This window comes from Cebidichthys violaceus, unplaced genomic scaffold (genome assembly GCF_023349555.1).
Source record: "Cebidichthys violaceus isolate CVI_PGR_0920_01 unplaced genomic scaffold, fCebVio1.0.p SCAF_3, whole genome shotgun sequence".
Classification (NCBI taxonomy): Eukaryota; Metazoa; Chordata; class Actinopteri; order Perciformes; family Stichaeidae; genus Cebidichthys; species Cebidichthys violaceus.
In genome coordinates this window covers 10,588,046-10,646,875 of record NW_027176483.1, presented here as the reverse complement: position 1 = coordinate 10,646,875, position 58,830 = coordinate 10,588,046, and the positions used below count along the sequence as shown (strand labels likewise).

Sequence of the window (58,830 nt, the reverse complement as noted above, 5' to 3'; positions counted from 1 at the left end):
TTAATTGATATCTTATTTTGGAAATTTAAGATTTTAGATGCGTTAGTTTTATTACCTAAAAAGTGCAGGATGAGCTGCTGGAAGTGGCCCATTTAGCACACATAGCAGCTGGTACCATCTGTCATAAAGCTCAAATTTAATAGATTGTAATTCTTGTTCTGAAGACATTGGTTGTAATGCATCCCATTTTGAAGCACTTTGGTTCACCCTTCCCCCACCCATAAACATACACACTCCCTTTCTCTCCTTTCCGGGCCTCCCGAGGTTGGTGTCTCTGCGTTAGGACTCTATTGTTGCCTACTGCTGGATAATGCCCTTATTAATTGTACCTCTTTGTAAGGTGTCAGCTGTAGCCTCAGATTGAGATGGATGGATCTCTGGAGTCTGCTCCCTGACCCTCCACAGACGCTCTATCTCTGCACAACACACAGATGCAACAGTGAGTGCTGACACACTATGACTAAAAGCTGAGATAAAACAGGCATGTTTTAATTATTTCACCGAAAAAGGAAACATGTTTCCAAACTGAAAAGCCCATGTTTGCCGTTGCTAAGGTGAGCTAGCATGTTTTAATTATCTGAATATCTGAGTGTCACATAGCTCATAGCAGTGATGAAATATCTTTTTTATTGATTATTTTAGTGTGTTGCAGAAATACTGGTTAATTAGGTGGCTTGAAGCCTCCGTGAGATCAACAGCATTAACATCAAATCCTTTCCTTCTCATTAAAGGAAACAGAGTCAATTTAATTAATGCATATTAATCCCCACTGATGCTCATTTTAGCTTAAAAAAAAGCATGGCAGTGTGGACTTCACATTTATCCATTAAATGAATGTGGTTTGATCACTCTCTGTATCAACACATACAAATTTTGAGAGCGTTTGTCATAATCTTTAGAGTCATTAACTGAATTGTAGGTAAGAGTTCACCTGTAGACATGATGAACATGTTTCTGTTTATTTATTAATGTTGGTGGATTTTAATTAGGTACAGTCAATAATTTAATAATCTAGTTAATTGTCTTGCAGTGTAATCGTATAGATACTAAAAGTCTCACACGTATTCCAGATGTAATAAATGATAAGTAAAATTTACAATCTTATGTCATTGGGAACATGTATATTTCATAAAATTATGGAAATCAATACATTTACATTAATGGGATGAACAGGAGATTAACATTTAAAATATTTTAGTAAGCAAACACCAATATTAAGATAAAACTGTGTATATAATACATTTGTACATATTACGCTCCTGCAGCAACTACTCCACTGATATTACTTCATTTCTTATTTGAATGTCCCCTGCTGTTAGCACACTTAACATGGCTTCATGAATGTCAGTGGATGTCACTTTAACCGACCCAAGCATCATGATCAGACAGTTTGGTTGTTGAAGTTTTAATAATGAGTTGATCTGAAGCCCCTCTGATGACATTATTGAACCAGCTAATAGCAACATTTGCACAGACAGAATCTTGCAGGAGCTTTTAGGGATGTTTAAGGTATTTCTGGTCAGATCTTTTTAAAGAAAAGAAAACATTTCTCACCTTGTAGACTCTTACAGGAGTACAGTGAATACTCTTTTGAATATCGTGATGATTCTTTAAGTTTAAAAAAGCAAGAATGCAGAAGAATAGACATCTGCCTTCCCTGCCACTTCTGTTACAAAAGTGCTTTTGAGCAAGGCAACTCATGCCTACCCAACTCTAATCAAGCTTTATTTTTTAATTAGATTATCTAAAATTCCAGTGGAAATTTGAGATGATAAAATAAAGTGAAAAATTTGATCTGCTTTTTATTGTCAAATTTTCTCAGATTGTTTTTTATTATGTCCATATAATTGAAAAGTTAACTGAAAACAATGTTGTAAAACAAACCATTCTATGTCCTTAAAATGATCATATTCCTGAACATAGTATAAGTCTTTTAAAGCACTTCATCCACAGCTCTTCTCTGAAACAACACAGTAACTGCACAAGCAGAAGGAGACTGAAGTAGCAAGAAAAAAAAAAGCACAGACCAGAAAATGGAGATCCTCTCCCTTCAGATCCTATTTAGAGAGGCCCTGCACATTTTTAAAGTGTCAATTGTTTTTGTCTCTTGAAGTGTGGATGGAATGTTTGAATTCCAGTATTAACTGTAGTGCCTGCTGAGTTAAATTATGGTCCCTGGGCTGTGGGGTGGGAGTAATCAATAAGAATACACAAGGCAGTGTGTAATGTGTCTGCTCCTAGCAGCAGGGACACTGTCCCCCTTACCCTGTCCCCCAGCAGGTTAGATAAATATGATACTGAAACAGGGCACACTGGATTATATGATATCAATGTAGAATCAGGGAAGTGCTATTACGCTCCCCTAGCCCACTGTGAGTACTATTGACAAGGTTGGCTTTGAACACGGTAGTGTATTGCTCCCTCTCTCTCTGTTCTGCTCTCTCCCTGTTCTCCTCTCTCTCCTCTCTCTCTTTCTCTCTCTCTCTCTCTCTCTCTCTCTCTCTCTCTCTCTCTCTCTCTCTCTCTCTCTCTCTCTCTCTCTCTCTCTTCTGTCTGCATAATATGAAGATCCACGGGAGGAAAGGGATCTATATTTCACTTAGCTTTGATTAAAATGGCTATTTAATGCCCGTGCCTTGAAGTTGTGTTTATTGCACCCACAAGTTAATCTGTGAAGGGCATGCTGTGATCTAAATTTCCAGATGCTTCTTTGCATAAAGAGCCAATAACATAATGTAGAATCAATATACAATTGATTTGATTTTTTACGCTCTGCGACATAGTGCTCATAACATTTTTGTATTGATAACTGTATCTTTTCTGTTTCTCATTTTGACCCCGTCAAATGTCCGACCAATTAACCAATGTGCCGATATTGTTGTTTGACTGCTTACTAGTTGCTCATACAGTAACCTCATATCACTGATCTACTCAGACTATTGATTAACTCTCCCTCCTCCATGGTGAAAGGATCAAACCTGGCATGTCTAAAAGGCCATTATCAGCGTCCACTTCAGATAACCTGCTACAACCTGATACAGCCCCTTTCACAGGTCGCAACCTCTCTGCCCTCTCCAGCCATCATACCCCCTCTGACCCCCAACCATCATTATCATTCTTGTGTTAAATGACATACAGGTCAAGAAAATGGCACCGTGTTGATGTCTCACATGTGAATAATCCATGCATCTCTGCAAAATGTCATGCTTCTGCTTCATCAAGTAGATTTTAGCATAGAGGCCAATGACAGTGTATTAAAGACAGTTTAAGATGCAGCACATTCTCTCGATTAGATTGAATGCATTGCAGGTGTAGTTGATTTTTCATACACAGGGCCATTTCTGAAAATATGTCAGCTCCTAAATATCACTACAGTTTTCAGAGCATTCTTTCTAGGGAAAAAAAACACTTTCATAGCAGACAGACAAAATCAATTAAAGGTTTATAGCAGCAACCCCCAGTCTTCATTTGTACACTTAATTTAGACATTCAGTCATTCCTTTATTTCAATTAAAACCCTAACAAGTGTTCTGGGGTCTGGATTTGTTGCACTGTTACAATTTCCAAAGTGCTTTTTTTTCATTCTGAGAGGAATCTAGATATTAAAGCTTTTTTTTCAGGCCAGGTATTAGTCACATCGCAGTTGCTTTCACACAAAAGATTTGGCAGAAGCTAATTTGCATAAGGTCAGAGTCAAGCTCCTGATGGAAGTTGTGCAGCATCCCTGTCTCTTAGCAACACTCTTTCTCTCTTGGTGTCTGTGTTGAATTGACTGGTCCTTGGCACTCATCTTTCACCAAGAAAATTCATAATGAAATGCCACCCGACAACCTGCATCTATCAGCGAGAGACACTCCTCACTTCTCTCATGGGTTACAATACTTTTACACTGGAATTAATAAATCAGCACATTGTTTAATGGCACTGCAGAGGAGAATGTCACTGCTATGTGTTCGCTCAGATTTGCAGCGACTTTCGTTTTAGGGGGGATAAACATGTTTATTAAGAATTGTGCCAAGATTAGAGGCAAATTAGCAGGTAATTGGAGACACCTGCAAAACAAAGAGGAGGATGGTGAGGTGGTAGTGTGGAGAGCGATAAAGGAAGAGATTGGGCTTCTGGGCTGGCCTCCACCCATTTATTGGTGGGGGAGGTATTTAAAAAGAGGGGATTTGGTATGTTGAAAAAATGACTTTTGTCCTCTTCCATGGTGACAGCATCCAGATGCTGCCAAGAGATGTTAATAGAGGGTCAAATTTTGGACAATAGTATCCATCACTGCTTTCACAACTGCCTCCGTACTCCAAGCTCAACGCTTTCTCTGGTCAAAAGAAGAGATGTGCTCCAATTACTGTTTTTGGCAAAGGCAGCCAGCCATAAACTATACTGTAATTATCGCTCTGCTGATGATTTCTATCATCTTGGTCACCTTGGTCACATGTGGTCCTTGCCCAGCACATTTAAACTTTCCGTGACAGGTCAAATCCATACACATTTATCGCCCACTCCTTTACATTCCCGTCGTCCTTTTATCGTCGCACATGTCTTCTTCTTTTACGTCGTGCTTGTCAACAACATCCAAGTCATGACAGGTGCTGGGCGGACATTAAACCTGCTGCTTTCTGTTTTAAAGCGCGCCGCGTTTCACGACTCATTTCCAGGCAGAATCTGGCTGAGGAAACGTCTGTGCACTGGGAATTATTTCAGCTCTCCCTGCTGTTGTACCCAGATACACACGCACCTTTCAACTGGCTCGTGTCACTGCAATACTGAAAATGTATTTCAAATCTAAATAATAATAATAATTATTATTATTATTATTATTATCAAATTATATTTATAGTCAAATTTAAACATTTAAAATATAAATGGGTTGTTTCAGGCTAAGATGTGTTGGATTTAGGTTACAGAACTCTAAATGTGATTTTTGTTTTAAAATAATATGATTCATAAAAACAAATAAATAAACGGTTCGCTGAATCTGATATATAACCGGACAAATTAGGTTGTTGCATGGTGGCACGTGCGCTATACACACAAATTGTGACATCTCCCGATTTCGATTATAACCACGAGGTAACTACTGAGAACTAAATGAGGAGGTGGTATCTAAATGTATTTGTTTTTGCCTACATGTAGCTCAAATTATTTTTTTCATATTTTAATTACTTCATCATCCACTGCGATAAATCGACGGAATTTCCTTTCACCACTGTCTCTATCTATTAATTGATGTATTTAAAAAAAAAAAAAAGATATTCGTCAATGCCGACGCGGAACTTTTACACACCCTGTGCATCACACAAGCTTTGCCGCTTTGTATCCGACAACATCCCAAGTGAACACGCAGGGTTTTCTCCTCTTTGCTGTTTTCTCGCTGCCAAAGGTCGTCCAGTTCTGTCGCACGGTTTGAGTGACTTCAACATAACCAAACGACTAATTGTCACCCTTTAATTGCGATTTAATTTGATCCCTCAGGCTCCTAAAAAGCTGAGTAAAATACCAAAATAAATTGCAGCAAATAACAAGCCTTTAGTGAATCTTATTGATTGATGTACGAGAGAAAGAGAGGCAGAGGGGACGCACCTGCCTCTATCTGTCCATCTCGGGATCATGAACACACCAAGTAGGTCTAATTTCTGAGACGTTCAGCTGGGATATGTCTCAATTGGGACTGAGATCAGAGGCTGTGATTGTCTATTGGTTTAGATTGGGTTGTTCAGTGCAATTCTGGAAACTTTTATTGCAATCCACAGATTGTAATGATGGAGAGCCCTCGATGTGACAGCACTGATTACATCAGCCTGTCTCTGGGTCTACCTTTCATCTCAGGTATGTATTCGTTCTGTGCGCAGTCCACAAACAGCTACAGCTTCTGTACGTATTTCAATGTTCACTTAGGGACGGACTCTCCTTTACAGACGGTAAGATTAACAATCTGACTGTTTTCATTCCGCTCATTCATTTATTGATCTTATTGCTTAATTAGAAAACTGGCAAAGATGGCGTTACAATATATCCAGATGTTTCCATTATGCCTTAAAATACATCACTCGTTGCCTATTGGCTGCTGTGGAGCTTTGTAATTAGAGATTTATCAAGAACACTTTTTTTCTAAAGAGCATGAGGCTCCTCCTCACCCATTACTAAATTATGTTTCCATGCAAAGTTACCAGTAGTGGAAGAAGTATACAGATCCTTTAGATAAAGTAGCAACGTTGCAATATAAAAATACAAGTAGAAGGCCTGTATTGAAACTGTCACTTACATGTTATATGGTGTGTTCATGGTTCAGAAAAGACCCCTTATTGTTATATTATAAATATAGAACTGAGTTATTTTTTACTGATGCAATAATGTATTTTAGCATTAATGCTGTGTAATTGCAGTTATTTTATATATGGTTATTTTGTATCTATAACGCTGCATCATATTTTATGAGATAATGTGTATGTAAATTTTGAATCTGTGAAGTAACTAAGTACTACAGCTGTCTAATAAACGCTGTGAAGTAAACAAAAAATACAATATATCCCTCTGAAAAGAAGTAGAAGTATAAAGTAGTATGATAGCACTTTTGCAAATACTTAAATGTACTTAGTTTCCACCATAAAACCCCATTACATCATAATGTATGTAAACTGTGTTTATGTGAAATGTAATTCATTATTCCTCCTACCTATTCACAGTTTACACCGGTGTTTTCTTAGATAAAAAGATGGATTTCTACTGACACACTTCCAGAGCAATTTACCAGTGGGGGATTAACTATTCTGATCCTTTACTTCAACGAAAAAGAAGCAACACACCAATGTAAATGTACTCTACTGCAAGTCAAAGTCCTTCATGAAAAGTACATAAGTATTATCTGCAAATTGTACATAAAGTACCAAAAGCATGCAGAATGGCCCCTTACATTACTATATATATATATATATCAAAATATATATTATTGGATTACAATAACTGATACATTGATTCAGCATTGTTATGTTGTAGTAGGTTGAGGCAAAGCACAGTTGAGTATAGTTTACTCTACATAAACATATCATATAAACTCATATGTGTGTAAAATCTACATTTGCAAGTAACTTTAACTTTTAAATAAATGTATAAAGTAAGTAGCATATACAAGTATGTCAAAATTGCACTTAAGTAGCTGAGTAAATGTAATTAGTTACTTCCCACCACTGCAGCTGACAATAAATCACACTCATGTGTCTGCAGGCTGTGATCACTATCAGCATGTGCTTTCCAGCATGTTCTTATGAGAACCATCTCTGTGACATATGGAGATGCTTCCTCCCACAGCCACACCTGACTGATCCTCTCCTGTCTCTGCACAGATGATATCACACAGCTAACTGCGACAAGATTCCCAAATGGCTCTCCTTTACAGTGAAACATGTCATCTGACCATGTCGCCTGGCTAAACCCAAATATTGTGCATTGTTGGTAAAGAGAGGTCAGACAACTTGTGAGTCGTGTATTTCAGGTTGTGTTCTCTAATTAAGTATTCATGAAGCAGCAGTGGGAGCAAAGTATAGGTTTACACTGGCGGTTGGGACGGCATCACCCCCACTTCCCATGTGTAATGCTCGGCTTTCCCCCCGCCGGCAGACAGGCCATCATTCCTAGTGTACTTCCAGCAATGATATCAAAAAGGTTTTTTGGTCAAGCCAAAGAAAGGTCACTCTAATAATACCCAAGGTCAGTAGTGGGAGCCAGCGAGTCTCCCAGTCATTATTCATTTGTTCACAGAGTTAATGACAGTTGCAGGGGGACGAGAACTTGGAGCCAGTAGCCATGTGATGTCACCAACACATGCCAAGGGATTAGGAGGGCAGGCAGGGGACAAGAAGTGTGGATTATACAGGAAAATTAAACCACAGCAACAACCTTTACTGCTCCATCACCCAACTCTGCATGTTTGCTGCTGGAGTTATGACAAACATAGAGTTGTCACTGAATTATGACAAGTGGCTGATATTGAAGCAGACAGCATTGCCAAATAAAAGAATAAAAGAAACCTTTAAGAGTGTTTTTACTTATTGTCCATCATGTCCAAGTTGAATTTTCTTTTGGGAGGTGTTCAACATGTTCAACACAGAGAACATGTTTTTCTTTTTTTTTTAAACCAAACACCGTCATTCATTTACAGTCTTTTGGTAAATTACTGTAATATTGTGGATGTTTTCATGGTGCGAGGTGATCCAGCAATTTCATTTTCTCTCATTTACAACCCTTTTTTTTAAAAAAATACAGAATTTAATAGTCGCCACATTATATATGGCGCTGTTATAGAGCTAGAGTAACAACACTGGCAGAAAAACTGGAGACTGTGGCTTTCACACAGAGGGAATGAACAATGAATACACCTTATTCAGTCATTGGGCAGGCAGTGCAGAGTGAACAATGAACCCCTCCCTCCTGTCTAGCACCATGTCTGATAATGACCACATCCACCAGCGCTGATAGCGCTCTTCTTTTATGACCTACATGAGCATAAATACGACTCAGATAAAACATTTCAGGAAGGATATTGACAATATGACCAGCTGTGCACGAGTTGTAACACAAACTGTATTTTCTCATGTTTTCATAATGTTAAATGGAGAAAAAAGCCACATGTTGTATCTGCTGGGCACTTGAGCCATGAAGCAAAACAATCTTATATTCTGCAGCTCCATATGTTGTTTTGTCTAAACAACATTTATTCAATATCTTTGTTGCAAAGCAACTGTTAAAGGAGTTGCTTTTGTCTTTTTTCAGTTACATCTGCTGAATTATTAGAGACAAACTAATATGTATTTTGACGAATTATGCTGCAGAAATCCAGCAATTTGGCCTTTGTCTCAAAACCTAACATGCAGATACAGTAGATTCCCTGTTTGAGCATAAGGTCAGAGTATAAATATGAACTGCATTTTGCATTACTTTCAGATGAGTGAAGCTGTCAGACCAATAATATGAGCTTTCAGTCCTACTTTCTGCCACTTATCCCCCATTCTAGGACCAAGGGGTCATGTGAAAATTGAAAGTGACAGTCAAACCAGCATGTTGAACAGGCTGATTGGACTAAGCTGTCACAGCCCAGATCAGAGCTCTTTAACACCAGGCCTATCAGAGGTCTTTCTGTTGGAGCAACCAATACAGGCCAGGATATAAGAAAAGTAAAATCTCAACAAGGAAAAGAAAATATTTCTAATCCATGACAGGAAGAGTCTGAACAGCCACATCAATTCTAGATTATATAAGAAATGAATGCAACGAGCTAAAAATGATAAACAAATGCAAATAACTAGAAATAAAAAGTTTCATTAAGTTGTCTCAAAAACTTTGAAGAATACTGTTAAGAGCAAAAACAAAAGCTTCAGAGTTCACTGAGGGGCTTTTCTCTCCGACAGGATTCAGCTCTCATTTCCACTTTCAGATGAATGAAGTCCAGTGGTTTTCCTTTGTGGTCGTTTGAATGAAAATGTTTGTATCACCTGTTTTGCGGATGATTTAATGAGCGCGTGATGCTGTCACATGAAAGATTTTCTACTTCATCGAAAGCATTCCCTGTCAATTTATATTTTGTTTCATATGCAGCATTGCATGAAGCCCAGTCAAAAGCAATCAGCTTACCGCCATCCATTCAGATGATAATAAATCACGTCATTATCACTTTTACTTGGGTCCATCTTTGAAACAGAGGGAGGATGAAATATTTTTGTCAGGTGGAAGAATAACTTATGATCCTTTTATGTCCTGCTGAGAACCCTTGAAAATAATAATACACCACAGCAGAAGCACATGAACAACTGAAAGGCACTGAGTGTTATAAATCTGATGGGATTTGCATATTTTGTCTCCACAGCAAGAAGCAGGCAAAAGAAATCACATGGCATATGAAAAAAAGGAGCGGTTACAACACTCACTCAGAAGTTAGAGTTCACATTAACAAGGATATGTTCCTCCAGAACTCACTTGTGATTGAAAACGTGAGGATTTCAAGGTACAAGCTTCTTAAAGAACAGATTTTCTTTATTTTGTATTCTTGTATCTGAAAGACTCAAAGTCAAAATTATCAATCAAAAAATCTGTCATAATGTGCTTATTTGACCATTGATCCTTCTCTTTAGTTTGCGTCTCTCTCATTTCAACTTCAACAGATTTACTTTATTACACCATTTAAAAATTCTTCAAGAGCCTCTAAATACACTGAAACCTTGGCTGTCAAACTATGTTAGTCCTTGCTGAGGGGCCACTGTCAGACAAGTTAGGAATCAAAGTGTCAAATCTTGTCTCTCCTGCTATGGTGGGAATTTTAACATTAAGTTAAGGATTGGCTGTTGTGTTTACAGAAAAGGTTGCTGTTAATTTAAATCTATCAATTCATTGACGTGAATCATGCTGGTGGTAAATATAGTGTCATTACTATTATATAATGAAGAAGCCAGTAAAACCTTAAAAAACTGATGAAAATCATGTTAGGTCAGCCAGGAAAAAATAAAAGTTTCCTCCTTATTTAACGATATGAAATGTATGTTTCCCAACAGCCTCAAGGTGCAAAAATCCAAATTGAAAAGAGACTTCACACTTTTGGTTTTTGTCCTGAGCTGTGATTGGTTGAAACAGCTCAACTCAACAATGCACTACAACTGACTTGTTTTGTGTGTGTGTGTGTGCATGTGTGTGTGTGTGTGTGTGTGTGTGTGTGTGTGTGTGTGTGTGTGTGTGTGTGTGTGTGTGTGTGAAAGAGAGAGAGAGGAAGGTGTGTGTACCAGTGGCCTGACCAGTGTTATGTAAAAAAAGACCTATTTCTGCTGTTTTAAGTTAAAATCAATAACCATTTCATATATTTCATTCTCAACACGCAGCTTACAAACTTTATCTAATTTTATCCTTAAATTAAATTGTGGATATTAGATTTTCTTGGCTTCACAGGTAACATTTTTGGTCTTTATCAGACACTGTGCCTCCTCCATTCCCTTCAGATGGCAGAAGTCACCCAATAAATATAAAATACTCCGAGTGATAACTTGCCCACTCATGTTCTTTCCTTCACTGCTTAACTTCAACACTTGAAAGTTGTTCTGGAGTGTAATAAAGCAACTTCAAAATCTATGGAATCAGACAAATATAATAGTCTGCTAATTGAAATAAGAACCAGACTTAGCAAGTGATCACCACAAAATATCAACCCAGCTACAGCAAGACATCCTGTTTGGCTCAGGCATCAGGAAAAAGATCAAAAATTACACAAAACCACAGCAAAGTGACAGCTGAAGTGGGGAGTTATATTCTGAAAATCATTAATAATGAAGTGTATAACAGTCCTCATTTAAATCCTTATTTATGTTTCCTTGTGCCTAAACAGTACCAGTAAGTGTTCTATGTTGAAAAAGGGGCTCCAAGTTTTAACTATAAAGGTTGTCCAACAGCAACAAACTGAATCCTTTGGAGAGTCATGAAACACTTCAGAGTTGTTTTCCTTCACTCCTCCTTTCTGTCGACACACACACATATCAAATTAGAGGAGTGTAGCGGGTTTTGTGCAGTACATTTCCTCACACGCGCACACACACACACAGATAAATTAGAGACACTGTTGCTTTAATTATGTGATACATGTTTTAATGTAAGAACAAAAACGTGGGCTCTCCTCCTTCCTCTAAAGGATCAGGTAAAAAGACTCTTCTCCTGCCTTCCAAAACGCACTCGTCCCATGTCCATCCCAACATCACAATTCTCCAACCCATGTTCTCCCTTTTTTCTGATTCCACTGATCTGAGCTTGAAATGCGAAGACAGCAAAGCACTAAGCCTTCAAACGTGTGATTTTTTCAAAAGATCTCTAGAAGCAATCTCTGCCTGACTGACCCCTGACAGCTGCAGATCTCTTTATTTCTCTCTCTGCTGGCACTTCATTTGGTAGAAAAGCTCTCAGATTCACACCTCTGTCAGGCAGCACAAGTGTTTATTATGTGCATACACACAGAATATCCCACATAGTGCACACCTCAAAGGCATGCAGTTCGTAGTCTTTTAACAAACAACATATATGATACAGTAATTTATGCTGCTTATATTTATTGCACAGAAATCTTACTTCTTGCTAAACTAAAAGTGACTAAATATTGTCATAGACACACAATTTATGTCTGTATTCTCTCCAGAGCCATGGAGTCAAGAAACCCAGTGTGATCCATGAAACAACACCGATGAACCTGTCCTCTGGCTTATCTGCTCCTCACTGCAGACACATGAGGTAAAATGGATTTGACTTCCGCCTCATGTTTGTATTTCTTCTTTTTATTTCAAGATTTTACCTTAAAAAACACTACAACTTTTTGTGAAAAACTGTTAGGGGTGTCTAAAGGGGGGAAAAAACATCTAAATGTACATCACTGTGTGATAACATGATAGAAAACAGAAAATCTGTGAAACAAATTCATACTGTAAGTAGCAGTTTCATTTAAATACACTTCCCCATTGTGTTAGATTATACATACCCACACCACAACAGAATTACCTGAACAATAGCATGTATTCTTATGTGCAGTTTGTCTTGGTTTTATTATGGCAGCTTTTCCTCCATCACTCGGAGTGCAGGCTTTGCTGGTGCCTCCCTCTCTGGAAATGAGACTGCAGGCTCTATCATTAGATCGGATGGCAAGTCTTTATGCAAAGTGTTTTGCATAATTACATACCAAAGCCAGAATAGCCACCCTCAAATTTTATGGGTCACAAAGCATCAACAATTGCCGCATTATTGTCCACCAAAGTCCAGCCCCACCAATGACAAGGAACGAAAAAAAGAAGAAGAAGAGAGAGAAAGAACTCGTCTGCTTAATCTAAGCTTGGGAGATTGAATTTTCATTTCAATAAAAAAAAAGTAAAGAAGATTATTCCCAACTTGTTTTCATATAGTTGTAAAGTTCAGAGGACTGGCCAAGGCTTCAGGGAGTTTGATCACCGAGTCTACAACATGTGCGCAAGAAGAGGCTCCAGTGAAGTCCTTCATATTTGTAACCTTCTGTACAGAAGTTCTATATAAATAAGGAAACAATCTAAAGGAAATTAAGACGTTTATCACGTGATGTTGTTCATTTTATTTAATTTTGGAAATTATTTATGTTGTGCCAAATACCTCAAAGCGGTAGTAAAATGATGTGTGTGTGTGTATATATATATATATATATATATATATATATATATATATATATATATATATATATATATATATATATATTACAGTTGCTGTAGTAATTAGACCGGATAATGTTTATTATTATTATTAAATATGTTTTACTAAAAATATCGAGCCTGCGGGTGATTTATTTGAGCATCTTTCATTTCAGATATTCAGGTTAAAATATGATCACAGTGGTTAATTGAACCAGTTTAAGCTTTAATTTACAGTACATTTTGCATTACTAAAAACTAAACAGTAATAATTAGCTGAAATCCGATTAAATTAATTGATAAATTAATTGTGAAGACTATACGGAAGAGCAATAAAAAGCGAATTAAAAAAGAAAAATACATCAGAAGGGCCTTATATTATTTTCAGGAATAGAGCATTATTATTATTGTAGTTCAGTGATTGATATCAGAATTTATAATAACGACGTAGTGATGTTAAATTGTGTTTTATGAGCGAATATCCGTCGTTAACAAGCCGTTGTCATTATCACCTCCAACAGAGAGAACGGGGTCACAGATGGAAACAGAAACAATATGTGCTTATAAAGAAATACTTTAATTAAAAGAATATAAGAAACTGGTGACGACATAACATGATTTCAGTTTTAAAGCGTGAAAGAAGCTGTGATAAAACGGAAACTCTCAGTGGAGGAAAAGGTCAGATAGAAACAGTCATACTCTTTTCAGTTAGTATATAAAGTGGTCCAAATAAATATTCGATACATGAGACAGCCTCATGTGAGGGATCAGATTCTTATTACTAAATATTTGTCAAGAGCATGTGATAAAAAGAAAATCGAAATATCACCAACGATGACGGCTGTGAGACTGCAGTTATGAGGTCCTTTGCGCTTGTTGAGTGACAAACTTTGTCACTGTTGTGTTTTATCGATTATTTTTCCTACCAGAAGAAATCTTTCATTTTTAATTTATCACTAATAAGTTATCTTCTTCAAAAATATATTTAAACAATGTCAATTCAAATTGTGAATAAAATATTTGAAATTCCCAGCTGCCACTGCATATTTCTATTATGTTTTAACATTTTTGATCGATCCATTTCACAGTAAAAAACAAACAAAACCTAGTTAGACATGTAACACATAATAGCCAGTCGGGGCAACGGAGCACAGCTGAGGTTAAACGTGCAGAATAGCGCCATCTCGCTGTTGCGGCCAGATACTCCTGCACTTTTTTTCCCCTTCTGCCGGAGACCCTCCGTGAAGATTTGTCCTCTCATAAGGTTGACCGATTTCTGTATGCGTAGCCAGCTATGACAACAGCCTGCATGCTGCTGTCTTTTTGGCGGCCACCAGTTATATGTGTTATCGCTGTTCATTAGTGCAGGGGGTCCCGGAGCGGGTCTCGGGACCTGCGGGGGTCAGGGAGAGGGGGGCGGGGGGGTAGCAGCGTGTCCTCGGCAACTTGAGAAGTACAGTCATTTCACTGTAATCTCATTCAACAAGATGATCACATAGGCTACAGGGCCTACACTACTTTCCAATCTGAGGTCCCGGGACGCTCGTGGGTCACCGAGGGAGTTAAACAGGGTCCTCCAGAAATCAGAGAAATAAATTAATTTCTCTTGTGGGTCGTGATTGGTTTGCAGTTGCGCATTTACAGGATGTATAAATGTGGTGATCCTGGATTTCAGCTCCTCGGCTGCTGTCTGATTATGGACAGTGTGTACTAAATCCCATCAAGCCACAGAAAATGTCAGATGTGGTTCCCTGTGACAAAATTCTTATCAAGCGGGGATCCAGGGGCTGCAGCGCGTCTCTCCGCGGGTTGTTCTTGAGATGAGAAGATGTGGGAGCTCATGGTGAGAGGAAAAAAAAATCTACTCTCAATATTATGGAGGCTGTTTCTACAAAAAGCCTACAATTTGTAAGTTTCAGGGGAAAATACAGAAAGGACTAACAATATCCAGCATCACCGGAGCTGGAGATTCCCTGTAAACTAGCAGCGGCTGGATGTAAGGTCAAAAATAAAGTTTATTAATTTATTTTGGTTTTATGTGATGTTCTTTACCCGGCAACATATTTTTTAAAACCAAAAACCAAATAACAAATCAAACGTCTATAACAAGTTAGGCCTCTATAGGTCAAATAAACTGAATAATGCGTAAAATACAAATAGATACAGAAGTTAAGATTTAACTGTATGTATTTCTCCGTGTTTTTTCATACATGGTGTTTGCTCGGAGTTCCCAGTAAGATGCCCAATAAGCTCCGTTCTGCAGAAATGCCAGGCGTGCCATTTAAATGAACAATGTTGTGTCTGCACTAAGGAGACGAACAACACACAATAAAACAAGAAGCCCGAATAAAACTTCACGAGACACAGCTTTAGATGAAAAACAAACAAGTGTTTCTATAATTTACAGGAAAAGTTATTATTGATTGTATCTGTATTTTCCTCACCTGTGGAATATGGGAACAATGTGTTCGATGTGTTGGTGTTGGAAATGAAGATGATGATGATAACAGTGATGGCGATGATAATGAAGACTGGACGAGAGATAACGCGCAGGGTGTGAGTTGTTTTGTTTCGTTTTATTTAAGCAACTTCAGTCTACCACCAGCATCGACCAGAATTACGCCAAATTAATTTCACAGTTTGAGGGGGCTTTGCCAAATGCGTGTTTGAAGTTTCGGCAAAACAACACATACACACACACACACACACACACACACACACACACACACACACACACACACACACACACACACACACACACGCACGCGCACGCACGCCCTCCCACACACAGTGCGGAAGAGAATTTACAGGAGAGAAAATAGAAAACGTCTACATCAGCGGCGCGTGAGGGCAGAGCCGAGCGTGGAGTGACACAAGCGAAGCATGGCAGGCCTGCCCGGCTAATTAATGCAAAATTGATTAAACATTTAGTAGTTATTTGTGCAATGCATGCGGCATTTTACATCCGTATAAGATAATGTCTAATGTCTTCAATATCATCATCATCATCATCATCATCACAGAGGCAAGCATCAACATCATGTGGCTTGAGCTGCGCACACGCGCAGGCAGGCATGCACTCATGCACGCTCATGGGGAAAGATGAGTAAACAGACCTGCTCAATTGACATTGTCAATTAAGATGTCTCAATCAGCCATTTCTTAGTAACACACACACACACACACACACACACACACACACACACACACACACACACACACACACACACACACACACACACACACACACACACACAGCGAGGCCCCTCGCACGTGATCTCTAACTCAATGTGTGTGTAAAAGCTGAGTCGTGGTCACATTCAGGGTCCTTCTCCAAACTACTTGAGAGTGACGAGCCTGTAACATGAATACTGCGACCCCTGGAAGACTGACAACCACTGCGGTGCACCTAATGGGGATCTTAATAAAGTATCTATGTACCCCAAGTAACAAATCGATACAAGATGTAGGCCTATATCGATCAATACCTATGAAGTAGTCCTGATGAAATAATGCGTTAGGGTTTTGGGAGGCTGAAGGGCTGTCTAATATCCAGGAGAGTGTTTGCGGTCTCTTCAAATCATCCCTCTGGCTCACCGCTCGTCTCTGTCCTCCCCTCTGCGTGTGTGTGATCGTGTATATTAAGACTAATCAAACTGCACGCTTTAAAGCACTGGGCATATCGTTATGTGATTCCCACCTCTGCGGGCCTGGTACTCCAGAGAAGTTTAGTCGTCTTTCGGCTAGAAATACATATTTTTAATATAATAAACTATAAGCGCCAGTCATGCTTCCAAATAGTAGTTGCGTTTGGATTAATTTGGCATTCAATGTTCAAGTTATCATAGGAAATGTTGGCTGCTCTACCGGTATTGAGATAGGCTCCCCGTGAGCGCGCTTGGGTTAAAAGAAAACCGAAATAGCCTTCTCAAAATGGGGGGAAATTCAACATGGGGTATATTCCCATCCATGCACTACATCAGCTGCAGTTGTCTTTATCTCCCCTATTTATATCATCACAAAGCGCTTCGCCTCTTCTGAAAGTCTGGCGGTGTTTTTTCGTTTTCTCTTTGTTTTCAACTGAACTTTGCCATGTTGGTGTTGATTGGTCCTTCTTTCTGTATTTTTTTTTCTTCTTCTCAAATTTGTCTTTTCTCGCAAATGAAAACTATTAGGAGGAAATGTTTGGTTAAATAGGACACATTCAGTGCTATAACATCCTTGTTTAAAAGTGGCTATGATGATCACTAGTTTTCATATGTGGACGGTGTGATGCAGACAAGTCTGTGTACTTCATGCACTCCGAGGGTCGACCGCGGTGCCTTTAATATTCTCTACAACTTCTAAACCCGCTTATACTCAATATCAAGGGACACAAAAGGCGCTGATGTTGTCAACAACATTATAATATTTGTTTTGGTCAGCGTTATAAATTATAGTCGTTGGTCACATTCGATGAGCGTCAATTTAGTGAAAAATCCAGGATTATCCCTAATGATATTTTATTTCATTACAAGCCTCCCAAATAGATTCAGGACTTTTACTGTAACCCCCTGCTGCTTCCGATCGTGTTAAAAGCTACAACTTCACATGTGGACTCTCCTCTCGGCAGAGGTGTCCAGTGGCCCTACACTACCTGCTCCACTCACACAGACAGACGCAGTGGGAAACAGAGTGGATGACAGGTGCTTAAAACACACATTACTTGTAAAGTTTCACCCTAATAGCAGTCGGCAGCTGCTGTCGTGCCTGTGAGAGGAGGCGCCTGCGTGTTCAGCGCTGGTCGCTTCTCCTTTTGTGTTAAAGTGAGCTGAGGTCTCCGAGGTATCGGAGCTACAGTTCCAGGGTTTGCGGGTAGATGGCACAATTTTCTTACATTTATGGGCAGAATGCAGGAAGCCTTGTGCACTAAGTAGAAGTAAAAGATCATTTATTTGAAGGGAAAAAGATACAGTGGAAGAATTCTCAGAAACAAAACAAAAAACAACCTTTGAAATAAAAAAATAAATAAAATGAAAGAAAAGAAAACCCATTTTACTGATTCTTCAAGTTGTATCACTATTTCATAGCCAATTTGATAGATACGACAAATTACAATTATAATAATAATAATAATAATAATAATAATAATACAAAAATTGATTTTGTTTCACCTTTAAGCCAGTGCACTAACATAAAGAACACGTGCCCTATCTTGCAAAGCGTTTTACTCATAGCAGGCAGTGCAAATGAGCTGCTTTGCCTCAGCGTATATATACAATAAAGCGCATGCTGTAGGGGCTAATTTGTCATATAGTGATAGTGCCAAGGTGCTAATAATGTGCATATTCGTCGCTCGACAGTGCGGGCGTGCATGTGTGTGTGTGTGTGTGTGTGTGTGTGCACGCATGTGTGTGTGAAAGAGACAGAGGAAGAGCGAGACTGCAAACCATATTCTTATCTTATTTAACAAATAGCCCCACTAACAGCCCGTGAGCCCTGAATAAGTTCCCAGCTTCATGCCTAAACCCCAACAAACGCTAACCATCAGCACAGACCCACGCATCGGCCCCGCAGGATCCTCCGCAGCGTGTAGGATTTTTTTTTTCTTTTGGAGAGGGGGGTATATATAAGGCTACCAGCTCGTGTGTCAAAAAGTTCTCACGTCACGCAGACGTAAATAAAAGTGACGTCGCAGCGAGTTACACCTCATTAGTCTTTTTTTTGTACAAAGCTAATAAATGAGCAGAGGTACAAATTATAGAGTCCAGCATTTACATCACGCTCTGTCAACTAAAATCAGCCCGGTCAGTGTGAAGATCCATCCAAACCCATTCTGAAGCTCCACTTATTATTAGGTTTGGAAGGATGGTGGAGTGAGTTTGTATTCTTCTTCTGTCTTTACTGTAAACATGTGGTCCAATGAAATCATATTGGCTCGCTGTAGTAGGACGCCTACCTTTAACTATCAATATGGGGCTCAGATTGGCTTGAGTGTGATTCACCTCAGAGACGGTTTGGTTGGACAAGCAGTGAGAGCAGCACAGTGTGGATAAATAGGGCTTTCAGCAAGACGCCGAGGATAAAAGACCATCAGCATCACATCATAATCATCATTTTCATCATTATCAACAGCAACAAAACCACACACTCACACACAAAAACACACACTCACACACAGCAGCAGAAACCCTGGTGAAGTTGGCTTCTTCCCATCCTGATTAAGCTTCTACAACAAGGCTAATTCTATTTCAGGCCTAACTCTCAACTAAGCCAATGCTACTAATAATTAATGGTAGGCCAAAGGTGTTTGCCATCACAATATCACGTGCATAAATAATTGACATTTAAACCCATCACAACCACTTCTTGGATATTCACACATTTATACATTTATGATTAAAACGTTGAAATGTGTAGCGTTCAGCAACTTCCTAATGTTAATGAAGCTCAGTGATGCAGTTGAAAATAAAGTATAAGCAAAAAACACAGGCAGTTATATCAATAGAAAGCAAGTCGGTTTTTCAGAGAAAAAATTTACCTTTTTTTTCCAGTCAATATAACTTATTTTATTTGGATGCTACAATTTATGCTATATGAATTCAATAATAGCGTATTTGTGTGAGCGTCCAAAAGTGAAACAGTTCTCCGCAATTAGTGGGGAAGCTGAATTGGGTTTTTCTCCATGCACTGTGTCCCGTGGGGGGGGGGGGGGGGGGGGGGGGGGGTCTACTGTTGAAATGTCATTATCTGTTGAGGCAGGGCGCCTTATTACAACTGTTGAATCCTATTTCTGAAGTTTAACTGACAGCCACCTTCAATCCATTACTTTACAAACAGTCTAGTCAATTACTGATCGGCATTTTTATAGAAAATAATCTTAACCTTGTAGCAAAAAGTGAAGTAGTTGAGCGGGCATGTTGGGTGATTGATTAATTATTTTGAAATTCATTAATCACTTTCATGGGGCAAAAGGGCAACATCCTGCCACAGCAAGTTGACTCCACCCCCCCCCCCCCCCCCCCCCTTCAACCGACCACACACACCACACGCACATCGCACATGTTCACGCGTACGGTTGGGAAGTAAATAAAACATGAAAAACGTGTTTTCAAATTCATAAATTATAATTTAATACCAAGAACAAATTTACAGCAGAATGCTTGTTTACAATAAGCTAACACAAACAAACAAGAATTGTGTTCAACTATAAACTTTCACACACACTCACATATATCACTTGCAATTAATAATAATAATAATCATAAAAAAAGTATCTATACGTTATCAATACCCTGCAGTCATATATTTTTATATATTTATATAAAAACGTGGGTCAGTTTAAACTGTTCATAATTACAATCATGTATCATTCTCTGGTCCATATGTGGCTACGAACAGCCAAAGATCAGTGTTCAATCAGTGATCCCTTTTAATTCAACCACAACATGATGTTCTTGTGTGTGTCGAAGAAAAGCCTCAAAACAAAGACAAAAATGCTAGCTTCCGAATACACACACACGCACACGTTCTCACACACACGCGCTCAAGCACACCACGGCACCTGTCAAAGACCAAAGGAGCAATAACACTAAAGTTAAAATATCAACTCCTTTTCCCAAACCTGCTCACCCTGTTTAAGTCTGTAGCCTAATAATGAACTTCGTTTCTTTTCTTTTTCTTTAAATACAAGGGCTAGTGTACTGAATGCACAGATTATATCTATACAGTCAAAAAAGAGAGAGAGAAAACATTTACATTTATATATCAAAGGTAAAATAGGTTAGCGACCTGTGGCCATGCATTCACAGTCTAAATATACATGAAAAAGAAAACATTTGTAGTAATATGTATATACATTAAAAACATAACTTTCAGTGCTACTAGCTAAGTCTGCCACTCAATTTTGAAGACGTTGTATTACCGAGAAAAAAAATGGCAACCACAGATTTTTCTTAATCACATATACTTTGTATAAAGGAAAAACTCGTTGAAATTAATTGACCTATATTTACAAGAATACTGCCTCTATCAGTGTTTTTCAAGTGAAATACACAACTGAAGTTTCAAATCTAATTGTGGTACCCCAAAACGTTGTAGGCCTACTTTAACAACGTTTTGATAAGGAATCACATCATGCTTGTCAGGCACTTAATGCTTGAAGTGAATAAAGGGTGACATTTCAGGGACGCTTTAATAATACTGCTATTAAACACTTCTCTGGCTAGGCTTCAAACTTTTATGACCCTTGACCTCTCCAATTATTTTTTTTACAAGTTAGTTTTGCTTTCAGTGCAGATTGGGCCACTGCAATCACCATTAAATGCACATATAATGCATTTAAAGCAACTCATCTCAAATACCTCTCTAACAGCAGGCCAGGCAACTTGTAGGATGTTTTTTATTGTGTCCAATTGGGGAACTAATGCAAAATATCCAAAGTTGGATGAAATGGGGAAGACTTTTTAGGCAAATAATTTGGAAAACAAAGTTGATCCTGTAACTTCGTATTAATAAAGAGCAAAATGTTACTGGTGGGTCATAAAGTTGAACATGAACTCCAAAAAAACTCCCTTTTCCCAGATGGTATTGGTCATCCTAAGAATATAAGTGCGCTTGCAGCATTAAGCCTAGATTATAAGCCTAAACTCCTATTGCTGTGGTTTTAATTCTTTTTAGAACTTTTTTTAATTTTTTTTTTCTCAATTTTTTACACCTTTTTTAAAATAAATCATTGTCTTAGAAAATAACACCACCTGTACTACAGAAATCACATAGGCCGGTTTGGAACCAGAAAGGAGGAACAAAGAAAGTACAAAACACAGCTATACATGGACACAGGACAAGTCATTTGAGAAAAGAAAATTCACGTTTTGTATTTTCCCTTTCTCCTGTTTTTTTCATTTGACCCAAATTATCATTTTAAATGCACTTAATACTTAAATTTTCCTCATAAGGATCAACAAAATCCCTTTTACTTTTTTTTCCTCATTTTCTTCTTTCATTACAAAAATGAATCGAAGCAGGTTGTTCTGCATGAACACTGGGAGCTTGTATCTGCCATTTTGAAAGTTCAGTGGACGTCTCAATTTTTTTGGAGTAGGGGGGAATTCACAGTCATTTACGTCAATGTCTTTCTTCATGAAAGCCAGCCCCGTGTAACAGCCGGTTGTTTTTTTTATTCCTTCCACAAAAGCAGCTATAATCATTGTAGTCTCGCAGCCCCCCAACCCCACCTTTTGTTTGTTCGTCTCCTTCTTGGTTTACTGAATTGACATGTAAGGCCAGTTAAAACTGCTCCCCGAAAGCAACATATCCCTGATGAGAGTTTCAATTGGGGTTTTACCTACCAATCGGACGAAAAATAATTGTTCTATGACCGAGGAAGAGACTGTGCGGAGGGAAGGCAAGCGGAGTAACAACTTCCCAAACCGTGTTGGCTGGTTGGGATACTGGCTCCGGACATATTCCTCCAGGGCGCACTGGGACTTCTCCTGCAAACTTTCCACATGGGCCACATCTGAGAGGCCACAAGCATCTGGAAGGAGGGGGAAAGCAAATAAACATTAATAAAGTGTAACCTAAAGTGTTTCTCTCACTAGGAGTTTTTTTTCCCACCGTGGTGATTTGGCGGAAATTGATAGCCTGTCACATTTAGGAAAAAAACAATTATTTTAGGAAATTATTCTTATCCCATTATATGTAGAAGTGGAGTTTATTAGTCTTGGGGCTTGTTTTCATTAATAACTAGTGCATATATTTTTCAATGTGTATGATAATTATTTAATACCATTGCGCTAGGCGAATAATTATCACACCACAAACAAAATCCATAGCTCTGCTCTATGATGGCAACATCTATGGCTTAAACAATTATATCATATTTTAATTAAAACATATAAAGATAAAATAAAAACCGAACTTGAACCTTTTTTGCCATACTCAAGAAGCAGCGGAAAATGTGAGTGTTGTTTTGCCACTCTTAATTCGGCGGTCCTGCTTTTATCGCTGCTATAACTCGGCTATAGAGTCAATTAAAGGTGAACTAAATAATTAAGCATATTCATAGCAAAAGACTGTGTTTTAGATGGGCCTGTCTTTCACAGTCAGAGGCAGAGCGAGGCAGAGGGGAGGGGGAGGGAGAGAGGGAAAGACAGAGAGACCTACTGACCTTTAGTGAGCAGAGATTTAGCTTGGAAAAAGGGCCCATAGCCTACGGAGTTGCCGTCATACTACACCACCAGAGACGCATAATCACTATCTTTGCTGCTGCATGTGGGCGGCAGCTGATTATGAGCCAAAAACGCTTGTACGCGCAATGGTTAAGTTTGTAAAGTTTATGCATGACAACAACCAAACCACCAAAGTAGCAAAGGCGTGTCATTCAAACTACAACACGCAGCTCATGTTCAAGCCTCAGGTATGGAAGAGACAAATTAAACCATCGTGGCCCATTAAAAGGCTTACTAATAAAATTCAATGACCTAAAATGCGACTTCTTTTTTTTTTTAATAGGCTAACAAACCACCACGAGAACAATAGTGGGCTGCTAGTGCTAAATGAAATACACAGGGTGATGGCTTGCAGGTATGATATAATTTGAAAGACATGCATTCACATATGGTGAAACCTTGTAAATCTCTTATACACGGATTTTTTTTATTTCACCCTTTAATGGTGGAGCTAATGTAACAAAATAGCTGAGAAGTTTGGGTCATGACCTAGTTCTGGAGCAAGTCCAGAGACGCCTTGAATCCTGCGAGGCGCGGAGAATATTTCTGCAAATAAAATGAAAGCCGCCCCTTTTGTCAGTGTTCAATATCCCATAATACTGTTAGAATCTGACATATTTGCAATTACAATGTGAGCATGGGGTCTCCATGCTTTTTCTCGGACATGTCTGTCCCCTGAATGACACGAGAGCGTTGAAACCTGCGCTTTGCTTTTACTGTGTGCAAATGGGACATTAGGCTTGTCTTTCTTTTTCTATTCCCCTCCCCCTCGGAGCCTGACATCATTTATATCTGTCATCCCTTACAAACAAGACGTGGGGTATACACACATTGATATATGGCGGAAAAAAAAAATCAAAGTGTAGCAATTCATCTGCAAGCTATTGGATTCCTAAAAAGTGTGTTTGTAGATAGATTTTATGATGATTACGGTAATTATTGTGGAGTTATCGGTCTTCTTTAACTCGAGATTATGTTCTAATGTTTCAGTCACTTTGCTCTTGTTTTGTTGTTAATTTAAGTAAAAAAAAATCCATTACGTGGCCATGCCTAATATTTCCAGTTTAGCCCTGTGTGTGTGTGTGTGTGTGTGTGTGTGTGTGTGTGTGTGTGTGTCTGTGTGCGTGCGTGCGTTAAATCAGTTGATTAATCAAGTGGTTTTATAATTTAGTAGCCAAAAGCCTATCCAAAAGCTGTTGACCATGAAGGCAGCATATAGGTGGCCATTGAATCATGGTGTTCATCTAAGACAAGCAACAACCTCTGTAGATACATTTATGTCAGCGTTAATTTAGCTGATGTCAGTGAGCATGTTAGTGACATTCACACAGACTGAACTTGGAGTGTGCCAGTCTATTGTCTTACCTGTGGTGAAGAGCACAATTGCCTTTAGGCAGCTATATTCAGCAGAGTCAACGTGCAAAGCTTTGAGCTTCTCCACTTGTTCTTGGAAGATCCTAATGTGGTCCATAAAGGCCACCACTCTGTCCGCAGACATGGGGGAGGCGTGAAGGCCAGCCGCCGCCAGGAGAGGAGCCACGTGCAGGGGCATGGAGCACTGCGCTGCGTTGAGCACAAATAACTCACTCCACGTCAACCTCAGCAGAGCCACCTGGTCGGTGATCTGAAGGTCTGGGAAGAAGGGAATATTCCTGGCCCACTCCACGGCGCTGAAGAGCATCCTGGCTGCTAGTTCACAAATGTTCTCGATGCCCATTATGTTGTTGGGCTGCATGCACTGACTGCCATACCGGGACGTCGGGTAGGGCTCCGCTCTCAACAGGAGAGAGATATATCCGGATAAGTAGGAATGGCAGTGCAGTGGGTCTCCATTTGTCAAGGCGAACTGACCGTGGTGTGGCTGTGTGGGTGGCACCCGTCCCCTTTGCACGGCTGCAGTAAAAAGAGAAACTACAGATATTGAAGCCTGAATTCTACAAATCATCACACAATATCCTCCTGGGCTTAGAGACATGCTGTTAAATATTATACATTTTAACTGGGCAGAAAAACTGAATCAAACGCTTACAGCTCTTATGATAAATAAATGACACACATCATGTTTTTTTATATAACATCATAACACGCACACACACGCAGACACACACACACACACACACACACACACACACACACACACACACACACACACACACACACACACACACATTATGTTATTGCATGGGAGTTTAAAAAAGGCTGCACAGACAATAATGAAGCTGTAGGGAGATAAATCAGGTAATGAAACACCAGAGATGCGCCTTAAACACGTTTAACACAAGACATGCATATGTCTAGCTTTAAAATGATGCTTTTCGGCAACAGCAACATGAGCTGGCTGTGAAGGAACACAAAGAGGGCAAGGGAGACCTTGCATGTTTAACCCTTAACCTACTTAGCAATTCATCTCGTTTTACCATACATGCAGGCCTATTTTCGACTGATATTCAAATAAATTCTTAGAATTATGTGCGCATAATTCACGCTAGTGTCCAGCTTTAGACTCAGTGAACGAGGCATACGGGGTAGATGTGGAGATGTAGCCTGAACACGCTATCTATTAATTCGATACTCGCCATAATAGCGCAGAAGGCTATATTGTATCATTCACTACAGATGTATCTATGCGCTCATGGCGTTATCTGAATATAAATTCGATAGCCCTCGCATGGCCAGGGGTCGGATCTCATATGTGAAATGCAGGACTATGGAGCGCTGGAGCCGGATACTACAATACAGCGGCTAAAAGGAAGAACCGACGAGCCCCATCTCGACCACGGCGGAGAGCGGCTCCATTGCGTGCTGCTGCCGCACAGCCGGGGAGGGAACAGTCGGGAGAGAGAACAGGCTACGGTGGCGACATAACACGGTTTCATGTCTGGAAGCCTAAAAGCACATTCACACAAATATATAAGAAAACAAAAAGTCCCAATACCTTCCCGTCTCATGCCGACTTTGAGGCATTTTTTGAGGCGGCAGTACTGACACTGATTGCGGTGGTGTTGGTCGATTGGACAATTCCTGTTGGCACGGCATGTGTAAGTGAGGTTCCGTCGTACGCTCCGTTTGAAGAAGCTTTTGCACCCCTCACAAGTGAACTGGCCGTAGTGTTTGCCGCTAGATTTATCCCCACAGACCACACATTCAATGTGCTGTGGCTGCTGTTTCTCCGATTGCTGCGTCGTCTGGTTCGTCGGCGTGGACTGTGTGTTGTTCGGGGGTCCTTGGATCGGCGTCTGAGGGGTCGGAGGGGCGACCTGAGAGGCTGTCAGATTCAACTGGCCTGGTTGAGGGGTGGGAAGAGATAGTCCTCCTTGGGTTTGCGAGGAAAGGGTGCCTTGGGTGTCAGCCACATCGTCCTGGGAGCCTCTCCACACTACCATTGCCATATCTATCAGTCAACGTAAAGAAACTTTTTGTCTGCCGTTTTGGTGTCGCGGTGAATAATGTCTCAAGGAAACGCAGTAAACTGTGACTAACAGCCGGACACACAAAATGTCAAATCTAGCCTACGTTGAATCCACTCAGAATCTCCCGAAAACTGTCGATTTATTGCTGTTGGAGACGTTGCGAAGCACGTTTTCAAAACTGATGCGATGGCGAGCTGAGTCGCTGCCTTGCGCTTAAAGGCCAAGTCCAGGGGCGCTTACAGTCAGCCATCCAGTACACCCATCAATGGGAAATGTAGGCTAAATATTAAAATAATCAGCCGAGGTAGCATGGACTATTCAGTGAATGATGGAGCAGGGTTGGAGAGACCGTGCCTGCAGCAGCATAAAACAATTGGTGAGCACACACTGTAGCAGCTACTATCAAGTTGTCCAGCACAAGTCTTGAAGAAAATCACCAACTGGGTAAAAAAAATCGCGTCTTCTTCCTTTTTCTTCTTGTGAGGTAGCGCCAGCAAAGCGCGCAGCTGAAGCCAATGCTTTTTGGAGAGCCTGGAATATGAAGACAACTCTCCCCAAAAAAAGCGAAAGCACTAAAAAAACCAAAACACAAAAAACAAAGATCGCAACCTACAAACCTCACTCCGTGCACTGAAAAATAATAGGAAAAGGAGTAAAGAATCAAAGTGATCAAATATGTTAAAAAGGCGGAGGTTAGGAAGTGATTTGCGATTGGTAGGAGCCGGGCTGGCAGAATGCTTTCTCTCTGATCAGCTCACTGAGCTCTCTATATAGTGAACTTTGACACGACTGCTGCAACTTAGCACACGTTACCATGGAGATCTGCTGCCATATAAGGAAGGAGAGTGTGTTTGACTGGTCAGAGCTCAGGGACCTCCCCCTGAACCTTATTGGCTAGTCGGCACTTGTGCTACTTGGTACCTTGCCAGAGCCAGCATGGAGGTCGAGAGGGCCGCTTGGTCCTAAAACGAGACGAGTTTCGGGAAAAGGAATCCTTTCTATTCACTCAAATAGCCCAGACTATAGAATATACTGATATTACCAGTAAAGCTTTGGCAAATTGCATGAAGAAAAACACAAAATCTAAATTCAGTGCCTCATGTCGCATTACAGTGTATCCGTAGCCGTATAGCAAGCTGAAATATCCAGAGATTGTGTCCCTGAGACACAGGTGCACCTTTTGGAACAGAATCTGTGCTCATTAGCCACTATAAAACTGTCTATCTATTGGGCCATACTCTTCATCCTTTAAGCAAGTGGATATAAAGACAGAGAACAAAAATACACATCTTAGAAGAAAAACAGACAAAAAAGACACTCAGACTGCATGATGCTCTAAATAAAGGTTGTGGACACTATCTAGGATAATTGTGAATAAAGCAGCATGAAGACTCATGTGGTCAATGCACATATAGCCTACACCAAAGCCATGTGCATAAAAGGGTCACACAAAAAAAGCTATGTCATCTGAATTTCTACATGTGTCTCCACATTTGTCCAAGATCCTATATTTGTACAGGGTAATATACCTATTAGCGCTTCTATTCACACCATGTACCATTCATCAAAGTCCACACCTCTTGTAAAAATGTTATGATAGGCTACTGACATCATCTGGACACCCGCTGCAGCCTGCTAATCCCCTGCCGCAAACATCCCTAACACACCAGGTCAGAAAGGCCATATCTGGGTCTCAAAAGTCAAAGCTTTTTTTCTTTATGTGGTCAAAACGTGAAATGACTACAGCTTTAAATAGGGACTACATTTAAAATGTCCCTTGAGGTCAAAGGCCATGCCCTTCACATTAAGGTTAGGATGAAAGTTAAGCCACTTCCTGATAAACAACACGATAAAAGCTGGTGTGGTCATTTAGATGCTTTATAACGCCTGTCAGATGTAGCCTTATAATAAAGATAATCTACAGTTTGGGATGATGACAAACACAGCAAGGGATGCCATGCATGTAAAACGGGGTCAGTGGTTGGCCAGAGTTTCTGTCCACATGGTTCATATTTTTTGCTATTTAAACGCCAGTAAAGAAAAGGTTTACTTAATGCCCGGAGGCTATTAAAGTTGAAATCCAGGTAAAACTTCACGGAGACATACAGATGAACCTATAGCCTGAGCCGTGTCTGTGTCCACAGAGAGAGAGCAGCAGCAGCAGCAGCATGCATTGTCCCAGGATGTTTTACAGTATATGGGTGCCCCCTAGCGTATGAAGTTCTTGCTTCAAATGAAATTCAATTTAGAGGAACCATCCGACACGGAAACCGCTTCAGTCTCTTCTCCCGCATCGACCAAACTAACAAGCACCATTTTATACTGATGACTGTTTGTTTAAATTCTGTTTTACATGACTTGGACGGCAACGCTTTGAGAGTTGCCAAAGTTGGATTTACTTTTTTGCCACTTCAGGCAGTCCCCGCGGTGGTATTTAGACCAATTATTTCTTTATTCTAAAACAAATGAGCCGATTACATTTAGTCTGCATGACTATTTTGTCGGTTTTATTTACAGAAGTCGTGAAAATGAAGAGCCTGAAAATAAAAACACCCCGAAAGGTATTCATTTATCGAGGATCCAGCGTCCTTTAAATGGTAAGTATACATTTTGCACACTTTATTGGGATAAATCGGCAAATTGCAGTGCTTTATTTCTTAGCTCTATATTAAATGATTGTTTAAATAAGCGGGAAGGATTATCTGTTGAAATAAAAGACATACTGCTGTACTGTAGCAGACAGAGCATATTGCAGCGTACATATTGGCTACGATGTTTCTGCGCGTTGAGAACGGTCATTTTCGGTTATTATCCAAGTGTTAATTTCTAAGAGGATCACAATAAGCCCAACTACTTTGCAAATAACCATCCATTACGTTATTTGATAGTGACAGAGAGGCAGGAGGCTGTATTCTTATAGTAACAGACCTACCAAATGCATACGTTGCTTCGTCCGTAGCGGGATGCATCTTCTCTCTCTTTCAGAATATATTTTGTCTTCTCTTTTTCGACACAGTGCTGAAAATGAAACTGGCAAAGCTTCCTCTCCAACAGACGGGATCAAACACCAAAAACCCACGCTGTTTATTGGAAATTTTGGCAAATGTCTGATCATGCAAAAACTTTGGATAGCCGGAACAAACAACTGATTCACGTCATGTGTTGTTGAGCGAGGAGTTGGAAATATAAGTTGAAGTGTCTTCCGAGCAGAAGATCATTTGACTGCCTCTGGAAATGATACGTAGGCTTTACAGCAAAGCAGAGATCCTGTGCGCCTTTTCTCTCCTACAGTGATATGGCCAAAACGCGCTTGTACGCCGCTGCTTTGTGTGGGTTATGAGGAGAGAGGGAGGGGGAAGTCAGAACAGACACCTGTCTTTAAGTGTGGCGAGCAGGCATTGTGAGATTCTGCATATTACTAATTATATTGCAGATTGGAAGTAAAGACGCAATAAGACCTGTGATTAAAAGTTGTAATTAAAAACTGCCCAAATTTAAATTTATTGTAAAAAAAAAAATCATGTGCTTAAATGGAGCCTATAAAACAGCAGTGACTATTGTGATATTATTATTATTCTTATTCTTACTATTAATTGGCTTTAATTAATATGAATAATTATAATATAAGATCACTGTATATCACACTAAATAACAATACAAGCGACTAAATAAACAATAATATCTGTTGTTTTTACAGCTACACCTCAAAGCAATAATACATTATGCAGATAATAAGAACGCCTTTTTAATGAAATGATAATAGCCTCAATTAACCTCGCGTAAGTCTGTATTGCGTTGAAAAATTCAACACCTTTTTCAACTCGAACATTTCCACATCAACACAATTTATTTGCTACTAAACGACCTCCAAAAGTCTTGTGCTGCAGTTTTTATTTCCCGGTTTTAAAAGTTTCCTCTGTGTGATTAGTAGTTGTTCTCCCTTCAAGCAGAGGATAAAAGCACTATATGCTCAGCAAGCCTGCATGAAGACAACAATAGCGCTGCCCAACGGGACCAGTATCGATTAAGACGAGACAGAGGATGTCGCCTGCACTAAATATTTACTGATCACACACACAAATAGCTGGATCTTTAACGATTTCCCATGCTCCGGCTGGGAGAAAGGACTAAATCACTTTATTATTGTTAGTAAAACAAAGCATACGCTCTGGAACACAGGAGTGGAGATGTGCTGATTGGGATAAGTGCAGTTAAATTAATCGATAGTGAGTAGATAATAGTTGAGATTTACGGGCGTGCAAAGAAAATGCTTTCACTCATGTATCAGGTTAAAACTGACACATGTACTGCCATTGGTAATTCTTCTTATACGCCAACGCGCGCGCACTGGTCAAAATGGGGAAAAGGCAACAGATTGTTTCATTGTGAATTGGGGTTACGATCTTGCATATTAATCCGACCATTAAAAAAAAAATTGAGACAGAGGATCTAAAAAAAAGAAAGAAAAAAGGATAGTTTGCGGCAAGAAATCCTTCTCACACTTGTGTAAAAAGTCATAATCATAAAAGTCATTTAATCTCCTCTCTGCCTTCACCACGTTCTTCATGCAGATAGGGGGGTATGACCCGGAGGTCTCCAGAGTTCCCGGCCTGATTAACCCCTCCAGACCCGCGCAGTAGCAAATGTTAACCAGGCTAATCAACTTCAAGAGTCTGATTGAATTAGATGACTGTGGAATCAGCAGAGAAACTACATTCTCTCACTTAAAAAAAAAACATACCGTGAAGAGAAATGTTTTTGACGATTGTCCAATTAACATGAACTATTAAAAAGAAAGAATAAAGGAATTCATTCCAGATAACAGAAAAGATAATTTTGTAAACAGGAAACATGTTTCAGTTGTTTTTTAGAATACAATTAAACAGCAAACTTTCAATATTCAAAAATCTCTGTAACAGCCACAAATAGTTTTCTTCTGCTTGATAATGATCACTTGATTGATGGTGGTTGTGCCCCATATGTCATAGTTTTATCTGCTGCATTGCATAATATCAATCATTACCCTCTAGTAAAGGCGTTATCCCCATCTCTTTATAGCAGCACTTCATTGTTCTGTTGCTTATAGGCAAAGATGAAAAAAAACTAGTCCAATTAGTCAAATGTGTACTTGTACATTTGGCTTCATTTAGGTAACCATATTTGCTGACATAAATACAGTTTCAAAAAGTTACAGTAGACTCATATTGCAAAATAACAAAAAGGAGAAATATAAGTAACATAAGCATAATCTTCTCATATCAGGAGGTATTAACATTTCCATTTTAATGGCACAAAAGATTTGACAATTGTGTGGGGATAATTATTTTATTTATTATTTACATATAAGTTTCATGCCGCTGTGTTCTTAAAGCATGTTATCTTTCGATTTTACTTTCTTTCTTCGTGGTTGAATTCTTGACTCTAAGCATGGCTTTTACATACTTTAATGACAAAAGTATGACTTGTCCTTTCAATTATATTCCTGTCTTTTTGGTTTCTTAATAATATGTAATTACAGAAAATAGCATTCCATTATCACAATTAAAAAACCTATAAAACCCTATTATTGTAAATATGGTGTGTGTTTGTGTATGATTTGATTGTTTGCATGCACATATAAGCTATACAGAGGCACGTACTGTATACAGTGAGAGAAACATGTGTATAACATTCACCTTTTAATGCTTCAGTGTGAGCAGACATACGTGTCTTAGATGAGACATAAAGAGTTCATTCAGTGGCGTAGATCACTTTCACTCCGTCTGTGTGCCCCAGGGGCCGCTATCTAAAAAGGCAATAGATCCCAGATAGCTCACTGTGTTCAATTTGCCAATGATAGATTATAGTGCCAATTTAAACAGATAGGGATCAATTTGTCTCAATGATCACTCTTTAGGCTGACTGCCAGCATGCTCTTAATGTATTTGTAAATGCTGGTTGTTTGAATCGCGGCTGTTAAAGTGATCAAAACTGTAGAATGGAGAGATGATATGAGAAATGATAAATGATGTGTTGGTTTGGCTGCTGAAGACTGCATTGATGGAGCACACGTGATGATTACTTGAGGCAGCAGCATTGCAGCAGCAATGACCAGAAGGTCAATGGTTTAACTCCAAGGACTTGCTGGGAAAGTCTGGGTGGGGGAATTGTGTGATAAGTGCTCTCTAACCCTCAGGAACTACTGCTGAAGTACCCTTCGGCAAAGCAGCTTAAACCCCATCTGTCCCAGTGGAGCTGCACAGCGACCGGCAGTACAAGACTGCGGTTGTACCGGGCACTTGTGAAATGTGTCTCTTTGAGAGTGACCTACCCTCACTTTTTTCTTTCTAAAAGAGGGAGAGTGGGCAGTCCACTCGCCTCACACTTTTTTTTCTTCCATGTGCTCAGACAGTGAAAAAGTTTTGAAGACACAAGAGAGAAAGCTGTGGCAGCATTCAGTCCTGAGCCAGACACGGTTCACATGTGGGCCCCAAAGGCAGCAGACGGTGTATTGAATTACTGTAACTCAAGGTGTAATGTGGTAGCAGTGTGGGATATGTAAGAATTACACAAACGGAAGTAGAGGCGGCTTACTTCAGCTTCAGCTTTCTATCGCAGCCATAAAATGTTGAATTGAATGGTTCATTTTCTTAAATTTCAGCCGTAACCTTTCATTGGTTAAAATAGCAGCCACACTTTCTACAGTGATAATCAATGTCTCATTATCATTAGATATACCAATTACATCAAACTGCTATTTAGAAATACATGGTTTATAAAATTGGGAGAAACAACTTCAAACCCTGCATGGATCGACCCATGAATGCATGGTGGGTAAACTTAAAACCATATTATCTGCTGTGTATAATTGCAATTTGCAATGTCACACCTGCTACATCTATGACTAATACAGTTTTAAGACCTCATATGAGCTGTGTTTTAACTGCTTTTCTTTATACTGTTACAATTGTTGAGCACTTTCATTTCAATAATATATTTTTCCAGTTTTACCATGATAGTTACTGCAAATGTGTAAGTTAAGCTTTCTTTCTTCCAGTGGAACTATTGTTTCAACTGTATGAGAGACACAAAGATTACAGTACTCATGTTCCCTGAAATTCAAACTAGCTGAAATTACCACAGTAACATAATATATCAGTTACTTCTATCAGTTCTATGCCTAAGACTGCAGGCTGAGAAATCGATCAAGCTGAAATGTTTAACATAAGAATGCATTTCTCCATGAAAGTGTTGCAGATATACAGTACATTGTATAACTATGAACAAAACCAGCAGTCTGTGAATATTGACGATTTTAACTACATCTCTACTTCCACAGGTAACGGTTCAACGTAGGTGAATAGAACATTCAAATTGTATAATAGCAAATATTGCCATTTTTCAATCACACAAATCCACATGTAATCTATGGTCCTTGTGAATTGATTGAGGGAATACAATGTGAATGGGATTCGACTGAATGACAAAGAGAAGACATCTTGGTGCGAAGATGACCTCAAGGAGAAAATCCATCAAAAAGGAAACAGGAATCAGTTATTCACAGGATCCTGGTTACTTTCTCGTCATTTGAGGACACACACAAGCTGCTTCTCGAGCTCACAACAAGAGTCAATACTCCCAGGATGATGTCATCAGAGTCAAATCTTAGACTTGCTCCACTGGCAATAAATTGAGAGGGGATTTGTGGACATGTGATAGTGCCCAGAGGTTAGCGAAAGACATGACTTAATGTGCTCTCAAATACACTCTCAGGAGTAAACAGTATTTGTTTGTAATGTTCCAGTTCATGAGTCCTGCTAATTGACTACCATGGTCAGTATGGTATAAATGTATACAAAACTTTTGTCTGCTTGTATGTCATATTTTACTATAGTATTTATTTTCAAGTGACATTACTTATCCAATAAGTGTATCAACATTTTTCTAAATACACAGTTCTTATATCATGTAACCACACTTCATAAACACTAGTCGATTTGTATTTATTCAGTTTCTAAAATGGATTTAACTGAGAGATAATACCAGACTATTATTCTGTCAACAAATATTGAAGTTTTTAAAAAAATGTTGCAGGAAGTCCACAACGTTGCATGGTGATATACGATTGCAGAGGTAAACAGAGAGCACACAAGGAATAAGAATGTTCTGCTGTGCAGTAGATTGTTTACAGATGAATGAGTATCTTCTGCATGTGAACTATCAAAATGAAGTGCTGCACTGCTGTAATGTGAAGCTGACTTGAAAGTAAATATCCACATAAGTGTTTCCCACAAAGTTGTGACTCTCTCAACCTCTCAAGCTGCTCTACACAACATCACAACCTTGTTTCTATCAATGATGGATCAATGTTGGTTGTAAAGATATTAAGAGGAGGTGTAACCAACTCCCCTCCCTGGCCTGCCTTACAACAAAATAAATCACCGGACTATGTGTGCTTACCACCTCCCTCTGTCACATAAGAAATTGAGAACTATTATTTAACAGTAACAACATGCACACGAGACTGGATAATGAGATATATTTTAGACTATAGACTAAACTTAGACTATAACTAAATTAACAGATTTTTGAAGTTATCAGTTTTTACATGGCTCAGGTTGTAATGATTTATTGTTGTTGCTACTCATACAACACACTTTACACATTGTATTATGACCCTGCACAATGGCCTCTACTATATGAACAGAATCCATTGTTCAACAGGTTCTGCACAAATTAAAACAAAGAAGAAGTGTTAGAAGACAGGGTGTTGACATCCAAGGCGATTAGAAATGTGAACCCACAGAAAATACTTGCGGCTGAATCAAATCTGGTGAGTCATATTCAAAGAATTACATCTGTTTGTGAATCAATCGACAGGCGTAACAGAGCTGTAAACAGCAATGGTGGCTGTGGAGCGCTGTCTGTACAGCCGTAGCATCTGGCATAGATAAACTGGGAGGCATTACAGCAAACAAAGAACAAAAAAAACGTATTAGCTGAATGTAAATCCTAGCAAGAAACAAATCTATTGGATGATCACCACTGTCTTTGTACTAAAACACAAATGTTATAAACTGGTGTCATTTCCTTGACAACAGCTGGCACAGGAGTATGTGCCCTTTGGCAAAAATCGTCAAAAAAAGGGTGGCCGCACATGTCTTGTGTCTGAAGTTGAGAAGCCTCATCTGGCTTGCAAATGAAAACTATCAGAAGGGAAAAAATAACAACACAAACCTTCAGTCGGTGCCCATAAATAATTATCTTTGGTAAAGAAAGGCTTGGGGCCACGGTGCACTGGTACTGATTTGGTATACAAATGCAATCCACATTTCAGTCCTCTCATAGCTTTAACATTCCTTTTCTGATTCTTACAACTCGTTTAATCCGAAAGTGCCTTCTTATGTTTTAATAAGACATTTTCTACTCTTAAAAGGTGCAATATACGCGATTGGGAGCATATCTGTTGCCTCTCAACAGCTTTCAACATGGCGCTGGCTCCTATAGCTAACGGTGCTAACAGTGCAAACTATGGTAAAAGTGCTGACAGAACTAACAGTGTTCACTCTTACTGCCACATGAAAACTGTCCTGCCATCCCGGCAGCGCAGTGCAGAGAGGCAGCCTTGAGCTATCCAGTGGGGCATGCTCACATGCACAGACTTGTACTAAATGTCAACAAAGAATGGAGAAGCTCACAGAAGGAGAGCGACTTCAGTCTCTGCTCAGGTATACACTACTCCCCTATATCTCAGTCATAGCAGTTATAGTTAGTTAGCAAATAGATGTTTGCTGCCATATTAATGCTCTGAATCCCATATATTGCATCTTTATGGAAGTACATGAAAAGACTAGGCAATCCATGGTTTGTTTATTTAGTGTATTTTGGTGGTGATTGGGTTAATACTGTGAGTTAGTGCATTGCACTACTCCATTGTTTACCACAATATGACTGATTGTCATTAAAAAAACACAGTAAGCATACCAAAACTATTCTTTTTAGTTTAATGTTAACAGTGTGCATGTAATGTGCAAAACGTATGAACCCCTGACACAACTCTACATGTACTCTTGACATGTGCATTTTGGTTGATACTGTATGTACAGTAGATACACCCACACACTGACTCATCTACTAACTTGTTCAGTCACTACAATACAACCAAAGATATTCTATGGCTTCAACAATCTTCTGTCTGATCATTTTTCAGCCATAAAGCCATTAACTATAATGGTTAAGGTAATAATCTTTTACACAGCTTATTTCAGAGGAGGATTGATAGCTTTTCAGGTCATTAGACTGCTATAGAGTGTTAACTAACAGGAACTTCTGGCTCCATCTTTGATCCAGATTTTCCCAAATGAGACATTAGTAAAGCTTTGACTGTTAAAAGAGGGTGTGACTGATCTCTTCCAAGAAACATACAGTAGGGGACAAATCACTGCAGTCAGGTTGTGACAGGACAGTGAGCCCACAATGCAAGAATTAGGTCCTCTGGAGGAAAACTTTGAAGCAGGATGGAAACATTGGCTCAAATAGCAAGTTTGTGTAATTTATAAGAAGTCATTATATGAACGTTATAATATTTGTCTGAAGCATAAAAGGTTGAACAAACCTTATACACAGATACATTGTTTTTTTTCTATAGAAAAACTGAATTTACATGACTAATCATTAATTGCAGCAGGATATATTGAAGCATTGGTGTGGAGAGAATGCAGAGATGAATTTAAATAAATAAATATAAAAAAACATATTTTCTATGCCTGCGCCCACGTTATTTATGTGCCCCTTTCAGCCAGACTAAAAAATAGCAATGGTGTGATACTTGCCACCTTCGTCACATGATATAAATACCTCTGTTTACTTCTGAACTTGCTCTGCCCAAACTCAACCGCAGTCATAAAAAGGTGGCGTCTGCGCTTTAACACATGAAAAAAGCTACAGTTTAATCAAACAGAATATTGTTTGCAGCTCAAGGTGAAAATAGAACCATAAACTATAAGGCTGCCCATAATAATATGGGTTCACATAACCAGGCTGCGAAAAAAAGTAAGGCCCATTTCATCAAGCTAATTGCCTGTTTGTGAAAGGGAGCAAACTTTTCTACCACCACTCTATTATGGAGGCTCTTTCTTAATCATAAATAGAGCCCTTGTATCCCAGAGGGACTTGCTATTCTAATTTACAATTGAACTAAAGACCAAAACTATCAATCTTTCACAGACACTTTATTTCTGCCCCCCTTCTCTCTTGTAATTGTGGTGACATAACCATAAACAACAGAGAAAAGGCTGCTGTGACTGATCTGTGGAAATGACAGCATTAACACATGAGCTGCACATAAGCACTCCCATCCGCTGTGCACGTGATTGTGAGCACACACACATCAAGGTGGAATTAATAGTAAGGGCATGCATGGAGTGACACAGGCTTGAAATTTAAATAGTGTTATCAAGACCTCTTCCTGGCATGTGAGTATTTTAAGGCTTAATAGGCTTCACTACTCTGAATCTAAATAACGCAAAATACAAACATTTTGGATGTGTAGACTCAGATACCCTAAAATAAATCTTGGTGCTACTTTCTTTTAATTAAGGGTCTATTAGTAGTAACTAATGGCCATATTTACGGTTAATATATAATACTTTATAAAGAAATGATTAGACAACAGTTAGAACAAGTTGGGAACAAGTGTTTATTCTTTGTGATACAGAGATCTAATACATCATGTTACATACTTTCATGTAAATCCACTGCACAGTGTATACAACAACGAGAGGAACATGTCTCAACCGCTTCACGTCCTCAACAAAGCACTGCCAAAGTCTCCTGCTGTCAGCGTGTTGCTGAATAGAGCCTCGGACACATTCCTGCTTGCGCTGGCGTTGCAGTGGCACCACCGCTGCACCGTGCCTCCATGACGCCTTTAATGATGAGTCTTTTCGTTAATGAGTTAATGCAAAAACTCTCAATGTCATCTCAAAGATAAGAGGGGAGAAAGCGGTGCATTGTACACATAATGACAGGCTCCCTGCCTGCCCCTGAGATGTCACGGGTCAGCCATGTTAAGAATGTGTGTGCCCAATCATCCACTGATCTTTATCTGCTGGGCCTGCAGCTAACCATGACATGGGCCCAATCAGGGGTGCTGATGAATGGACAAAGGGGCCCTTGAATTGTTGAAGCTGCCACATGACTGCTTCTCTACTAAATCATGATGACATTAGCAATCAATATACCAATTACTGAACAAGTTATTAAACATGTTCGGCAAAGCAATGATCTTTACAAACTATATAGTGTACATGTTAAGGGATTGTGATGTTTTCTGAGAATCATAACGTCACTGTCAAGTGCATAGCTCATTTACAACCGTTTACTCTGATGTTTAAATGACTATTTCATGCTCAAAATGACAGATTTTAACAAATAGCAACAACCAACTATTTTCTAAAATGCCAATCCAATGTTTGAAATCATAAATTGGTTTTATGAGGACTAGCTGAACAAAAGACTCCTAGTCATATTCAGCCAAGCGTTTAAAAACAAAGACTATTTGTGATTAAGGTGAGTTTGTGATGGAATCTAAGTCCATTTATACCATTTAACAGAACCCACCAACGACTGATGTACAAAGTGGGAGATGAGGACCACAGATAGCCTTAGATAGCACAATGACGTGGAATACAAAAGGTTGAAGAGATAAATTCCAGCCGTCAGTGACATAAAACCTGACAAATTGTAATAACGGACTGTGTAATCCACACCACTCTCATTCTCATCTCATCAAGCACTCCCTGACACAGTTATAGTCTCAGAATCAAGTCTGCAGCCAAGTTTAGACAAAAAGTCCCATCCGGTCTAGTGGCATTTGTCTTGTTTTACATTATCTGAAATCAAACGCTCTATTCCACTCCCACCGTTCTATACAGTCCGGCCCTAATGTGGGAATGTCTGTAATCCTAACAAAAGGACGTTGACATTTATACCCAGCAGAAATGAATTAGATGGGGCCTGGATTCCTCCCGTGGCTTTGTGCATGGTACACTAGACTGGGTGGAAAGATAATGACACTTTATTACAGGGTCATTATGGCAGGTAGCTCTCAACGATGAAAAGGCTAGTCAACATGGACAGCTGTGAGACAGGTGACCCAGCATGTTAACAAATATGGCAAATGGGCATTATGGGACTAATGAATTCAAAAGAAGCTCGGGGGAGAGATAAACATAATAGCTGGGCCCGTCTAAGGATTGCCAAGAAAGATTCACATCTTAAGTTTGGTTTAAGGAACTATTCTCAACTTTTGTTGAAAGGGGAAGAATCAAACGATTAAAGTGTAACGCATGCTTAAAAACTAAGTAGCTTAGCTTTAGTGTTGTCTTTGTCTCTGGTATCCATCTTTGACTCTGATTATGACTATCATATTAGCAGGTAATTAGTTATACGTTATAGTAATGTTGCTTCTTCTATTTTGGTTGGGTTTACTGCCTGCTTACACCTGACTGAACAGATTGCATGACCAAGTGTAAATTACAAATCATGATTTAAAAAAAAAGTTTATTCCTACAGTTCAGTGAATGTATTAATGCAACAGACTAGATCAAGGCAATCATATCACAGCCTTTAGAATGGATGAATTGATCATACGTGATCTATTACACCGCTCCAGGGAAGGCTGCGGTACAGTTCTCATGGTCACGGCTGTAAGTTACATCAGGCCAAGATATAAGTCACCAATATGAACTTTAACAATATTAATACTTTGCCAAACTCAAGTTTAACACTGTGCTGAAGGGTTGGAGAGCATTTCATGTGGATCCTAATTAAATCATTTAACTTCTGATAATTTACTGTGGGAATCTGCCAAGTGAAGAGTCCGGACCAATTTGGCATTGTGGTTATTTTGAGGAAAGGCATTTTCTCCTTCTACAAGGGTTCCCCTTTAAAATTATAGTTTTTACATTTCTATCAAACATCTCTAATATGTCTCACTGGACCTGACATGTTGCCCAAGAAAAACAACTACAACTTGTGGGTTAAATGTTATTCACAAGTCCAACTCAAGCATAAAGTGAAATGTAAAAATGGCCACATCTGCATGTTCTATTCCAACCACTCACATGGGGTCAGGTTGCTGTTGGCATATCAATACTACGAGTAGAACTTGGATGTTCATCCTGCTCTTTTGTCACTGTGCCAAACGTTTACCCAATGAGATCAGTCTTGGTGGCTGCAAATCCTATAACATGAGATTAGCCCTCGTCTTCACAGAAAAGATAATGACATTAGCTAATGTATGAACAATAGAATACCTCTGTGTGCATTCTGATACCTCACTGAGAGACACACGAGCACTTTGTGCTGGATTCAACCAGTTCCCTTTGAATTCAATGTCGCCACCTGATCAGCTAAAGAAATTCATCGCCATTTCCACCTAATACACAACCTGTTTTTCAGGGCAAATTAAAAACAAAGTCTTGTTTGTCCTCTGGACTGTATTAGTGACAGAGCAGTCTATTTTCTAGTGTGAATTTCTTAAAAGTGCTCACCGCAGCAAGTGATTCTCATCACGTACAGTATGTGCTAGTGGGTCACACTAAGATGCACAAGTGGGTTAACACTGTACCCTGTAAATAGATGTTAACCTGACAATGGCAGGACTAATCAGATGCTAGTAGCTCCTCCAGTTGGTTCTCTTTCCTGAGCTGATGCTGTATATGTTTTTTTTCTACATGGCGATAAGTCTAAACGGCCTCAAGTTGTTGATCCAATGTGACCTATTGAAGACCTTGGGGCCAAAGATGAGATTTGATGGGACAGTGTCCCCCAATGTGTAGCTTATGTGAGCAAGTGCTGGTACATGTAATGACAACGTTTTTAGTTTTATTGCTAAGGAATGGGATTCTAACAAGAAAATCAAATTTTCTACACAAAATTATGCAGGGAAATGCAGTTATTTAATTTTTTATTGAAGATTTTCTCCACCGTTTCCAATGGGTTTACTTGTTTAAAAATGCAAATGAATGACAGAACTACCTAAAGGCCTTTGAGCAGCATTATGACTTGATGCAGTTCAAGTTATTTAACAGACAGTTTGAATCCTAGTAACGTAACGTTTGACAGCCTCAGATCTCTCTGAGAAGCAGCTGCATCTCATAGCTACAGAGCCTACATGTATCCACCAATGACTTTGTATAATGGAAATGAAAAAATGACAGTGATAGTTTCATAGTAAAATTAATTATCATAACCATATGTGAATGAGAGAGGGCACTTATTTAGTGTGATATTATCACACAGCAATTAGGAATAAAGACCAGGGGGAAGGTTCAAAGCACAACCAAGGGTGAAAGTCCCTCAGCCAGTGAACTTTGTGACCTGTGGGTTTTCCATGTGACCCCACCAATAAGAAATGCCGTAGGTAATTTAAATCAAGTGGAGGTGTGTCACTTTCAAACAGACTCAGCTGAATAGCCCTGCCACAGCAGCGTGCTGCTTCCCTGACCACATGTGTGGGGCTTTTTTTTATTACAAGAGAAGGAGAAGCTGATAGTTGCAGGTGCAAGGCTGACATGAGGGCCAGCTTTGCAGGCCTTCATAAAGGGGATATCCATTGCCTGCGTTTAATCAGAGCCTGTGGGATGGGATTCATTGCTCTTTGATGGAGAGCACTGTTATGAAGATGGACAGTCACTTTGCTCTCTAAGTGAAACCATCGTTTAGCCTCAATTTCCAGAGAAAAGGCCCATTTGTTATCCACAGGGGAGTGCAGCAGGGGTGGTTATGCTAGGTGGAGGCTGCATACATTTTCCACACAACAACCGTGCATACAGTTATGGTCAGAGAAAACTGACTATGCTAAAACCAAAGTGACATACAATACTTTGAATATCTTTCCCTCTTATACCAACAGAGTAAAATTGCAACACAGACACACACACACACACACACACACACACACACACACACACACACACACACACACACACACACACACGGATTATACAAGTGTGTGTGTGTCTGTGCAAAAATTGTGGTTACAGTTAAATTAAAAGGTTAACATTAATTTGGCTTTGTGATGGTACACAAACTCATGTTTCTTATGTGAAAGTAAGACATGCTATGCACATCCAGCACCCTGAAGAACACACTGTACCCTACTTCCTGCACTGGCACTGGATGTAAATCAAGAAGGGAAAAATCATCCAATATTACTAAAATGTCTTGTGGTTACCTGGCTGAACTATCACCACTTTCCTAAACTCAAAGTGCTGATTAGAAAGTGTCTCCTATTAACAGTCTGCCCGCTGTTCCAGCCCTGACCTCTATAAGTCTGTTAAGATTAATTTGAGGACAGGTTTATCAAACAGTTTCTTCTCTAAAAGGAAAAGAATGAGCCTTGTCAAAGGAAGTGACATGGTGAAGAAGACAAGTCTATGTGTCGCCTTAATTTCTTACTCATTCATCCAAGAGGATGAGAATTACACCATGTATCATTCTGATAAAGAAGCTCCACTCACCTTGTTCGTGTATTTGGACTCAAATTCTAATATGCTAAGTGGGAGTGTGTCTGAAAGGTTAATAGATAGGAGAGAAGGTTCTTGATTGAACATGAGTTATTGTTAATGATAATAAGTAATAAAATTAAAGAGAATTAATTTGCTGAATTAGATATTGTGTTGCAGAGAGAGAGAGACACACACACACACACACACACACACACACACACACACACACACACACACACACACACACACACACACAGACGTACTAACAGTTAGTAACTGTATTGTAATAATTGTTTGAAATAAAGTTTTTAAAACAGGGTCTCAAAGAACTTTACCAATTGTTATCAGGTCTAACATGTTCCTAATTTTCTAAAGTCAGGCCCTATGCCACAATATCCTGGCTTTAGCTTTTAGTGATTTTAAATCTCCCCGCTGGATCCACTTAAAGGAATTTTCCAGATCCATTGTTTTGTTTCTAAATAACTAAGCTTGACAGGCTTGGATTGGACCACTGCTCCATAGCATCAGGCTATCTGTGCCTTTTCAGCCACATGTTGTATTTCACACTTGCATCGCCCTGTCTCAGCTATCATGCCTTTGTTGTGTTTAATGGTATCTCCAGCCTTGGACCACTGATACCAGCTGAGCGGTCAGAGTGTTAGCACTCCTCAATATCTATTACAATTAGTTTTTGATTAAGGAACCCTGCGCGGCTGTTTGAAGCCTTTAATGTTGTGTCAACTGGATGATGATGGAGAGAGCAGCATGGACGCCTCCTAGTAACAAAGCGGCCAGTAAAAGGCTTTGAGTGAACCATTTTATCTTCTTAATGGAAACCAGATGACCTTTCTTTTCTTTTTTTCTCTGTTTTTTCATGTTGAAGTTTTTCCTGAGGCGATACCAACTCTGAGTATTCTCTCACTTATGTAATCTATGCCAGGGTTTTTGGCAGCTTTATTTCACCTTACCTACATTGGCTTTGGCCAATCATTTTGAGACTGTGTTGGAGCAAAGCAAACCTATCAGCTTAGCAGGATGTAGGACAAATCACCTCCTCTAAGCTTATCATAATCAGGATTTATCTAAACAAGTGAAAATACATCTTTAATGTCAAGTCACAGCTCTAATATCTAAATATTCTGATATGTGTAGCGCAGATGAGGCATATTTGGTCCTGTGTAAAGTTGATTTTATTTCAAACATTTGCAAAATTCCAAATCATGAATATTAACGACTTGTTTGCAGAGTATATCTCTACTCCAAAGAGTGTGTGGTTAAGAGACTGAGGTCCACTTGTTGCAAAGAGCGCTGGTAACGTTTATCAACAAGTTTAATTCCTCAATCTTTTTCCACATCAAAAAAAGTTCTTTCTTCAGATCACAGCCACTTCTGTTTCCTAATCAGGTCATTGACAAGTAAGTTAGAAACACTCAAAAGTCTTTTCCTCATTTAGATATTTCTTAATCAATGATAAAATAATGTAAATATTTGAAGTTATGTTTGGAAGTTTAAAGCAATAGCAACTACTTACTTTCCTTAATTTGACCCCAAATCATGTTCAAAAGAATTACAGTAACATATTGCTATTCTGAATTGATGTTGTCTCACTGATATATAACCAATAAAACAAAACTAAAAAGTTATACATAAAGGAGTACACTTCCCATGGTGGTCAAAGTTCAGTTTTCCTGGAGTTGTGTGCAAGTTGGAAAATTATAATTTTCCACTCAATCTAGTGCAGACCTCTACAACGGCCTTTCATCAACTATTCTGTGGTATTTCATTGTTGAAAAATGTATGATAGATAATTTATCATAGACAATTTAGACAACTCTTCTGTAAATGTTGTGTAGCAACGACCATTATAAAGTTTAGAAACTAAAGCAAACAATGCCTTCTGAGAAATTTCAACATAGTCAAAGGATTTCATAAATAAACATGTCAAGAAGTCCAAAGGCCAAACAACCACACTGCCTTTCTGTATTTTAAAAGGCTGTAAAATATTCAGGATTCGTGTTTGGAGCACCCTGGGGTTTTGAGTGATCACATGTTGAAGCAATTCACAGAGAAATAAGCTTTCTACTGCTTAGTTACCAGAGGAATGTGAGAAAGCAATAAAAATAGTTCTAGGCATTTCATCCAAATAAATAAAATGATCCTCACAAAAGCTTCAATGATGTTCTGCTTAGGAATTAAAGTGCTGCTTCCTGCATGGCCAAAGCTGTGATTGGAGACCAATTTCACTGTTACTCATTCTGACACTGAATAACCAGCTAACTTGCCTTCAACCATCTCTTTCAGTAAAAAAGTGATAAATCAGCTGGGTAATCAATTACTGATTTAAAAAAAAAAGAAAAGAAAAAAGATGAGTGTGCTGAAAACAAGCAATCCTAGCAGCGACTGTGCAAAACTCACACATACAATAACTCCTTCCATTAACATTTCCCCACTCACTGCAAAAACCCAACTTCTTTTAAATGCTTTATTAAGGTTAAGAATATAAATTCTTAGCATACTGCAGGTCTTTTTAATGCTTGACGCTGCTGAGGACTGTGAGCCCTCTTTGTCACACTCACAAACATTAGGGGGAGATAAAAAATGTCGTGGCATGCAAGCCGTCTGATAAGTTGCAGCTTGTGTAGTTTAGTTTAGTTTACTTAATCCCTGAGCTGGAAATGACCTTGTGAACTCAAGTTGGGTTGAATGTTTTTTCTTCTTCTTCTTTTCTCTTTTCATTTCACTCAGTCAGCGGCTATCTCTCTATACAGTACCTCTGTTACACTTTGGATGGCTTTCAAATATTCAAGGTGGTAGAGGTGCAGCTGTGTCTGTGCACCTCTGCTCTTCGACCAAACTTATCCAGAGCTTTCTGTCTTCTACATTCACACATTACAGGTCAAAGATCGCTGTCCTAGAACAATTACATTCACTCCTTTAGCACCAGCTTGAACCTGCTTTCATCCAACATGCTTTTGTGCACACATGGCCTATAACCTGGCCAACCTTGGCTTAATCATTACCATGACCTGTTTATCTGATTGTCATGCAGGTAACCATTAATAAGTGTTTGCCTCCCGATGACCTCTGAAAATGTGCTTGCCGCCTTTGCCCCACAAATGTCAGCCCTATCAGACAGGTTGGCCTGATTTTTTTGTCCTTTTTTCTTTGAAAGTGGCTGCACCTTGGACTGTAATAATTCAACTGGGCTAGTATGATAAAGCCCAATTTATAGATTTGATTCTCCTCAAATTGTTTCCAATTACTTTTGAAAACAGCTTACTAATGGTTCATCCTAAGCACTGGGATTGCTGTTATGTTATTACTTATATTACTTGACAATTTCGGACAAAGTATGTATGAAGAAAGAAAGGAAGGAAACAAGAAAGAAAACAAAAAAGAATGAAACAAACAAAGAAAAAGGAAGACGCAAAATTGAATCTGGCTGAGATTTCTATTGGCTTCGTGAAATCCTGCTATCTCCCAGTGACCAGCCATGTCGCACATCTTGTGTTTAGCTGATACAGAATGATAACTCACCAGTTGTCTTCCTCAGTGAGATGGGTAATATATAGCTGAGAGGTGTCCTGACATAGTTATAGCTGTTGGTGTCCTCGAAAAGACAAGGAGAGTCAATTACAATGGCAGAGCAGAACGCCTGTACGAATGTCAAGTCCCCGCGCAGACGGCTGTGATAAATAACACCTGACCTCACACCAGGCGGTGGTTTCTCTGCAGGGCCCGAGACAAGCCTGCACGAGGAAATGTGAAAACAAGGCAGAATGTGGGGCACTTCAGGAGAAAGGTGTAGGGCATAGCACAAGAGGACAGGGGACGTCTGAATGAGCAGCAAGACATGTCAAGAAACATAGTGCAATTGCACTACCGGTGTTTACTTTATGGCAATGCTGTGAAGATATGAAACTTCACTCGGGGGGTGTTGTGGCAGGCCCTGCTGTTATTCATACCTGCTTCTGACAAGAAAAACAAAGCTCCAACCCGTCCTGCTCATACTCTATTTGTCCGCATGAGACATAAAGCAGCAGGTTGGTCTGCCCGGAACTCCCATTGCGCTCTTCTGAGTGTAATCTTTGTTGACAGAAAGCAAGTGTGGGTATTAGGTCACTTTCTATGGCTTCCAGTAATGCACCACCACAGTGTTCTGAACCCAGCAGAGACAGCGTGCAGATTGTTGATGCTCTAAGTGCAGAGACCTCTGTGCATGGTCGTGAACAGACTGGATTATTGAGCCCCAGCAAAGCTGACAGTAGCAAGGTGAGGGTAAAGCACCGCGATAGTGAGCGCAGCTGAATGTTCTCACCTTCCGTCTGCACGTGCATGTACTTTGTGTATATGCATGCACCCGAGGCGTGTGTGTAAGGGGCAGAGAGGGGCAAGTGGGGGAGTCCCAGGTCCCATGGGAGATACGCTGGCTGAAAGAGGGGAGGAATGAGCAACAGGCAGACAAGGGCACAGGCAGATGTGAGCAAAGATAAATAAGGAGATAAATCACTGAGTGTCTGGGCGCAAGGCATTTGCATTCCTGAAATGAAACTCCAAGGAGAAACACTGGTGCGCACTGAGCTTCAGTGACTTTAAATATGTACAGTATGTACATGTGATGTGCGTTCGTGTGTGGGAGAAAGAGCCAGGATATTTTAACCCAGCAGCTATATGGTAAAATGTATCACATTACTTCATCAAAAGATATCCCTTGTGCAACCCGAATGAAGTCAAACGACTGTTACCAAGGGACAACGAGTCCTGGTGGGTTTCAACTTTTATCACATGTCGTATTTAAATGAAATAATTAACTTGAGTAAATTGGAGGTAATTTTGATAACAAGCATTCCTTTGCTCTGCATGCTAAAATAAATGGTGGAAGGGGTCACCCACACATGGCTTATTTAAGGCAGGCTATGTTTGATCTATGGAGGTTCTGGGTTGTCTCAATGTCACAAAGAAGGACATTCCCCTTCTGGGATCACAGCGCTCCACATGTGATTTGTGTCCACAGAACAGACAGCTAAGACAAACGTGTGCATTCAAATATATTTCCAAATTAATCATCATGATCATATTTGTCCTGCCATTATCAGCTGTTTTTAATAAGGATCAATGGTGGGTGAAAACTGCAATGGATTAGCCTCCATGCTTTCCAGAAAAAGAGTATTATAATGTTGTACAAAAACAACAAAAATATTGCATGCTTTACAACTTATTAAATACACAGTAAAGAATGTAAGCACATTTACTGAGTTTAGTTTGGAAAGAAGCTCTTGTTCTATTTCTGAAACTAAATGTTGCCGTTCCTACATCATTCACCCTGGTCATAACCAGCACTGGGACTTTCCCATGAAGGGAGCAGGCAGAGAACTGACAGCACCCATGGTGGGAGGCTCTGGGTGTGTGGGAGGGAGCATGAAGGAGGGACTGTCATCACTAATTCCTTGCCAGGCAGCCCAAGAAGTGTTGACTAACTAATGACCGTGTTTAACAAGTGAAGTGTATCATGCTTGAGGAAACACAGCTGGATATGGGTCCAGTGCATTGAGTGACTCAGAGAAAACAATCCATTGTCTTAAATGCTATCCACCCACAGACAGTTTTCTCAAAGCGAGGATGATGTTTTCATGAATGAAGAAACGAGGGAGTTAAATTGGCGAAGGGAAACAGCTGGATTTTTAAAGCAGTACGGTTGGCGGTTGGGTCACAAAAGCATATCTCTGTGGTACTGTGGTGGGAGTGGAGGATAAAACGGTAGTCCATGGCTCGTAAATGAGGGATAGAAGGATTAGGATGTGAGTGCAAAGAAAAGGAATGCAACTTATCTATAGGATGCACAAAAATGATGAGAGAAACTGTTTCCTTTGTAAATCATGCACTGTAAAGTATTGTGCAACAATCAACAGCAGCTCATTTAGAAGAAAGATGTCATCTTTAATAACAGGTCAAACTAAGTTCGGAAGTGTTATGTGGGAACACTATGAATAACATCAATTAGTCTGTAGAAAATTAAATCACCTCTCTCTACCACAAAATACCTCAGAATTACATGGGATTTAGGCATATGTTATCAACTTGTCTGACAATTATTTTAACTCAAATTTGGCACCTGGCAGCTACACTAACATGTGTTGGGATGATGCACTGGAGCCAAAGTAATGTTTTATATTATAACTACGGCACTCCATGCCAGACTGAAGCTCATGCTGTTTTGTATTCCTCTCAAGAGTGTGTTCATAACTCATTTCACATGCCAAGATTCTGTTTGGCTATAATGAGGCAGAAAAAAGGAGTTCAATTTTACAGCAGTGCTTTAGTTGAACGGTGAACTATGGTGTTTCCCTAAAATGTCCTTCTAATGAGCATTTCTTTTGCTCATAATCATTTATGACCGAGCTGTAGTTGCCTTTTGACAATGTGATCTGAAAAAACTGTCTCTATTTATGGCCTCTCTATTACCGACCCCATACAGTATGCTTGGTCAGCAAAGCACATTTTACTTAACTTATTTGCGGGAATACACACCACTAAATCAACCCTGTTTCCTAGAAATGATATACTGCTAACTTAACACTTGATATTTTTGGAAAGAATGTAAGGCCACCTGAATTATGTTTTTAGCAGCGCAGCTTGAGGAGCTGCAATGTCAGTCAGTCGTCTACCACTGTGGTACAGATTGAAATATCTATGGGATGGATTAATGTACGGACATTCATGGTCCACAGAGGATGAATCCTTGTGATTTTTCCTCAAGGGCCACCATGAGGTTTTGTGTGAAAAGTCTTAACGTCTCTTCAATGGATTGTCATAATAAGGTGCTTTAACATTCATGTTCAGCTCAGGATGAACACTTTTCATCTAACGTCATCATCAGGTCAAAATACCAGTTTGCATCATGCTTTGGTTTAAAAAATAACACCTGCAAAACTAAGACGGTGAAGACAGCAAACATCAGCAATATACTTTTTGTGACCTTGGTTGAATATTAAAACAATCAAAAGAAATGAGAGCATGAGGCATACCGTGGTTACTGCACTAATGTTTGACCAAAACCACAATCTTTCAATAACCTTAATGAAAGTGCTCTTTGCCTAAACCTGAGTATACACAGTACTCAGATATAAACCTTGGTCCCCCAGGGTAATAACAAATCCTGGACTATACTTCTAACAACCACCCTGACCTCCATCAAGTTGTGTGCACTTCAAAACCACAGCTCCTCTTACACTCCACAGATACGTATTCCTAACAAAACATACTCAGGAAAACAAGTAATGTAATTTCTGTGAGACGTTTTGGGTCCACCCTGGTCACTTCCCAAAGAGTTGTGTGACGTACAAGAACGAAACCAGGCAGCAGTTATGGCACCTTCAAAATGTATCTGGTAATACGAACATGAGACAAGACAAACTAATTATGTATAAATTATAAAATGTACAAAAACAGAAATAATTGAATTTGCGTGTGCGTGTGCGCACACGCACACACACACACACCAACAACAACAACAACAACATTCTGAGAGGAAGCTGTCCTAAGCCACTTAAATCTGTGCTATTTGATAGTGTTTGTGAAACGTTTACTTGTGACCTGCGCTCTCAAACTCCTTAAGCCATCCACATGACAGAGGGAAGTGAAGGGCCTTTTAAGGCCCTAAGTATTGCCAGAGTCTTCCTTATATTACTGATGATATCTGTCCTGAGGAGTTTGCTGACAAGAGCCCAGGGATCAGAAATAGCCATAAAGCAGATGGGAAATTACATCTTATCCAACACATACTGAAATGGCCTGTCTGTTGATAGAAAAGGCTCACTCTGGTGTCTTTAAGCAGGGATTTAGCCTTTGACCCATCCTCCTCAAGCCCATGGACACTACATCACTACTCAGTTGCCATAGATAGCTTTACACTGGACTGCAACACACCATGCTGTAATACTAGTATGTCTGAGTGCTAAACAGGAGTCAGCAAAATCCTTAAACAAACCATCTAACAGGAGTATATAATATGTTCTTGTACAGACTTCAGCAAATGGGTACGTATTTTCAAACTAAAGTGATGAGACATGTTTGTACAAATTGCGATATATGTGCTCACACAGCACAGGGTTTGATTGAATATTGGAGAGACAGAGTGAGAGCGCAAGACAACATTAATCCCTTAAGCCCTTCAATGATGGCCTCTGACCAGGCCATATGAGATCCACTACCCTCTACTAATCTGCTCCAAACAGTGATGAACTCAGAAAGTGGCTCTTGCATTTAACAAACTGTTGACAGCAGGATTATCCAGTTTGTGGCAATGCAAACGTCAGAAATCCCACCATAAGTGCATGTCTTTTTCAAACAAAACCTATGCTGATACTTATCATGCTATATATATCATGACTCAGCTTGATCACTTAACCTCTGTGGGATAATTACAGACAGATGTACAGCCATTATTATCAGATCTGTTGACATTGCAATGTTGTACATGAACCGAAGAAGTGTTTGATTCAGTATCGGCCTCGCCATTGAAGTTATTTTCTGTTAAGACTTCTCAGATTCTATGTATAATTAGTGTCTATCAAGACAGAAATTCCACATGTTGAACATAATTCTGCACACTCTTCATAAAGACCACATCCTTTTTCAGTTTTTCGAAAGAAATTTGCTAAATGTTAATAATTCAAGGACAAGTCTGGGACATGAAATAGGGAGCAAACTTGTACAAATATTTCTGACACTGGGGTTAATCTGCAAATTAATTTCACCCTTAATTTCCACTAATGTCTTTCTTAAAACTTTACAAACTTAACTCCACTTCAGAAAGAATCGGCACCATTAACCCTCTCACACACACTGATGCACAATTAAAAGTGCTGTTTGCAGGTTTGAAGTGTTTCAGCACGTATTAACACATAACTCTCCTATCCAATTCATTATCTGCAATACTGTCACCCTTCATCCGATAAAATCCTTGAGTTTTTGATTGACACTCTCAGCAACGCTCACACTCTGCTGATTAACATGCATGATGTACCTCGTTGTAGATGATGTAGCTCGTTGGTGTCAAATGAGGTTCTTGTTTTTGAAAAGAGACATCTCTTTTGTGAGAGATCTCACAAAATTTGTCTAGTCGCTGTCTAGGCCTTGAACCTACAGATAGCAAATTACTACAGTGTAAAACAGTAATTCATTCACACAATGGTGGTATTTGGAGGTTTTATAATCTTTTGGACCACTTATTTTCCTGCTTCAGTGTAAAAAAGGCCATGCATGTCATAAACAAAACTCTTTTGTTCCTATTGCTTCAAGACAATGACCTCCAGAAGTAGATATACTTCACTTATCAAGAAACTGTTCAAGTGCACTTCCATCATCAGTGCATGCACCTGTCCTATTCTTGATTTCACACAGACCGCAGATGAGCTTGGCCTCTCATTTTTATGTATCTGGGCACAAATATGTGCTCAGCCCATTCAACCCCGCCAGCAACAGTGACAACTTAGCAAACGATAGCTCAATACTGCTCAAAATGGTTCTATTCCTGCGACAGTTGACTCTCCATGGCAGTGCATCGTTGTTGAGCGAGTTGCTGTCCATGGAGCTTTACTGTACTGAAAACGTGGCCAAGTGTGGCTGTAGCTGTCCCAAGCCACACCTTTCCTTGCATTGTACTCTGCATTAGATCTGAAGCTGCTCGTCTGGAGGATTCCATGCTGCTTGGTGGCGAAGACAATGCCTCACATATGAGCAATCGCCTTCTCCCTCCCTGTGGCTCTTCCAGCCAGAGAAGGAAGAGTGACTGAACTGACATTGGGAGTTCCTACTGGGTTTTATCCTAGTTCCCATAATAAGCCCAACTAAAACTCATGGTTAAAGTCCCCCTACCCAATTTTGGGCTTTGAGAATGGAGTTGTTGATGACAGTGGCCTGTCCCAAAACAGTTTGCCAGCCATCAGGGACCAAATCTAGGCCCAGTCGGTGAGCAGGAGGCATAATCCTGTTTTTACCCAGACTGGCAGCTTAAGGGAAAGTGGGGTCCACCATTTGGATTCGCAGATGATGGAGCTGTCTTCCCAGCTGGCCTCTAATCTAACGGCGGGTGAGAGTACGCCATGTAGCTACGCTGCCACTCTCCATAATATGCAGTCATCCTGCCATAGAGTGAGCGGACACGTTTTATGACAGCCTGCTAAATGTAATGTTAACACAGCTTTTATAATGTCTTCTTCTGTACTGGACTTTCTCCTATCACTGTAAATATGGTGTTATTGGTCAGGAGAGCAAATTTCTTCGAAAAGTTAACTAAAGTTTTACTTTACACAAAACCATGTCACAAACTGACTTGTTTTTCGGAGCAAATTCACAGATTGAGGCGAATTCCACTGAAATTTACGGATTTACTTACATTTTTGTACTATCATTAATACTATTGTAACATGAGCCCAAAGTCATGTCTCTCTACATTTAGAAGGCCAGATTTAAAGTGCAAGAGACAGAGTGAATGAGATTTAGCAGCAGCTTTAAGTAGGCTAAGGGTAAAAAGCATGAATTGCATATCTCGTGGTCACAGTATGCACTGGAGACCAATATATCACACACATTTAAAGATCCACAAGAGAGGAAGAGCAATGCAATTGTAATTTACTGTTTGTGAGTTTTGTAAAAGGGAAACATAAAGTGTGTTTTGATACTTTGTTTCTCTAAGTGAATTATTTAGACTGGATTTGAAGAGCTTCAATATTATGCTATACTGCACAGGGAGATTTACACACAGACACACACAATGCTCACACAATGCACACACTCCTCAGTGTTCTCTGGTTGGCTAGGAATCAGACTTCGGTAAAAGAAAAATCCCTCCAACTCCCATCTTGATAGAGTCCATTGAAACGCAGACCCCACACCAAGACTAATAGCAATGGGAATCAGCTGAAAATATGTGACATAATCACATTAGTGTCTTAAAGAACACAAAGCGCATAGTCAACTTTGCTTGATCAAGGCACATCTGGAGGGGAATGGGACTTGAAACGGAGTCCTGCCTTTCCCCTACTGAAATGAAAACAAGCTGTTTCACTATGCTTCCAGGCCGAAGCAGAACAAGAACTTTGACACAGTAATGGATTGCTCCAGCAGCCGCACAGCTTAATGTGAAGATGCCAGAAAAAAAGAGAAAAGGGAAGATCTTGAAAGAATAACGCCCACTGCTTTCCCAGTGCGTTTGAACTCTGACCTGAAAGACAGAACATTCAAAGCTAGATTCTTTGCTCTTTCTACTTTGAAAGTGACTGTAAAGCACTGTGCAGTTGTCCCATCTGCGTTAACAGTGATGTCCGATTGTACCAATGTTTATATCTTTGATCTGTATTTAATATGTCATTAAAACAAATATAGAATAACATTCAAAATTGTTTAAAAGTAAAGAAATACATTCAAAAACAATACTTCATGGAAAATATTTTTTTATATTTTCCTGATATTGTATACACCAAGTTGCCAAAGAGCTTCCAGTTGAGCACATATCGAGATGTGACAGTCATTATAACGGCCTTGTGCTTCGGTCCAAGTGTTCTTTTAAAATATGAATGCCAGTTAATATTTTCCAGAGGTCCTTCTACACACTTTTAATGCCCACTTTTTGTCTTCTCTCTATCCAAGGAACAAAGACTGGTTTCTGTTTCTGCTCTCAGCCTGCTGTGCGAGTAAGGGCTTGGCCAGCCCATTAACACCCACCTCAACATGTTCCATTCCAGCATTGGGAGCTAATTACAAACACTGGCTAGGCTTAAAAACCTCTTATAGACAGCAAAGAAAGAAAGAAAGAAAGAGCGAGAGTGAGGCGTTTGAGGGCGTTAGAAATAGAGAGAGAGAGAGAGACATTGAAAGAGAGAGTTGGATGGGGACTGAAGAGTGGGGAGGCCCCAAAGAGGCTAATGAATCCATAGGCAACTCCACCACTCTACTACTGCGTAAATAGTTGTTCACTATATGCACTGCTACTTAGGCAAAATGGGGCTTCAAAATGCTCGGCTTTTGTCGCTCATGAAATTCCTCAAGAGCATGGCGCTAAAAGGTGTGGCTGTGTTTTATTCTCATTGTGCCTCTCTCTTTCTTTTCGCCTTTTCAAAATCTATTCCTGTGTAGTAAGGGGGTGGGTGGTCGAGCAGCAGGGGCCATAACCCCCAAAATAAAGCTGTTAGAATCTGTATTTTTTTGTTAAATAGCGAGGGGAGCGAGTGTTGTTGAGAAAATTCGTCAAGAAATACAGATTTAGGGATTTGGAGAATTAGAACTACTATTTCATCTGATATATGCCATTTTGAAAAAAGCTAAATTCAAAATGACCATGCATGCACTAAAAGAAAAAAAAAAAAGATGATGATTTTTTGATCCATAAGAAAGCTTTTCGCAAAACAGTAAAAAAAAAAAAAAAAAAGTTGACAAGAGTAAACAAATAACTTCATGGTGTCAGACTACAAAAGATCCTTTCAAGGGAATTAATCTTTTGTTTGTTATGACCTTAGTGTCAGAAAATGTATTCTAGGATCTAAAACCTTGAAAGAGAAAGTCAAAATACCTCGTGAAGCCACTGCCCCTCTCACCTTTGTAGTTAAAACTACAAAAGATACTGCAGTCTCCTACTGCAGATCTCACCCCAGTAAATCTCAGCAAAAGACACATGACATGCATGCGGCTGACATTCGCTCCGAGCTGTGGTTAGCGCAGTAGTTCCCACATGTAACTGTCTCTAATCAAGTCCTGTGCCTCGACGCCTGAGGCACAGAGATCAGACAGATCTCAAAGTGTGCCATCAACCACAAATTACAGCCCTTGATTTGAGGTTAACTGAGAGCCATTCCTCTAAGAATAACAGAGACAGTTGTAATACCTAGATTGGCAGAAACCTGTGGCAGAGCTTAGAAGTAACGCTTGGCATCAGATTTGACATTGAGTCAGGTATTGTTAGAGAGGCAGGGGACAGGGTCCTTCCTTTGGATATTGAGTATATCATTATGTTAAAAAAAGAAGAAAAAAACTGTCAGGATAGGGGAGAGCTGGGGGTCTTGGCCAAACACCTTGACTTGCTGATAGTCTGGTATAATTCCACATGCATGCGTAATCCAAATTCTTTTGGACTTTTTGGAACACTAAAGCCCTACACGGGTTACATATCCTGCCAAATCCCTACTAAAGAAACCCGTAAAAAATAAAGAGCGAAGACTGTTTTATTTCACCCCGCAAGGAAGGTTTTATCATGTGTACTTTTTGGCACGTAAATAAACAGAGTGGGTTTGAGTGGTAGCCTCATAAGAAGCAGCACAATGACATTTTGGGTGCCAGAGTTTCACTTTTTTACGTTGAGGCTTACTTTGCAGTCACCTTATTCAGCGCCTTTAGTTACCACATCATAAAGCTGAGGCAGATATTTTCCCCTGCTCCCGGCACCTCCTGCTCCTAAATCTACTTTTCAAGAATGCTTGAACTCGTTTGTTGAAATGCGAGCCAAACTAAAGCAAAAACATTTGTCATTAGTTGGCTGTGGTGGAGGGGTGCCCCAGATGTAGCCCTCGTGCTGGCTTAAACGCTGTGTGTGTGTGTGTGTGTGTGTGTGCTAACCAGCCCAGCTTATGTGGCTAGTAGGCAAGCGGCCAAGAGAAAGCGGCCTCCTACTGTTTAATGACAATAAATTTACTGCCCCACTCGGTATTGCTCTTGTATTTTGTAAACAAGGTTAATGCTCCTTTTAATTGAGCACCTGGTGACGAAATATGACCTTGGTTATGCTGACATTTACCTGAACAGCTCCGTCCCACCACGGGTCAAGCTTATTGGGGCTAAAATATGAAAAAAATTGAAATGCATAAGTGTTTGATATTGCTGCTTCATCATTTCCAGTTAATGGTACTCGTATTTTCCCTCTTGCGTGTGCACGTCTGCATCCATTTTTATTTACTTGGCAGCAACATATTTTTAAGCACACAGTTTTTGTGTCATTTACATAAAATTCAGCAAAATTTTCTTTTGCTAAATTAAAGAGAACTCACCCTCTCCTTTTTAATATAAGATAAGAATTATGTATTTCTTATTCAGTTTCACTTAAGGTGGTGCTTATTCTATAAGTAAAAACTTAAAAGCCCTTTATTATTGTCTCAAAAGAGGGATTATGGCAAATTGAGCATTGTAGCCAGATAATTGGGCCCGAGGACCTATCCACATGGAGAGAATAACCCTCCTAGTCTGATTCTGAAAAAGAGACAAAGCCAGGGGGTGGAGTAATGTGAGTTAAGGGATTCTCACCAGCTCTTGTGAGAGCTTGTTTCACATACACAGCTCAAAGTGGAGCTAATAACTTAACGCTAGTGTGTTTTCACTCTTGAGGGGTCTTTCTCCTTGGAACCTAGAACATTCTCCCAGATCCTTTGGTAAGGACTCTTGAGGGACTTTGTTGAGCTTGCCAAATTCTTTACTGAGACTTTCCCTCTCTTTATCTGTCTCTCTCTCTCTCTCTCTCTCTCTCTCTCTCTCTCTCTCTCTCTCTCTCTCTCTCACACATGCATGAACACACGCTCATCACACACGCGTTCAACACACAGACGGACAGACAGAGCTCCTATTTTTGCGCTCTGCATTTCCAACTAAGGCAAAGGACAAAGATAAATATGTTATTATTGATCAATACAACTTTGTGTGATAGTTATTTCTTTCGGTTCAATGGGTAAAATGAAGACTCCAGCTTCTCTAATTAAGAAAATACTCAATAATTGTTGTTGTAATAACAACATAAAAGTGTGTTTGTATTTTGACTGAAGAGAGGCTCATTGCTGAGATGTAACCTGAACTTTATAATGGTCATACTGCTGTTGAAACCAGTCTTACTATCATCTACACTACAGGGTCAAGGTATCCCACTTCCTTAATACGAACATAACTGGCCGGCATATAAACAAAGCTATTTTTGAGGTGTGGGCCAGACAGTCTTGAACATTTCATTGTATACCTGTACAATCTATACAGCACACACGTTTTTTTCTTTTCAATTGATTTTCCAAATTTCATTCCCAAGAACCAACATACTCAGTAAGAATTCCACCCCAAAAAATTGCTCTGTAAGTCAGAAGTTAAGCTAGTGGAAGTAAGCGTAACACTGCTAATGGGGTCTCAATCCTTCTGCAGTGACCCTTACTCCGTCCCATCCTCTTTCAACTCAGTCCATGACTGCCCTTGACTCCTCCTCTGGTGCTGCAGCTTGATGGGCTCTCTCTTAGTGTGACCCTTGGTTGACAGTTCTCACCAAGCCCCGAACTTAAGCTGCCTTTTGCTAAGCCCGGGCGGACGACAGGGGCATCAAGTGATCACTGGTCTCGGTATGAGAGCACGCCCCCCAGTGGGAGGCTTGTTAGTGATCCTCCATTGCTCAGAGGAAGAAATGCCCTTCCGTTTCCGCTGTCTAGAAACTGTACTCTTGAGTCTGACCAACTGCAGATCGCAAGTGAAAAATGACACTTTCAACAGTAACTAAGATTAGTTCAAAGTCTAAGCTATGGTCTCTCAT

At 39.7% G+C, this 58,830-nt stretch overlaps 1 protein-coding gene across 3 annotated transcripts; it reads right to left on the bottom strand.

The window, feature by feature from the left end:
* Positions 1-20,259: 20,259 nt before the first annotated feature.
* nr2f2 (nuclear receptor subfamily 2, group F, member 2) lies at positions 20,260-29,864 on the bottom strand. Of its 3 annotated transcripts, none has more exons than XM_068722355.1 (3): positions 29,726-29,864; positions 24,749-25,276; positions 20,260-22,689 (listed from the first exon to the last, which is right to left on the bottom strand). In XM_068722355.1, exons 1-3 carry the CDS (start codon positions 29,760-29,762, stop codon positions 22,415-22,417), a joined length of 840 nt encoding a protein of 279 aa, XP_068578456.1. In that variant the 5' UTR covers positions 29,763-29,864; the 3' UTR covers positions 20,260-22,414. The 3 variants fall into 3 exon arrangements, with proteins under 3 accessions (XP_068578456.1, XP_068578454.1, XP_068578455.1); XM_068722353.1 differs by lacking the exon at positions 29,726-29,864 and adding an exon at positions 26,319-27,552 and having other exon boundaries at positions 24,749-25,294; XM_068722354.1 differs by lacking the exon at positions 29,726-29,864 and adding an exon at positions 26,319-27,551.
* Between the last annotated feature and the right edge of the window lie 28,966 nt (positions 29,865-58,830).

What these genes read in the sequence shown, in the direction of transcription:
- nr2f2 (XM_068722353.1), bottom strand. Translation starts at nt 26,772, where the DNA reads ATGGCAATGGTAGTGTGGAGAGGCTCCCAGGACGATGTGGCTGACACC. An exon ending in AGTCGGCATGAGACGGGAAG is followed by an intron (nt 25,295 to 26,318) that starts GTATTGGGACTT and finishes CAATATCTGTAG; the next exon opens with TTTCTCTTTTTACTGCAGCC. An exon ending in AATTGTGCTCTTCACCACAG is followed by an intron (nt 22,690 to 24,748) that starts GTAAGACAATAG and finishes CCCTCCTTCCAG; the next exon opens with ATGCTTGTGGCCTCTCAGAT.